Source organism: Dromiciops gliroides, chromosome 4 (assembly GCF_019393635.1).
Source record: "Dromiciops gliroides isolate mDroGli1 chromosome 4, mDroGli1.pri, whole genome shotgun sequence".
NCBI classification, from domain to species: domain Eukaryota; kingdom Metazoa; phylum Chordata; class Mammalia; order Microbiotheria; family Microbiotheriidae; genus Dromiciops; species Dromiciops gliroides.
The window spans coordinates 230,084,546-230,156,634 of NC_057864.1; the positions used below are offsets into that span (position 1 = coordinate 230,084,546).

Sequence of the window (72,089 nt, forward strand, 5' to 3'; positions counted from 1 at the left end):
GGTGATCATCTGACTGTGGAAAGTTCCCCTATTGAGGGAGGACCATACCCCACAGGTGGTGGCTGGAGGGGTTGGGTGAGGGGTGGCTATGGATCTCTCAAGCCATCTCTCTCCTCCTCAGGCCACAAAGGCAGCAGCCACACCTAATCTTATCTCCCCAGGGGTGAGGGAGACTGGAATGAAGGGTGGTGGTCCTGGGGCTAGCTCAGTCCTGATCAGATTCCACTTATCTCTTTAGGTGTATCTGTCCTTTGGTTTAGTTTCTCAAGGAGAAGATTCTTTGATGTATCCCAGAGAACTTCTGGGATGCTCTGCGCCCGTAACAAGAGCAAAAAAGAAAAACTTCAAAAAAGAAAAACAACAACAACAACAAAACAATAGTTATGTTTCAATCTGCATCTAGATTCCACAGTTTTTTTTGTTTTTTTCTGGATTTGGAGAACATTTTCCATCATGAGTCCTTTGGAACTATCTTGGACCATTGTATTGCTGAGAAGAATCAAGTCTATCACAGTTGTTGATAATGTGTACAATGTTCTCCTGGTTCTGCTCATCTCACTAGAACAGGTTATTTTAAGATGAAAGGAAACCCAGGGTAAAATATAAGTATTTACTGCATCTAGTTTTTCCAGGGTACTAGTTTTGACCTGTCTATGCAGTCCAAATCAGAAGATAAGGGTTCTGAGGTGGAGGTATGTATTCTTTTTATGTATCATGGAAATCCTCTGGTTTTAAATCTGGAATTGGATGGAGAGTACTTTTTTTGGCTCTCAATCAATAAGGATGTCCATTTTCTTCCCATATATGGTTCAAACTCTGCTTCTAATACTGACCAACGATGGAACTTTTGAAAAAAGCACATGTTCCCTATGAAAATGTCTGGGAATTTTAGTGGATTGCAAGCTCAGAATGAATAGTCCATGACCTTCCAAATACAGGATCTATTTGATATGCCTTTCTCTAGGACTAGGTTATTAAACATTCATTCCATGGGTATCAGTACAGAACCTTATTCCTTGTTCTCAGTGACATGATTGGCCCATCTTCTTGTATCCTTGACTATTCTGTGGCAGTCACCCACTTCTCTCATAAGGAGTGTTGGATGAGTCATGGCTGTACAAAATGGAGTTTTGGGTCTCCCAATGTCCTGCTCTAGGTCACATGCACATCTCATTTCTCAACCAGTTCTCAAAGTTAAAAAGACCTCCTGAGGACATTCTGTGAAGATATAATACAGTATGTGGGTGGAATTATCTTTCTTTTTGTCCCTGTTGTCTCTTATGGTTTTCTGCTCCCATGTTCTCCTTTCTGTCTTGAGTTCTAGAGAAGATCAGAAGAAATCTTTCCTTTACCTGCTTTACCATTTTCTTTACCATTTATTTGACTGTGGTACAATTGTGGAATGTCATCTTTGATCATCTGCATGCTCCCTAATGCTTCCCAGGATGCTGAACTGGACCAGATAGTGGCATTATCCAAACCATGTTGAAGTCCATTGATTTTACAGTAATAGAGAAGAAGGTATTGGTTTAGGCTTGATGGAACTATCACATCTTTAGCTTAGAAAAAATATACCCATATTAAATTTATTCTCACTTACTATATGCAAAACACTGGGCTCTGGGAGAGATGTGAAGTTTGCATAAGACCCAGTCCCTGACTTCATAGAGCTTATAATTTAATAGGGGTGTGTGACACACAAATATTTGTGATCTAAACAATACATGGAGGGGCAGCTAGGTGGTGCAGTGGATAAAGCGCAGGCCCTGGATTCAGGAGGACCTGAGTTCAAATCCAGCCTCAGACACTTGACACCTACTAGCTCTGTGACCCTGGGCAAGTCACTTAACCCTCATTGCCCTGCTAAAAAACAAAACAAAAACAAAAAATGCAAACTAAATAACACATGGAACAGAGGGTTAAAAAAGAAAATGCTGTATGAAGTCTTGAGGGAAAAGCCATTACCAGCTGGGTATATTAGGAAGATTTGAGGTAGCTGTTTCCAATAAGAGAAAGAAGAGGGCTGGACATATTCCAAGCATACAGAACAGTTCAAGCAAAGCATATAGGCTATAAAGCACAGGTTTTTTTGTTTGTTTTTTTTAAACACAGGAGATAATTAATTGCTTATCTCACTTTCCACAGAAGCTATTCCAAACTTTCTCTTCCTTCCTCAAGCCCCTCATACCTTCTCCATTCCATTCTATTTCAACTGAGGTCTTGATTCTCACTTTATATAAAAAAATTGAGGCCATACAAGGTGAGCTACTTCTTTGCCTATTCTCTTCATCTCAAAACCCTCCCACGTCTACTCCTTTTCCCAAGTTTCTGTCAAAAAGGTGACCCTTTTTCTTGGAAAAGGCATTTTCTCTATGTTATGGGGAAAATCAGGTGGGGTTTGGGATAGGGGCTCTTAGGAATTCCTCTTAAAAGAATGACACTCTCTTACACACAAATCCAATTAAAATAAATAATAGCTTATTTAGGTGCTAGGGAAAGGAAACCAAGAGAGAAGTCTTTGGACTTTTTCTCTCGGGGAGAAGGCATAGCATGGAGGCAGGGCTTTCCGAGATACCTATCTATCTCCTTGAGCAGAAGACAGGCAGATACTTTTATTGAGGACCAGTGGTGGTGGTCAGATGGGGTGATCATCTGACTGTGGAAAGTTCCCTTATTGGGGGAGGACCATCCCCCACGGGTGGTGGCTGGGGGAAGTTGGGTGAAGGGTGGCTCTGGATCTCTCAAGCCATCTCTCTCCCACTCACACCACAAAGGCAGCAGTCACACCAAATCTTATTTTCCTGAGGGATGGGGGAGACTGGTGGTCCCGGAGCTAACTCAGTCCTGATCTAGTGCCACTCATCTCTTTAGGTGTGTCTTTCCTATGGTTTAGTTTCTCAAGGAGAAGGTTGATTTACCCCAGAAAACTTTTGGAGTTCCCTGGGCCCATAACATTTACATCTACACTTAATTCTATCCCCTCCTTTTTTATTTTCTAGTAGATTACATCTTCAATCATAGGCAGCCCACTCCCTCTTTAAAATCTTCAAACTCTTCCTACTGTTTCTTCCTGTCTTAAAATATGCACAAATCTCTCTAATCCCATATTGTATATGCACTTGTTACTTTCCCCTTAAGAATGTAAATTTTGAGAAGAGATTGTTCCATTATTTGTACTTTTATTCCCTTCATAATAAGTGATTAATAAATACTTGTTATCTGAGGAGTTCACATCTGAGAAGATGTAAAAGTAGGATAATGGGCAAATTGTGGGAAGGCTTTGAATGTCAGATAAAGGAGTTTGAACTTTATTCAGTAGAGATCAGGGGAAATTTTGAGCAGATGAGTGCCATGACTAGAATTTTGGAAAAGGGAGGAAGTAGATTTCATATGTCAACATAACAAATGCTGAAGGGAGTTGAAGAAAGGTTTTACTGGATTCTGTCAAAAATTCAGTCAATTCAGAGTTGTTTAGGTACTTAGTTACTTCATCTTCAAAATGAGGGGGTTGGAATGAATTAGAATATTAACAAAATCCCTTCTAGCTTTGATTTATTATCTAAATTCTATGTTTTGCATGTACAATGCCCAAAACATTAATCATAAATTTGAGGTCAGAAAGGGACCTCAGGAACCATCTAGCCAAGCCCTTAATCAAAAACACCTTTCTATAACATACCTGACATGTGGTCACCCAAGCCTCTGTTTGAAGCCATCCAAAGAGAGAACCTATCACCTGGCAAGGCACCTCTGTTGTGAAAATTTCTAAGTCCGACAAAGAAATGAAACAGCGAAGTCTCCAAACTGTAGAAAAATAGGTTTATTGAGAGAGGACCTATCTCACAATAAAGCCCGTCTCTGGCAGGGGGTAGGCCTGCAAAGTCCTTGAGCAGTACCAGTCTCAGACTTTTATATCCTATAAGGCTTAAAATGTTTATATACTTTACTATTTTTAGATCAACTTCTCCCATTGCATCCCCATAGCATAATGCAAATGGTACGGAAATGAGAACTTGGAACACAGTCACCATGATCAAGGTTGTGAACATGGTGTGTGAAGACAGGGGCAACGATCAACTTCTTGCCTGGCAGGCAGCCAATTTGGGGATTTGGTCAAAATCACCAAATTCCCAGGGTCAAGTAATCTCTAATTACTGATTGGCTCCTTCAGCTTAGAAAATACTATTTTTAGTACCTTGGTGAACATTTCAACACAATGGCAGAGGACATCAGTTATGATGGTCAAGAAACAGGTTTACAATAAAGTGGATACAAGAGAACATACTACTACTGCATTTTCTTAAGCCACTAAAGGATATTTCATAATAATCTATGCTATATTATTATGACTTAAACATGAGTAAATCACCAATTGTAGCCTATTATACTGAGTTAAATAATTTATATCTAAGGGTTAGGGAAAATCTCACTCACACCTCATTCCACTTTTGGAAAGCTCTTATTGTTAGAATTATTTCTCACATTAAAAGCCTAAATTGACTTCTTTGGGACTTCCACCCATTGCTCTTGGTTTGCCCCTCTGAGGACAAATAGAAGTCTAAACTATCCTCAACATGGGAGCACTTCAAATACTTGAAGACAGCTATCACATTCCCTTCTCAGGATTCTTTTTTTTTTTTCAAACATTTATTTTCCAGTTACATGTAAGGATAGTTTTCAACATTCATTTTCATAAGATTTAGAGTTCCAAATTTTTCTCCCTCCCTTCCTCCCTTTCCTCCCCCCTCCACAAGATTGCAACCAGGTTATATATGTACAATCCACAAGTGTTCTTTTTATCAGTTCTTTCTATAGGGGTGCATAGTAAGCTTCTTCATTAGTTCCTTGGGATTGTCTTGGATCACTGCACTGCTGAGAGTAGTTAAGTCATTCACAATTGCTCATTGAACAATACTGCTGTCACTATGCACAATGTCCTCCCAGCTCTGCTCACTTCACTATAGATCGATGTTCATTGGTCCTTTCCAGGTTTTTCGGGGATCATCCTGTTTGTTATTTCCTGTAGCACAAGACCATTCCACTACAATCATATAACACAGCTTTTCCCATCATTCCTCAATTGATGGACATTCCCTTGATTCTCAATTCTTAGCCTCCACCAAGAGTTGCTATAAATATTTTTGTACAATTTCTCCCCCTTTTCTCTTTTCATGATTACTATTGTTAACTGTTTCCCTTCCATCCTATTCCCTTTCCCATGATATTTATTCTATTATCCATCTTCTTTCATCATATCACTCTTCAAAAGGGATTTGCTTCTGTTTGTCCCCTCCCCCACTCTGCCTTTCCTTCTTTTGCCCCTCTCTCTTTATCCCCTTCCCCTCCTATTTTCCTGTAGGGTTAGAGAGATTATTCCACCCAATTGAGTGTGTACATTATTCCCTCCTTGAGCCAATTCTAATGAGATTGAGGTCTTTGAGCCAATTCTGATGAGTGTTAGGCTCATTTACCGCACAGATTAAACAGATTACCACACCCAGTTGGGTGTGTCTCTTAGTCGCTCCTTGAGGCAGCTCTGATGAGTTTAAGGTCTTTGAGCCTTTTCTGATGAGTGTAAAATTAATTTACTTCCCTGCTCCTCTTCCATCTCTTCCCCCACTCCATAAGCCTTTTCCTGTTTCTTTCATGTAGGATTTCACTTCTGCCCTTCCCCCTCCCTCAGTGGATTCTCTTCAACCCCTCAATTTAATCCTAAAGATGTCATCACCTAGCTAAGTGACACAGTGGACAAAGCATCCCCCCTGGACCCAGGGTGATCCCAGCCAAAACCTGGCCTCAGACACAAGACAGTCACCCACTGTACGACCCCAGGTATGTCCCCCATATCCAATTCTTTATGGTTCTCTAGTCTTGTATTTGAAAGTCAAATTTGCCATTCAGTTCAGGTCTTTTCATCACAATATCTGAAAGTCTTCTTTTTCATTAAAGTCCCATTTTTTTCTCTGAAAGATAATGCTGAGTTTTGCTGGGTAGTGATTCTTGGTTGTAATCCCATTTCTTTTGCCCTTTGGAATATCATGTTCCATGCCCTCTGGTCCTTTAATGTAGAAGCTGCTAGATCTTGTGCTATCCTGACTGGGGCTCCACAGTACTTGAATTCTTTCTTTTTGGCAGCTTGCAATATTTTCTCCTTGACCTGAGAGCTCTGGAATTTGGCTATAATATTCCTAGGAGTTTTCCTTTTGGGATCTCTTTCTGGAGGTGATCAGTGGATTCTTTCAATTTCTATTTTAGCTTCTTCTTCTAGAATTTCAGGGTAATTTTTCCTGAGAATATGTTGGAAGATGGTGTCTAAGCTCTTTCCTTGATCATGGTTTTCAAGTAGACCAATAATTTTCAAATTATCTCTCCTGGACCTATTTTCCAGGTTGGCAGTTTTCCAGAAGATATTGCCCTCTCTTTTTTTATTCATTTGGATTTGCTTTATTGTGTCTTGGTTTCTCATAAAGTCACTGGCTTCCATTTGTTCAATCCTCATTCTTAGGCAATTATTTTCATAAGAGAGCTTTTGTACCTCCTTTTCCATTTGGCCAATTTGACTTTTCAAGTTGTTGACTTTTTCTCATGTCATCACCCTCATTTCTCTTTCCATTTTTTCCTCTACCTCTCTAACTTTATCTTCAAAGTCCTTTTTGAGCATCTCTATGACCTGAGACCAATTCATATTTTTCTTGGAAGCTTTAGATATAGGGGCCCTGATGTTGACATCTTCCTCTGAGGGTGCACTTCGGTCTTCCTTGTTACTGAAGAAACTTTCTATGGTCCTCCCTTTCTCTGCTCATCGTGCCTTTCTTTTACTTGACTTTTAGCTCCTTAAAGTGGGGCACTGTTTCTAGGCTGCAATATCCTAAGCTTAAGAAGTCCAAGGTGGTATGATTTAAGGAGAGAATCAGGTTCTTCACTTGCCCGGCCTGTTCCCTGGTCCTTAGATGACCCCAGACCAACTTGCTAATCAACCAGCTTTGTGTGTTGTGGTTGTTAGCTCTGAAGAGCCTGTGCCCCTCCCCCACCTGGGTGACTTCTATTCGAGCCTACCACCTGGTTATCAGTAGGGGTGTAAAATCCAAGTTCTGCCTTAGCACCAGCATAGACTCCTGTAGTCTCCCCCCTGCCCAGGGCTCAGTCCACTCACCGGACTGTGAGCTTAGTTCCAGACAACACTGGTGCTTCAGCTGATTCAGAAGCTCTGGGGGTCTGCTTTTCTGGTGAGGCCTTCCTGGGACTGGATCTGTGTCAGGGTGACTGTGGGGTTGGGCTCGACTCCTGTCTCAGCACAGCAGCTCCCTCCTTCTGAACCTTCCAAGCTGTTCTTGGTTAGAAGATGATTTCAGCACATCTTCTGTGAGTTTTGCTGCTCCGGGGCTTTTCCTATGGCATTATTCGGATGTTTTTTGGAGAGATTGTGTCATGAGTTTGGGAGTTCCCTGCCTTTCCTCCGCCATCTTGGCTCTGCCCCGGAATTCCTCCTTCTCAGAATTCTTGAGGTCCTATGGGGCCACCTATATGTTCACTTCCCGAACACTCTTCACCATTCTTGTTGTCTCCCAGTGTCTACTTTCCAGTTTTTCAGAGTCCTTTAAACCATGGTGTCCAGAACTGGACAGTATTCCAAATGGTATCTGGTGAGGCCCATAGTACAATGGTCCAATCATCTCTCTATCTCTATCTCTATATCTTTTTTTTTTGGCTGCCACATCATACTGCTATTTTCAGAACATATGCTGTCTAACTCTCCCCTATCTTTTATTTGTGAAGCTGTCCCCTAAGCACAAGACTATACATTTATCTCTATTGATTTCATCTAATAATAGATTTAGTCAATCTCTGTCAAGACACTTTGGATCCTGACTCTATCTTCTGCCTTCATAATATCTCTCTGGTGCAAGCCCTCATCATCTCATACCTGGACTATTATAATAATCTGCTAGTTGGTCTCTCTACTCAACTGACTGATCTTCTTAAAGTGCACATCTGACTATGTCACCCCCTTAGAAAAAATCCTATATATGCTTTTAAAAATCCTTCATAACCTGCCCTTTTCTACATTTTTAGTTATCTTATGCTTTAGTCCTCTTCACATATTCAGTGTTAAGTGACACTAACACTTGAAACACATGATACTCCTCCCAACACTGCATTTTCACTGGCTCTCCCAGTGCTTAGAACTTTCTCCTTTCTCACCTTTACCCCCTGGATTTCATAGATTCCTTCAAATTCTATCTAAAGTCCCCATCTTCTGCAGAAAGCCTTTATCCATTCTCCTTAAGCTTGGTGCCTTTTATTTGAGAAGTGCTCTAAAATCACTAATATTAGAGAAATGCAAATTAAAGCAACTCTGACATCAGATTGTTAAGTGTTATGAGAGGAAAATGACAGAATATGGAGAGGCATCAGGAAAACAAGTACATTTGTGTGTTGTTGATGGAGCTATGACTTGTCCAGCTGTTCGGGAAATTAATTTGGGAATTAGGGCCCCCAAAGTTATTGAATCATGCAAACCCTTTGACCTATTTATACCACTACTAAATTTGTACACCAGAGATATCAAAGAAAGAGGAAAGGACTTATATACACAAAAATATGTATAGGCAATACTTTTCTTAGTAGCTAAAAATTGAAACTAAGGTGGTAGACTCTTATTGGAGAATGGCTAAAATAATTATGGCATATGAATATAGTAGATTATTATTTTGCCATAAGAAATTATAAAATAGTTTTGGAGGAAACAGAATACTTTTCTGAACTGATTGGAATGACGCCACCTGCTGGAGACTTACTGTAGAAAAGCTGCGCCATGAAGTGAAGGTCTTTGAGGGCAAGACCAGGAGTCTTTTCTTTGGCATCAGGAAGTGACGTTTTCTGGTGGGAGGAAGAAGGAAGAGCCTGGTGCTGTGACTGGGGCTCTTTCCTGAGGACGCTGGTGGAGAAGTGAGGCGAGAAATGTGCTCTCCCTTTAATAGATGAATGTAGGCCTTTCTCTCTCTTTACCAAATTCTTATTCTCCTTAATAAATGCTCAAAAGTCTAACTCTGCTAAAGCATATAATTTATTGGCGACCACTCATTAGATATTTTAGACACACTAGCTAGAATTTTAGCCTTAACATGAGGAAGAATAAAGTGAGCAGAAATAGAATAATTTATATTATGATAAGAACATTATAGAGAAAACTATATCTGAAAATCTCTAAAATTCTGATAAATGCAATGATAAACCATGAATATAGAAGACTGAAGATGAAACATATCACACACCTCCTGACATAAAAGGTGATAAACTTAAAATGCAGAGAAACCTACATTTTTAATCATGGCCAATGCAGAATTTGTTGTTGTTGTTGTTGTTGGACCAAACGTTTTTATGAGAATTATTTGTCGTTGTTGTTGTCCAATTGTCTGGGGGAAGGGATGAGGGGGGATATGGAGCAGTGGGGGAGACAGATTACAAATGAATGTAAAAAAATTTTTAAAAACCACATATTAAATAGAATGCAATGACAGCTGTGGTGACTGTGGGTCCCTTAGAACACGTAAAAAGATGTAAACCATAATCATACTCCTTTGAATCACCAATCATAGAATTCCAGATTTGGAAGGGACCTTAGTGATCATATCACCCAACCCACACATGAAATTTGCATCACTTAGGTATTTCAGTGCAAAAGTGATGGATTGGAGTCAAGAAGACATGGGTTTTATTCTGGCGTCAGACACTTACTAGCTGTGTGACCCTGGGCAAGTCACTCAAATTTTGTTTGCTTCCATTTTCTTAAATGTAAATGAGGACAATAATGGCACCTACCTCTCAGGGTTGTGGTAAGGATTAAATGATATAATATTTGTGTAAGAATTTATTGTGATTTGGGGACCCTATTTTTGGCTAGGGTTGGAAAGCCTTGGGCATGCCCCAGGTCCGTCCCTCTGCCCAGTTCGGATATACACAGAGGACCTGGAGCTCCAGGTGCGCCTGACACAGGGGGCTTCGTGCCCCATCCGGCCTTGGGCACTGCCAATGAAATTAGCTTGAGGTGCGTAGGCATTGGCCAGCCCGAGGTTGCTGAGAGCGAAGGGTTTTATATTCAGGAGCAGCTCGGGGGACGCTAGGGAGAAGGAGATGCAGGACACGGAGAGGAGAAGGAGAGGCGAGAGGAAGCGCAGGGGGATAGGAAGCAGCAGAGTTCGTTGGCTGAGGTTTCAGGTCGTATATCTTTCTTTATCCTTATCTCTAAGTTTATTCTTATAAATGAGAATCTTTTGTTGTTAAATTGAAAGGAGGTTTTTAAATCTTTTTCATTCAGTCTGGGGCCAGATATAGTTTTTTCATTTGTAAGGTATTTAGTATAGTCCTTGGCACTTAATAAATGTTTGTTTCTTTCCTTCCCCTTCTTTTCTATAAGATCTCTGACAAGTAGCTCATCTAGGTTACATTTAAAGTTTCAATAAGTTTTACTGGAGATCCATGACCTCCCAAGGCAACCCATTCTATCTCTGGACAACTTTTATGTTTATATCTATACATACAAATATATGACTTTATTCTCTTTATTCTTCATCAGTTCAGAAAAGTGTTCCCAGTTTCCTCTTAAAACTGTCTATTTGGTAATTTCTTATGGATATATATTATAGATATATGTATGTATATGTTTGCGTATAGACATATATACATATAGAGAGATTTCTATATATCTATCTCAATCTCTATTTTATTATTTTCCTTAGAGTAAAGTTATGCTGCTAGTTGGTGAGGTGGATAGCATGCTTGATTTGCAATCAGAAAGACTTCAGTTTGAATCTTCCCTCAAATAGTATGTGAAATGTCATGTTCACAAGGCAAGTTATTTAACCTTTTTTAGGTTCAGTTTTCTCAATCTGCAAAAATAATTGTCAGAGTTAAATGAGATAATATATGTAAAGTGATTTGCAAATCTTAAAGGGTTAAAGAAATGCTAGCTGTTATTATTAATAGAGGAAAGAATACTGGAATAAGCAGAACCCAGTTTGGGTCCTGCCTCTGTCATTTAATACCTGCCTAACATTGGGCATTCACTTAATCTCTCTTGGTCTCAGTTTCCTCATTTATAAAATTAGTGATTTGGGAAAAAAGTTTTAATGAAACATTAAAAAAATTTTTAAAAAGAAACCAAAGAGGAATTTAGAAGGAGACAGGGACAAACAGGGCAGTTTTGTTACTATTGTGTTAAATTTAATGTATACTTTAAAGACTAACAAAAATTCAATTCTCTTTTTTGTCCTTTCTCTAGTAAAATGTTCATATTCATTTATTTTTTGGTAAGGTTTATCCTAAAAACAGAACATTTAAAAAATTAAAAATGAGGAGGTTGGAATAGATTATTTCTAAGGTTCCTCCCAACTCTAATTTATGATCTTATGAAATACACATTCCTAGCTTTCATAGTTTGCCCTGGGGCCATTTTTTTCTTCCAAGTGATGACCCTTCAAATATTTGAAGACAGTGATGATATCCCCCAATCTCTTTTCCTGTTTAAACATCTCCAGTTCCTTTGACTCAATTTCCATGCATTATAGTCATATCTCATGGTTTACAGCTTTGGATGAATTCTAGATATAAATCAAGGACAAGAACATAAGCAAGCATTGGCCTGGCAGACATTTCTCATAGTTTACAAAAACCCCATTTAATCTATAATATTTACTGTTCCTTCCTTATTGCCTGAAGGCCAGGGATGTTATATTTCACACCTCTCCCAGGGTATCTTTTCTTTCTTTCTTCTTTTTTGGGTGGGGCAATGACTTGTCCAGGGTCACACAGCTAGTAAGTGTCAAGTGTCTGAGGCTGGTTTGAACTCAAATCCTCCTGAATCCAGGGCTGGTGCTCTATCCACTGAACCACCTAGCTGCCCCAATCCCAGGGTACCTTTGAAGGGATTTGGGGTGTTTAGGCTTTCTGTCAATGGCTCCAGCATCCACCAAATGTAAGGGTAGATCCTCTGTACCCTTACAAAGGAATATTTGCTTCAAAAAGTATAATAACAAAAATACAAACATACTTCCCTAAATGCATGGGCCTTAGTACCCTTCTAACTCCCTAATGCCACCTACGTCTTTGGGAAGGGAACGAGATTAAATTTATACTTATCTCATTTCCTATAGAGTATATAGTTCCAACTTCATGTCCAAACCCACCTCAGGCTCAAATCTTAGCTACACTGGCTTCTTAGTGCTTCTCTACTGGTCTGGCTGATTATAAAATCCCACCTGAAATCCTGGCTGACTCCAAGGTCCTCATGGCTTGAGTTTCCTAATCTCATGGGGATCACTGCTGGCACATGAAACAGAGGACGACAAATGAAACACAACAGAAGCAAACATTGCTAAGGCTATAGGGTCTAAAGGGAGAGAAAATAGGAAGGTAAACCTGTTTCACTTTACGGAGCCTTCACTGTTGATGAATTGTATGTGATCGTCATGCTCAAGACTCTACAGACAAGAGTACACAGGAAAGAAAGTGTTTTTTTTTTCCTTCTTTTTTTTTGTGTGTGAGGCAATTGGGGTTAAGTGACTTGCCTGGGGTCACACAGCTAGTAAGTGTCAAGTGTCTGAGGTCACATTTGAACTCAGGACCTCCTGAATCCAGGGCCAAATGCTCTATCCACTGCACCACCTAGCTGCCCCAAGAAAGCTTTTTTTAAAAATTATTTTAATAGATAGGCCCTGGCAGTTTTTAAAAAGAATTATTTTAATAGGTGTCTTCTGTTTCTTACATCATCATAATTATCCCCAGCTTTCCTCCCACCTCTTCCTCCAGAGAGCCATCTCATATAACAAACAATATTTTTTGAAGAGGAAAAAAATCAGCACAACTGAATAATACTTTGAAAAAGTCCAAAATGTCCAATATTTAATAAGTATGGACCTCCTACCTCCACAAAATGGGTCATTGGGAGTGTCTTCTCATATATTTTCTTTCAAATTTGAGCTTTAAAATTTTGTACACTCACTTTGGAATTTTTGGTATGTGGTTATTCTTTCCATTTACATTGTTGTAGTCATCATGGATATTATTTTCTTGAATCTGCTTACTTCACTCTGAATCAGTTCATATTTGGCTTTCTATGCTTCTCACACAAGTCATTTTTTATAGCACAGTAATATTCCATTACATTCATGTACCACATTTGTTTAGCTACTTTCCAATCCAAACCTTGTTTTTAATTCTTTGTTAACTCAAAAAGTGTGGCTAAAAAAATGTGGGTGTTTATGGAGACATTTCTCAACAGTAGCTTCCTTAGGGTATAAACCCAGTAATGGAATCTCTGGTTCAAAGAGTATGGAAATTTTTGTCACTTTATTTGCGTAATTCCAAATTGATTTCCAAAATGACTGTACCATTTTATAGCTCCACAAACAATGTATTAGTGTGTTCATCCTTTCACTAACCCTCCAACATCGACTATTGCCATTTTTGTTATTTTTTTTCCAATTTACAGGGTATGAGGTAAAACCTCAGGGTCATTTTGATTTGCATTTCCCTTATTACTAGTGATTTAGAGCATTTTTTTTCCATGTGACTGTGAATAATTTTCAATTCTTCTTTTGAAAACTATTCATATCTTTTGACCATTAATCTATTGGGGAATGGCTATTAGTATGAATACATACATATATGCACACATGTGCACATACATTTGTTAATTTTTGATTAAATGTTAATTGCTGATATATCTTGTATACCAAAATCTTATCAGAGAAATTTGATACAAATATTTTTTCCTCCTTAAACCATTTTTCTTCTTTTCCTAGACGTATTAATGTTGTGCAGAAACTTCTCAGTTTCAAGTAATCAGAATTATTTGTTTTATCTTTTGTAATTGTCTCTATCCTTTGATTAAGAATACATTTCCTGAGGGCAGCTAAGTGGCACAGTGGATAGAGCACCAGCCCTGGAGTCAGGAGGACCTGAGTTCAAATCCAGCCTCAGACACTTAACACTTACTAGCTGTGTGACCCTGGGCAAGTCACTTAACCTCGACTGCCTCACCAAAAAAAAAAAAGAATACATTTCCTATCCATAGCTGTAAGTAGTATATAATGTTTCTCTTCTATTTTGTTTTTTTTTTTTAGTGAGGCAGTCGGGGTTAAGTGACTTGCCCAGGGTCACACAGCTAGTAAGTGTTAAGTGTCTGAGGCTGGATTTGAACTCAGGTACTCCTGAATCCAGGGCCGGTGCTTTATCCACTGCGCCACCTAGCTGCCCTGTTTCTCTTCTATTTTCAAAAATAGTATGATCTTTAATATTAAGGGTCACATATCCATTTAGAATGTATTGTGAAGTATGGTGTAAGATGCTGATTTAAGTCTAATTTCTTGTCAGATAGTTTTCAAGTTTTCCCAGTGTTTTTTTTCTTTAAATGAAATCAGGAGTTTTTCCCTGAGTAATTTATGTTTTCCATCTTATCAAATACTGCATTATTCTATTACCTCCTCTTTTTAAATAGTATTTTATTTTATTTTTTCCAATTATATGTAAAGATAGATTTCAATATTCATTTTTTATACTTTTTTTTTTTTTGAGGGGCAATCAGGGTTAAGTGACTTGCCCAGGGTGACACAGCTAGTAAGTGTCAAGTGTCTGAGGCCAGATATGAACTCAGGTCCTCCTGAATCCAGGGCCAGTGCTTTATCCACTGCGCCACCTAGCTGCCCCCTCAGCATTAATTTTTATAAGATTTTGAGTTCTAAATTTTTCTCCCTCTCTCCCTTCCCTTCCCTCTCCTGAAGTCAGCAAGCAATCTGATATAGGTTATATATCACAATGATGTTAAACATATTTCCACATTAGTCATGTTGTGAGAGAAGAATCAGAACAGAGAAAAACCACAAGAAAGAAGAAACAACACTTATTTTTTTCTCTGATGGTTGCAGAATTGTCTTGTGAATAGTCAAATTTCCTTTCCTTTATCTCAAATGTCTTTCTCCTGATTGCTTGCAGAACTAGTTTCTCAATTGAATTTTTAATTTAACCACTATATGGCTTGGAATTTGAAGCCTCTTTTTTTCCCCTTTTCTTGGAGGCGATCTATGAGTTCTTTCATTGATCTTTCGCTTTCTGTGTTTAGAAGTTTTGGACAAATCTCTTCTATTTTTTCTTGCATTATGGTGTTTAGTTTTTTTTGTCCTATCATTTTCTTCTGACAGACTTATGATTCTTATGCCGTCTCTCTCCATTCTTTCTTAAAGATCAGTATGTTTTGCTTGCATAGTGAGCATATTTTCTTTTAATGTTATTGTTTTTTGCTTCTTTTGGTTGTTCTTCACTTCTGTATATTTGCCTTCTGAATCCATTTCTTTGCTGAGTCTTGCCATTATAGATTACAGTTTTTAAAAAATGGCCTAGTATTTTTGCTGTGTAGGCCTAAATTCTTCTCTCATTATTTTCATTTTTCTTTTAAACAAGGAACAATATGTTATGGTTCCATGTTGGAACTTGGGTAGCCAAGTTCCATAGGGTCCTCTGTCTCATCAACTGTTCGATTGTTTTCCTGGAGATCTGGAGGCTATATTTCCTTCTGCTGTTAATGTTTTCCCTGTTGATTTATCTGCTTATGTTGTGTGTCTTTGATTTTTCTTCTTCCTGGAATTTTCAGTAATTTCAATATTTCCCCCCCATTACTCACTTTCTGACTGTGTCTCCTCTGATGGTGATTTGCCTGGAAGCTGAATCTCAAAGTGTCCTTGCCTCTAATCTGAACTGGGCAATTAGTAGTTCACCAGCCTAGGTTTTCTGTACTAAGTAACTTTTGGGAGAATGAAACTTGCCCCAGCTGGAAGCTGGGCTCTTTCTCTCAGGCTTGGTGGAGTACTGCACAGCCTCCTCCTCTCCCAGAGTGACCTGTTCCTGTTCTTCTACTCCCTCTGTTCATTACTTCTTTGCTTTGACACTGCGGGTGCTTAGAGGCTGATTTCCACAGTTCAGGTCTCCAAGTTTTGGGGAAGAAGGGCTGTGGGCTTCAGTTTTAAGCCTGAACATGTGTACTGCTCTTTCCCCACCTCTGCTATCCTACAGATATCTTTAGCAGCACAGACTGCTCTACTTGATAGCACTGTCTATGTGGTCCCAGAAAGCTTCTGCAGCCTGGGTCTGTCCTGGCCTGGACACAGCTTGGAACCAGGATCTCTATGGAACTGGGAAGAGGATCAAAGATTAAACAAATTCATGTGTTGGGGCCTGCAGTCTCACTGACAATAGTGGGATGTGTGGTGGTGGTGGTGGGGTCCATTTATTGATTTTTAAAAACTTTGTTTTGAATTCCAGGGGTCCTAGACCATGGTGACAGCAGAAGTTGTTTTATATTTTACATATAATTTCTGTTTTGGAGAGATTTGAGGACATTTAAGGGATCATTGAAAACATCTAGTCCTCCATCTTGTTGATCTCATGACCTCAAATCACAGTCTGACAGTTTTTGAAGACATAGCCTACTCTGATTATGCAGCCACTGGAAAGAAACGACTCCCACCTATGTGCTAGGGGAATGCAGAGAAGCAGACTGGCTTCATGTTGGGTGATCTGGGCATGCTCCAAGGCCTCATTCCATAGGGAGAAATACCCTTTAAACTTATTTGATAGTAAAGAGGCTATCTATAAAGCATATATTTGTCCCATTAATGTTCACTATAAAATTTAAGGTTCTTTTCCAGGTTGAGTGGGGTTTTAGGGAAATGAAAGAGAATTTCCCCACCAGGCTTAGTGAGGAAGTAATTAAGAAGGTCACCAGGCAGGTGGAATACCGAGTGTTATAGGAGAGGGAGTTCAACGCCTGATCATAGCATACACTTAATATTTATTTATTTATTTTTTAAACAATATTTTTTTTTTTTTTTGCGGGGCAATGGGGGTTAAGTGACTTGCTCAGGGTCACACAGCTAGTAAGTGTCAAGTGTCTGAGGCCGGATTTGAACTCAGGTACTCCTGAATCCAGGGCCGGTGCTCTATCCACTGCGCCATCTAGCTGCCCCTGCCCCCACACTTAATATTTATTGACTGAATGAATGGAGTCCTTTAGTAGTGCTATCAGAACTGTATAGCAATAAGCATCACTTCTAAGGTACATGTGGAGAAAGTATGGGATCTGACTTCAAGTCCCAGTAGTAACACTTAATTGCCCTGTGACCACAGACAATTCACTTCCCCTTTTTGAGGTCTCAGTTTCCTCATCTGTAAAAAATGTAATAATACTTATCCTATCTACTTGATACTACTACTTGTGAGGAAAATGCCTTATACATCTTAAAGAACGTAGCAAAGATCACTGGCTCTATGAGCAGAGAACTCGGGTTCTCTGTGAACTTAACTTGCCTGGGTTTCAGTTTTTTTATCCCTAAAATAGGGAATTTGGATTAGATGGCTTCTGGGGTCCTTATGATCCTGGGATTCAGAAATTTTATATAAATGTGAATTATCTAAACTTTGTTTTCCCTAATTTCTGAACACAGGAGTAGACAATAAATGTTTATTTAATTCAATGCAATCCTATAGAACAGAACTTACTTTGTATATTAGAAGAGTTTTTATTCCTGTGTTCTCCTTTGGGGGCAGAGAAATTTGGGGAAATGTTTTGGTAGGACTAGACTTACTTTTATCATTCTCCATTTCCACTGAGGACCAATCTATAGGAGACAGATTTCAACTTCAAGGAAAGGTAAGTAGTTTACACCTAAGGAAAAATTTCCGGGTCTTGAGGTCTGTTAGACACCAGAACAGATGACCAAATGAAATTGTGGTATGAATCACTTTGAAGGCTCTTTATTGAGTTTACCCAAAGATGACTGCTCTTATATGAGACTGAAAAACGGATCTATTTCTCCACAGATTCTCTCAGGGGAATATTATCTTAGGATAAAAATTTAGAATCACAGATAGAAACCTAGAATAAAATTTTAGAATCACAAACCAGAATTTTGGATTTTTTCCTTTGAAAAGGATCTTCAAATACAATATGGATCAATTCTTTGCCTTGTATAGATCATCAATGGGTCCCAATCAATAAAATATCCTGCTCTGAGTCCTTACACATTTCTAGTGACCATACATTTCCTTATCACCTTCTTCATTGCCCCTGAAACTTCCTTATTCCTCAGACTGTAGATGACAGGGTTAAGCATAGGTGTGAAGACTGTGTAGAAGACAGACACTACATCATCCTGCCCTGGTGAGTGATAGGAGGATGGCAACATATAGGTATAGATGAGAGGTCCATAAAAGAGGTTGACTACTGTCAGATGGGAGGAGCATGTAGCCAGTGCCTTGTGGCGCCCCTCAGCTGACTTCATCCGAAGCACAGCAGCCAGGATCAGGGCATAGGAGGTAGTGATAAAGGCAATGGGCACCAGCAGCACCACCACACCTGTAACAAAGAGCACTTTTTCATAGGCAGTTGTGTCAGCACAGGCAAGTTGCAGCAGGGAGGGCACCTCACAGAAGAAGTGGGCAATCTTCCTTGAGCCACAGTAGGGAAACTTCAAGGTCAGAATTGTTTGGACGGAAGCATTAAGTGATCCACCAAGCCATGAGGTGATTACCATGAGGCAACAGACCTGCCTGCTCATTAGTATTGGGTACCGGAGTGGGTTACAAATGGCAACATAGCGGTCATAGGCCATGAGGGCTAAGAGCAGGCACTCAGCTGCCCCCAAGAACATGAAAAAAAACATCTGGGCTCCACATCCCCCAAAAGAGATGCTTGTCCAGCCATAGAGGAAGCCCACAATCATCTTGGGGACTGTGACTGAGGTGAAGAAAATGTCTAGGAAGGAGAGTTGGCTGAGCAGGAAGTACATGGGTGTATGGAGCCTCGAATCTACCCAGATCAGAAAGACCATGGCCACATTGCCTGTCATAGCAAGGACATAGATCAACACAACAATGCTGAAGAGGAATAGGTGCATTGGACTGTGGTTGAAAAGGCTGGTGAGGACAAAGCTAGATGGGGAGGAATAGTTCAAGTGGTCTGTGACTGTCCCAATCTGGATGTGGCTATGGCGGAAAAAGAGAAAAGCAAGACATGATTATTAGTCATAGAAAGAACTCTGGTTGTTTATATACTGGCATAAAATAAAAACAAAATATTACAATCCATAAAATGTCTCTACTTAAACTGAAACACTAGGAATAGAATTCCTATTCTCTCTCTCTCTCTCCCCTCCCCCTCTTCCTACCTATAAAGTAATGAAGTCAGGAAGATTGCTGAACATTAGCATTCCCCGTGTGTGTGTGTGTGTGTGTGTGTGTGTGTGTGTGTGTGTGTTCTCTTTTTCTCTTTGTCCTTTGCTCTGTCTGTCCATGCTCATGATTGCCCAGACATGGCAACTGTCTCTCAGTTGCTTTTCACGAACCCAAGACTGAGGTTGCTTGTTCACAAGTATTTTACTCTCACTGAAGATGAATAGGAAAAAAAATAAACCTATAGAGGTCACAATGCTCAGACATCTTAATATTTACATAGCAGATTACAGAATAAGCATTATGCCAATTCAAAACAAACAAATTCTATAATTCACTTGTACAAGTTGTAAAAGTCAGTCAGTCCATAAGCATTTATTAAGCACCTTCCATGTATCAGGCACTGCCATATGATTTCACACCCTGTGTGCTTTTCAGGACAGCATGGTTATTTTCATCAGTGTAAATCTAGTCAAAGATCCTGTTCCCTGAGTTGGCTAGCACCATTCTCATCAAGTCTTCTTGTTTACTTTTGGTGTTCTTTTTTCATCCTTGCAATTTTTTTTTTAAGAGTTGTACCATCTCAGCTAGAAGTCACCCCACTCCTATCTAGCAATTTCTCTATCCTAATCTTCCTATATGGTCAGCTGCTATAGTGCTTCTGAAGAAGTTTAAGTATGTGCCTCTACCTGGTGAAGCTCATTTAAATTCCTGTTACCTTTCAGTTTTCAAGCTGGTAGCTGTGACCCTTTGTGGTGAATATTTTTAGGTTCCATTGGCCTTCAACCTTACCCACAGTAAGGGACATGGATAAATCAAAGCACACTGTTCTCAAGCTTCACCAACACATCCGGATCTTTTAAAGAATTCATATAGGGAACTCCTCCATGAGGAAACTCCCTCTACTGTTGCAGATAGGCACTTACCCTGCAATTTATCATCTTAGGCAATTGTCTGGGGGCACTGGGAAGATAAATATCTTTCTTAGAGCCTCATAGCTTTGTATATCAGATGAAGCTGTCTTTTGGGTACTTTGATATTTTTGTCAAGATGAAATCAGATTACAGTGAATATTTAGGACACCCTAAAACTTTGAAAGAAATGACAAAAACATGAGTAGCCTAAAGAAGTGGAATGTGGAAGCAGAAAAGGCTGGCCCTATTTACTTTGGGACAGCATGGGATATGATCCTTAAAGTATTGATTGATATATGTGACAGTGAAATCCCTACTTGGTTCAATCTTTGTAAAGGACCTTGAGGAACATGGAACCTTAGAGGTGGAAAGAATTGTCATTTTGTCTGCCTAATATAGGAATCCTTTCTAGAATATTCTTGACATAACTTCTGCATAAACATCTAGTGAAAGGGGAACTTACAAAATCATCTTTTTAAAAGTAAAAACAAAATTATGCTTCATTCTGTATTAAGGCACCACCAGTTCTTTGGGGATAGATAGCATTTTTCATCATAAGCCCTTCAGAGTTGTCCTGGATCATTGCATTGCTGAGAATAGCTGTCATTCATAGCTGATCATCTTACAATATTACTGTTACTTTGTACACAGTACATCGGTTCATGTAAGTCTTTTTAGGTTTTTCTGAGAACATCCTGTTCATCATTTCTTTCTTTTTCTTTTTCATTTTTTTTTTGTTTTTTGTGGGGCAATGAGGGTTAAGTGACTTGCCCAGGGTCACACAGCTAGTGTTAAGTATCCGAGGCTGGATTTGAACTCAGGTCCTCCTGAATCCAGGGCCAGTGCTTTATCCACTGCACCACCTAGCTGTCCCTGCACCACCTAGCTGCCCCCTGCTCATCATTTCTTATTGGTTGTTTAATCATTTTTCAGTAGCATCCAATTCTTTGTGACCCCATTTGGGTTTGTTTGTTTATTTGTTTGTTTTGCAGGGCAATGAGGGTTAAGTGATTTGCCCAGGGTCACACAGCTAGTAAGTGTCAAGTGTCTGATGCTGGATTTGAACCCAGGTCCTCCTGAATCCAGGGTTGGTACTTTATCCACTGTGCCACCTAGCTGCCCCCTCTCATCATTTCTTATAGAACAATATTATTCCCTCATAATCACATACCACAATTTGTTCAGCCATTCTCCAATTGATAGACATCCCCGCCCAGTTTCCAGTTCTTTGACATCAGAAAAGAGCTGCTCATTCACTCTCTCTCTCTCTCCATACACACACACACACACACACACATGACCTTTTCCTTTTTTTCCTTGTTTACAGAATGGTTAAATCAGTTTACAATTCCACCAACAGTGCATTAATGTCTCATTTCCCCCATGTCCCCTACAATATTTGTCATTTTTCTCTACTGTCCTATTATCCAATCCAATAGGTATAAGTTAGTACTCCCAAATTGTTTTGACATATCTTTCCAATCAATAGTGAGTTAGAGCATTTTTTCATATGGCTTTAGATAGCTTTATTATTTCATCTGAAAGCTGTTCATGTCTTTTGATCATTTATCAATTGGGGAATAACTCTATTTTAATAAATTTGACTTAGTTCTCTATATGTTTGAGAAATGAGGCCTTTATCAGACAAACTTGCTTCAAAATTTTTTTCACAGTTACTATTGCTATATTTCTCTCCATCCTATTACCTCTCCATGCTGTTTATTCTATTCTTTATCTCTTCATTCTGTCCCTCCTCAAAAATGTTTTGCTTCCGACTACCCCTCCTCCAATCTGCCCTCCCTTCTATCAATAACTCCTCCCTTCCCCCCCCCCCCCTTATCCCCTTCCTCTCCTACTTTCCTGAAAGGTAAGATAGATTTTAATACCCAATTGAGTGTGTATGTTATTTTCTCTTTGAACCAATTCTGATGAGACTAAGGTTCACTCACTCCACTATATATAAGTTCTTTCTTGCTTTTTTTTATGTGAGATAATTTACCCCATTCCACCTCTCTCCTTTTCTCTTTCTTCCAGTGCATTCTTCTCTCACTCCTTAATATCATTATTTTTAGATATCATCACTCTTCCTTATGCCTGTACCCTCTCTCTATATATGTTCCAACCAATTGCCTTAATAATGAGAAAGTTCTTATGAGTTACAAGTATCTTCCCACATGGAAATATAAACAATTTAATCATTTAAAATCCCTATGATTTCTTTTTCCTGTTTACCTTTCTATGCTTCTCTTGAGTCTTGTATTTGAAAGTCAAATTTTCTATTCAGCTTGGGTCTTTTTTTATCAAGAATGCCTGAAAGCATTCTTTCATTGAATGCCCATTTTTTCCCTTGAAAGATTATATTTAGTTTTGTTGGGTAGGTGATTCTTAGTAGTAATTCCAGTTCCTTTGCCCTCCAGAATACCATATTCTAAGTCCTCCAATCCTTTAGTGTAGAAGCTGCTAAATCTTCTGTGATCCCGATTATGACTCCATAATACTTGAATTGTTTCTTTCTGGCTGCTTATAATATTTTCTCCTTAAGCCTGGGAGCTCTGGAATTTGACTATATTATTCCTGGAAATTTTCATTTTGGAATCTCTTTCAGGAGGTGATTGGTGGATTCTTTCAATTTCTATTGTACTCTCTGGTTCTAGAATATCAGGGCAATTTTCTCTGACAATTTCTTGGAAGATGATGTCCAGGCTCTTTTTTTGATCATTACTTTCAAATTATCTCTCCTGGATCTATTTTCCAGGTGAGCTGTTTTCTTAACGAGATATTTCACATTGCCCTCTATTTTTCATTCTTTTGGTTTTGTTTTATTGTTTCTTGATTTCTCATAAAGTCATTAGCTTCCACTTGCTCAGTCATAATTTTTAGGTAGTTATTTTCTTCAGAGAGCCTTTGTACCTCCTTTTCCATTTGGCTAATTTGGCTTTTCAAGGCATTTTTTTCCTTCATTGGCTTTTTGTAGCTCTTTTGCCATTCAGCCTAGTCTGTTTTTTAAGGTGTTATTTTCTTAGTATTTTTTGTCTTTACCAAGCTGTTGACCTTTTTCATGATTTTCTTGCACTAATCTCATTTCTCTTCCCATTTTTTCTTCTACCTCTCTTTATTTTCAAAATCCTTTCTGAGCCATTCTATGGGCTGAGACCAATTCATGTTTTTCTTGGAGGCTTTGCTTTGACTTTGTTATCTTCTTCTGAGGGTGTCTTTTGATCTTCCTTGTCACTGTAGTAACTTTCTAAGGTCAGATTTTTTTCTCTTGTTTGATCATTTTCCCAGCCCATTTCTTGACTTTTAACTCTTTGTTAAAGTAGGACTCTGCTTCCAGGGTTTTATACATCTGTTTTCAGAGATACTTCTAGGGATCTGAAAGTTTTTAGTTCTTCCAAGGTGGTATGATCTAAGGAGAGATGTGTTTACTTCTCTCCTGGCCTGTGCTCTGGCCTGTGAGTGACTACAAGCCTGATTTTCTGCCCTGGAACTGTGAAGAGAATTCCAGCTCTACTGTGGCCACAAGCTCTGGTGTGCTGGTGCTCCTCCCTACCCTGAAATTGCCTCCCAAGACTGAGATCTAGATCCAAGTATGGGCAAAACAACAGTCCTGCCTCAGTGCTAGCAAAGAGACCCCTGCTTTCTCCTTCTGGCTAATTGTTTGACCCCCTTACTGTCTGTGGGCTAAGAGTTCCAGAAGCAGTCATTGCTGCTGCTGATTCAGTGGCTCCCAAGGCCTTCTTCTGGTTTGCTGAAGCTAGGTCTGTGCTGGCACAGCATGTGTTGGACTGTGTATCACTGTCACTTGCTGCAATGGACCTTTCCTCATGACCTTCTAAGTTGTCTTTGGCTGGAAAAAAATTTTCACCCTGTTCTTTTGTGGATTCTGCAGCTCCAGGAATTGTCTTATTTGATTGTATTTGGAAGGGTCTTGGGGAGAGCTCAGGCAAGTTGCTGCCTTTCCTCCATCATCTTGAACTTACAGTATCATTGTAAGTAGTACATTACTATTAGGAAATTTTTTCTTATATTGAATCTAAAAACACCTCCCTGTCACTTCTAACTATTGTTCCTAGTTTGTCCCCAAGGTATTGAGCAATAAATATTTTTAAGTATTGGGAGATAATGATTGTGTTTCTCTTGTCTTCTCCTTTCCCAGTTTAACATTTTAAATTATTTTAATAAGTCCTCACTTGAAATACTAAGTATTTCCACTAGATGAAGTTGCCTATGTAAAAAACTCGGGAATCTATTTTTAATCAATGAGTTAAATATGAAATATCAGAAAACAGACAGGTAAGTAGTATAATTGAATTATCTTTACAATGAATTGGGGGATACTATTTAAATTAAGTGAACCAAATATTTCTCAAGGCAATAAACAACCAGTGTTTACTGGAGAGAAAAAAATAACGAAGTTTAGAATTCTTATGTAGAAACATTTTATGAAAAAATTAGCTGATTATAGCTGAAAACTAGCTATTACAGGGAAGGCAGCTTTTAAAGTCTGATTTAGATCTTTGGTAAATAGCAGTTATCAAGGGAATAATCAAGGGGAGTCACAAAGAATTCAGTGGAAAAGTACATTAGTGTTAGTCAGAGGCCCTAGGTTTAAGTCTCAGCTCTGTCATCTGCTACATATGTGACTTTTGGGCCATAAGGGCTAAAATTCTAGCTAGTCTGTCTAAAATATCTAATGAGTGGTCACCAATAAATTATAAGCTTTAGCAAGAGTTAGACTTTTAAGCATTTATTAAAGAGTATAAGAATTTGGTAAAGAGGGAAAGAAAGGCCTAGATTCATTTATCTATTAAAGGGAGAATATATTTCTAGCTGCCTTCTCCACCAGAGTCCTTAGGAAAGAGAGCGAGTCAGAGCACCAGCCTCCCACTTCTTCCTCCCACAAGCCAACGTCACTTCCTGATGCCCAAGAAAAACCGCATGGTCCTGCCCTCAGAGGCCCTCTCCTCATGTTGGAGCTTTCCTACATTAAGTCTCCAGCAGGTGGTATCATTACAGGGCAAGCCACTTAACCTCAGTTTATAGACTAATAGATCATAGATTTGTAGCTAGGAGGACCTTAGTGGTCATCAAGTATAATCTCCTCATTTTACAGATAAGGAAATGAGGCTCAGAATCATGTGATAATAAAAAATACATCACATTTTAAAGGTGCTTTTAAGGTTTACTAAGAACTTAAGCAGTGCTTAAGTCAAAAAGTTCAAATCCATCTTGACAATTACTAGCAGTGTGACTTTGGACAAATCACTTAACTTAGCATTAGTTTCCTCATCTGTAAGGTAGGGATAATAATAGCACTCTACTTCCTAGGGTTGTTGTGAGTATAAAATAAGATACTATTTGTAAAATAATTTGCAAACCTTAAAGAAGTATATAAATACTACTATTATTATTAGTGCAAATAATTCCACTCTCATTCTACAGATAATGAAATTAGGCTCGGGGAGTAGGTAATTAAAATGATGTTTTGGAATCTCTGGCCCAGAAAAATATCAGCAGTTGAAGTTATTCTAGTGATTAAAGCTTATATATAAAAATGATCCTTTCTGTAGGTAGAGGGAAATTATCAAGGTTCTTTTCAGTTTCTTTCTTATCTATGATCATACAACTAGAAGGTGGTAAAGTTGAGACTCAAATCCAGGACCTCTTTACCTAAGAGAAATGTGTTTTCTATTAGAACATATTGCCTTTGGGTGTGGCTTTGTAAAAAAAATGTAAGGATGAATACGGATGTAACCTATTATAATGAGAACATGGGATCATAGATTTAAAGCTGGAAGGGACTTTAGATTTATATCTTTTGGCCTTTGAGTCCAACCCCCTCATTTTATAAATTATAAATTTTATAAACTGAAGCTCAGAAACTTGCTCAGGGTCACATATCTAGGAAGTGTCTGAGGCAGGATTTAAACTAAGCTCTTCTTGAGTCTGAAGTCAGTAATACCATCTAGCTGCCTCCAATTCAGGTTGACTGAATAGAATTCAGCATGGAGGAGAATCCACTCACAACATTTTTCAACTACCCTTAGAAATCTTTGTGGTTTCTGTCATTTATTAGAACATTAAAGAAGTTTTTGACAACCATTTATACTAGTGGTGCTGATGCAGATATCATATTCAACTAGATTTGCATGATTAATAACAAAATAAGGCTAGAATTCAGTCAAAGTATAATTTACAGGTGAGGTCCTTAAAAACATTTCATAGGAGCATAGACCTTAGTGATCATCTTGTTTACTATTCTCATTGAAGCCCAGAAAGGTCTTCCTTCTCAAATTACCTTGTATTTACTGAACTATGTACATATCATGTCCTTGCAAAAGAATATATACTTATTGAGGGCAAGGTCTATTTCATTTTTGTTTTTGTATCTTTCTCCAGCAGTTAGTAGAGGCTACTTAATAATCAATTCGAATTTTTGAATTTTGGTGTTACATTAACCTAGCCATTTGCAATTGAAGACATCACCTTGTAAGCCAGAGTGTAAAATGCAGTGGGACAAAGTAAAGTGAGTTTTCAGAAGGAATTTACACGCTGAATTTTAAAATTCTAGAGTTGTTAACTAGAAGGATGCTTTGGAATTTCTGTCCCAGGAAATTATCACTAGTTGAAGATGTTCTTGTGATTAGAGGTTATATAAAAATGATGCTTTATGTAGATAGAGGGAAATGATTGAGGTTCTTTTCAGTCTCTTTCTGCCTCTTATTCTCTCTGTACCCAGGTTGATAAGTACTTACCTCAGATTTCCCTGATTTGAGGCTTCCATCAGGATTCTCCAGAATTCTCAGCTCATTGTTATTCTCATTCCTTCTCTGTCCATTTCACTTCCTGATTCTTTAAGTTCTTAGCAATTGTTGAATTGGTTAACCTGGGAAATCCAAAAGGGGATAAAATGGAGATAGGATGTGGAACCAATTTCCCTTTATCTAGTTTGTTCTACATCTCACAATTGTTCTCTTTCTCTTGTTTCTCTTCATCTATCATACTACCAAGACTTTTGTGACAACATAAATGAACCAGCTGGAGAAGACTAAATAGTTTCCAGCATCCTTTCTAGAACCAAGATTATATTTATTTATTTTCACATGATTCAGCTGGCCTGAATGTTCTACCTTTGGATAAACCGGTTGAATTGGTATAACCTGTGTAGAGAAACCTTCATAAGGTTTATATGGTAGTAAGAAAATTTGGTTCTCCTTCTTGCAAAAGATGAAAGATTTCTTCCTCCTAATGTAGCTACAGAAGACATGCCCTTCAGAGTAGGAAGGAGAAAATCAAATCGGTGATGTAAGAAAGTTAAATCTTCAATTCCAACAAAAGAAAAAGTTCATTCAGTTAGCCAAGTAAAGGCCTGTTGTTTCTATCATATCAAAACAATTGACTTCTTCAGCTTTTATTTATGATCAAATAATAAATTCGGGCAATAATTAAATAACCAGTCAATTTAGAGGAAAAAGATGATTCAAAAGGAGTTTAGTTGTTTGGACTTTTTATTTTTCAGTTGGTTGTGTTGGAGTCATATTTGCCTCTGTCAAAGTGAAAAGTTAAGAGTTAATCTGATAGGTGTCAGGTGGTACCTCAGAGTTGTTTTAATTTGCATCTCTCTAATCAAAACAACTCTGAGGTACCACCTGACACCTATCAGATTGGCTAAAATGACAAAAAAGGAAGATAATAAATGTTGGAGAGGCTGTGGGAAAATTGGAACACTAATGCATTGTTGGTGGAGCTGTGAGCTGATCCAACCATTCTGGAGAGCAATTTGGAATTATGCCCAAAGGGCAATAAAGCTGTGCATACCCTTTGACCCAGCAATCCCACTTTTAGGTCTTTTGCCCAAAGAAATCATGGAAGGGGGAAAGGGACCCACATGTACAAAAATATTTATAGCTGCTCTTTACGTGGTAGCAAGGAATTGGAAGTTGAGGGGGTGCCCATCAATTGGGGAATGGCTGGACAAGTTGTGGTATATGAATACAATGGAATACTATTGTGCTGTAAGAAATGATGAGCAGGAAGAGTTCAGAGAAACCTGGAGGGTCTTACGTGAGCTGATGATGAGTGAGATGAGCAGAACCAGAAGAACATTGTACACAGTATCATCAACATTGAGTGTTGACCTACTGTGATGGACTATATTCTTCTCACCAATGCAATGGTACAGAAGAGTTCCAGGGAACTCATGATAGAAGAGGATCTCCAAATCCAAGAAAAAAAAAAGAAAGAAAGAACTGTGGAGTATAGATGCTGATTGAACCATATTATTTCTTTTGTTTTGGGTGCTGTTGTTTTTTTTTTTCTTTCTATTTTGAGGTTTTGCATCACTGCTCTAATTCTTTCTCTTGTAACAGGATTAATGCAGAAATAGGATTAATGTTATTATGTGTATATATATGTGTGTGTGTATATCTATCTATCTATCTATATGTATATGTATAGAGATATATAGATATAACCTATATCAGATTACCTGCTGTCTAGGGGAGGGGGGAGGGAGAAAAATCTGAAATTGTAAAGCATGTATAAACAAAAGTTGCGAACTATCTTTATATGTAATGGAAAAAATAAAATACCTCATACATTAAAAAAAAAGAGTTAATCTGTTTTTTGTTGTTGTTAATTTTGACAATTTAGATGACACGACTGAGTAGTCATCAGGGCTGGTTGGCAGATCTCCCTCTCCCCCACCCTCAACTACCTTTTTCTATGTTACATAAACATAGACAAGAACTGAAATAAATCCAGGAGAGGAGATTAGTGCTTCTTACTTAGGCAACTTTTAGACTGGTTGATATTCCTCCTTCCTCCTTCCAAAATCTTTTCTAAACTTCCCCAATTAGTTGAATTGCTCCTAATATGGCATGAACTTGAGACCTTTAACCATCCTTTTTGCTTTGGATGTTCACTGGATTATCATTATCCTTCTTAAAATGTGATACTCAAAAAAGAACACAGTACTCAGAAGTGGTCTCACTAGAATCTCACTCACAATACAACGACTACCTTCCTAGATGGCTTTAATGAAGCCCAATTATCTTTCTTGAGTACTTGAAGTCTATTAAACTAAAATCCCTGCATCTTTTGTTTTTTCAAGTGAACTGCTATTTAGTCACAATTGCCATCTTGTGTGTATTAAGTCAATTTAAAAAAAACCTCAAGTGTAATAAACTAGCCTATTAAGATATTTTAAAAATCCAGACTGTCATTAGCTTTCCTTCAAAGGTTTATGTTATCTGCAAATTTGATAAACACTTCAATTCTATCTTTCTCCAATAAGAATGTTGAATAGCACAACACCAAGCACAAATCTCTGGGGGCACTCCAATAGAAACCTTTGTAAATTGATGCTGAGTCATTATTGACTTTTGGGTCTTAGACTAGCTTTGAATCTTCCTTACTAAATTATTACATAGATTACATCTCATCTTCACAAAGACAGCATGAGAATCTTTATCAAGTGTTTTGCTAAAATGTAGGTAAACTATAACCACTACTGTACTTTGATATCCCAACCTCTTAAGAAAATTATTCATGATTTTGTCAACTTGGGGAACTCCCTCCACCAACCTGTCTATAATTTAGTAGAGAAATACTAGGGATCTATCCATAGAAATCCAACTAAGTGCTTTTTTTAAGGGTTACATTTCTTTGTGTGTGTGTGTGTGGGGGCAATGAGGGTTAAGAAGTTACTTAACCCAAGCCCAAGGTCACACAGCTAGTAAGTGTCAAATGTCTGAGGTCGGATTTGAACTCAGGTCCTCCTGAATCCAGGGCTGGTGCTCTATCCACTGTGCCACCTAACTGCCCCCAAGGGTTATATATCTACTCAGTTTTAGAAGCAGCTTTTGAAATCTCTGTCTTCCTTCCTTCAAGCTCAATACTCTACCTACCATGTAAGGCTGTTTTTGTACTAGTTTTGTAACTGTATTAAAAAAGGGAATGAGCCTAGTGTTGATTAGCAGTATTGATAGTAGCACTGATTGATTGACAGTACAACATGACTGGTTCTTAAAGAAACCATGATCCAAAGATCTTTTCTCATTTATTTATCCATCTATCTATCCATTAATTCATTTGTTTATTTATTTCAGATTTTCAATAACACATAAGAATTTTGTTAGGAATCAAAGTCAATTTTACTAGCCAACTCACTGGCAGACTCCATTTCCCCCCCCCTTTTTTGGGAAAATTGTGACAATATATACCCTTCTTTAGTTCTGCAGTACCTCTCTAGTCCTCTGGGACCTATCAAAGATTATTAATAGTGGCTCAATTCTTTTATTACCTGATAATATAGTTCATTTGGACCGGGTAAAATGGTGCATCATAGGCATTAAGGTGCTCTTCTACATAGTTTGTAAGAAGTGTCTATGAGATTTAAATTGTTCTTTCTAGTTCAAAGATAATCTCCTTGTGGAGAAAACAGAAACAAAATAAGACTTGAGCAGCTTTGTCTTCTATCAGTTATCATCTATTTACCTTGAACAGCTTTCCTGTCTTGTCTTTGATACACTTTTTTTGGACCCAAGATTGAAAACAAACCCACAACCTTCTGTTGTTGTCATTACTAGCTCAATTTATATTTATAGGAATAACTGAATAAGACCTTTGAGGAAAATCTTTAAAAACATTGAGTATTTATATTTAGCCTAGGGAAGAAGAGAAAATTCATCATATTCACTTCCCTTCAGGTTTTAAAAAAAAGAAGGTAAGGGAAAATCAGTTCTTTGCCCTAACTGAAGACTTAAACAAAAATTTTGAATTGCAGTGGGAGGATTTAAGGTTAATGAAAAAGAAAATCTTGGCAAAGATCTGGCACAGATTACACCTTAGCAGAACCTCTAGTAAAAGGGTTTTGCAAACAGGAAGATTCTCACCTGCAGGTGTTGTTTTGGAAGGTCTCCAGGCTAGAGGCAAGGACCTGGGCAGGTTCACATCTTAGATCTCTTCCAGACAGTGATAATTTGTTTCTCAGCATTACCAATGGGAATAATCAATTAATTTAAGAAGAGAGACCTAAGAGGGAGAGTTATTCGTGAAAATTCCAAGTTTTCTAATATTTTTAGAGAACTGGGAGCTGTGTGATACTGACATCCTTAGATTAGTTCATCCATATTACAGACATCTTCAAGGGCTCCAAATGCCCTCAATGCTAAATGCTCCATTCCTAATAAATAGGCAGGATAAATGTGGGTAGTGGAGAGATAAAGTAAGATAACATTCCTTCCACTGGTGTCCAGGGGGAAATGCTCCCTTGTTAGCAATTATTGATGTCATGGAATAACAGTTGCTACTGCCACCTACTCATACTCCTCCCTCTTTTTTCTGGTCTATATCTCTTTATCTTTCTGTTCTAGGGAGTTATTATTCTTTATAAGAAAATATATTGTAGAAAGACCACTTGATCTAGAGTTCCATTCCTGATGTGGGAGCTTGGGAAAGTGATTTTTCTGAACCTCAGCTTCCTCCTTTGTCCATAGAATCTTGGATTCAGACCTGGAAGAGACAGTAGTGATCACCTAGTTTAACATATTCATTTTACAGAGGAAACCAAGGCCCCCAGAAGTTAACTGACTTGACCAAAGTCAAGCACATTGTAAATAACTGAATAAAGTAAGATAATGGACATATTGTTATTATGAACCCTAGTTCTGCAGTCCTACATAAATCAAGACTGAAGCTGACAACTCTAAATCTCTATAATATCCCTACTTTGACTACATGGATTTATTAGGTTCATAATTTGGCTTGAATTGTTGGATCAATTCAATGAAAATTATGGTTTTGGTCAGATGTCTTACACAATCAGCCAGTTAAAAAAATATTGTAAATGCAGATGAGACACACATTTTAGTCAATAGCTATATGAGTTGTATAGCTGAGAAACCTTCAGTGTTGACCTTATTATGGATGAGACTACTTATTCCTTGATATAGAAGGAATTTATAGTAACATTTAACTTCAATTTTGCCTCTTCCCTAGTAACTTGGGCTTCCAGCCAAGCTTGAGGCTTGTATGCTCCTGTTTATGCTTAGACATTTCCTCTTTTCCCACCCTAGCTGTGGCACTGGGCTAACCTAATTTTGACTTCTTCAGCATCATTCATTTTGGATTTCTTTGGCTTCTTGTCAAGAGGTATCTCATCATCTCAAAAGATCTACTCACATCTCATCAATATACTCCAGGACCTTCTGATTAGAAGGTGGAACATTTAAGGAGAAGGAACAGGACTGACCCTGTCCTAAGATATCGCCTCATTTCTTACTTAGCTGCACTCATTTTGGGCTTCTTTGACTTCTTCCCTATGGCTTCCCCTTCCAACACAGGGTATATTCTAGACTTCCCCTTCACTTTTTTTTTTTTTGTGGGACAATGAGGGTTAAGTTACCTGCCCAGAGTCACACAGCTAGTAAATCCCAAGTGTCTGAGGCCAAATTTGAACTCAGGTCCTCCTGAATCTAGGGCTGGTGCTTTATTCACTGCACCACCTAACTGCCCCGCCCCTGCCCCTTCACTTAAAAAGATCCTTGTGGGCAAGGACTGTCTTTTCTTATTTGTATCCCCAGCATTTAGCACAGTGCCTGGCACTTAGAAGACATTAAATAAATGTTTATTGACTATAGACTTAGACTCCTAATTGTTGGAGAGAATGCCGATGTAATGCTGAGTGATGGTGTAAGTAGTGCAGTTGGTACAAGGGCTTTTGGGAGACACATTCCTGGAGATGTGGTGCCAGACAGTTTTTTGAGGGGGGAGTGGGGGGTACTGATTCCAGAGGGAAAGGAGAGAGAAAAACTTTGTAAGCTATAGATGTCAGTTCTTCAATAAATAGCTGATTTCTAGCTTGTTTCTCTGGAAACTTTGGAGAGAGAAATTTCTCCTTGGGTGAGAGAGTCTTTCTCTTTTTGTTCAAGTTGATGTCTTGCTACCATCAAAAGGGTTCTATTTCTTGTATATTTTTCTTGCATATTTTAATATGTATAGATTTTCCAATTTCTGTTTGCTATATTGCTTATTTAAATACATATATTAACTCACCGTTCACTATATGTGAACAGTCTTTTGTATAAACCAAGTTTGGTGTGAAGGGGGCAAGTCGGTGGGTATAATCTTTGGCTAACCCTCCTCCCTTAAAGGCTAGTGATCAGAGAAATGGCTTTTACATTGAGTCTATTATCTCCACAGAGCAGCAATATTTAGAAAGATATACCATTCTAGAATAGCATTCTACTGAGAAACTAAAGAAAAGAATGCCTAGTTATAATCCTTCTGTTCCTTTAAGAGCAGAAATCATAGTCTTCCTTGGAAAAGGGTGGTCCAGATTTTAGAGATACCTATTCATACCGTTCTCAAGCTGAATTTTAAACAACCCACATGGGCATTTGTTTTACATGGGCACACTTATTACACTAGGCATACTGATGGACAGGAAGTCTTCTTCCTCCTCTCAATTCAGTTCAGTTTAATTCAATTACATACCTTACTGGTTGTCACTTGGTTAAATGAAGATCTTTCTGGCTTTTTAATTAGTAAAATAATGAGGTTGAATTAATTTTTAAATCCTTACCAGCTTTAAATGCTGTGTCTATAAATGAACATGTATTACATATCCATTATGTATACTCAGTGGCTTAAACATAACACTGAAATCATGGTTGAATAAAGTTATTTATCAAGTAAAGATTGTGCACAATTTACCTTTCTCCTCTTCCTCCTTATGAATAAAAAAATTACTATAACTTATTGAGGAAGTACCATCAGAGTGGTATGGCCAAAAATATTGTCCCCTTAGATCAGCAATATTTAGAGGGAAATAAATGTGTCATTCTAGTCTAGTATCATACTTGGAGACCAGAGAAAAGAGTGTCTAGCCATAGTCCTCCTCTTGCTCCTTCCTAGCTAGGAAGTACCTTTGATGTGATGTGTCAGTAATAAGTATGGGAGGTAGGATTTGAACCCAGATCCTCTGATTCTAGAAGCAGTGCTTTTCCCCCTAGATCACAAATTTGTCCAAGAACACAAAGAATGGTGGACTTGGTTCTTGAACCCTCTCATTTCAGTGCTTTATTACATCACTGTACATATATGAGGAAGAATATTTTCTATTATGCATAAGCCCAATGTTTATCCCTTTGCATTTATTTAATATTGCTGTATCAGAAGTGCATTCATTACTGCTTATAATAGGGATTTGTCTAGGCTTCCATTAATTTCTTCTTGTTTAACTAGAGTCAATGTAAACAAATATCCCAAGAGCAAGAGAAATTTAACCATGTGGAAAATAAGAAATTTATTCTATAGAAGCAGGAACAAAATAGAGGGCAAAAGTTCTAGAGGCAGGTAGTCCCAAGCCCTAAAAACTGTCTTTTTGACGATTGTTATAGCAACTCCAGAATTGACACAGTATGGAGCATTTGGATAATGAAAAAGTAATTAAAGAGTGGTGGAGCCAGTTACAGTTGTTGCTATTGGGACCTAGGACAAGAATAAAGGAATAAAAGAAGGGTAAAGAATCAGTTGAAAGACACTGCGTCCAACATTCATTATGTATCCTTAATTGTTAATATTTCTATATATTTGATGATTTTAATAAGGATATAATTACTATGATTATAGTCTGCATGTTTGTTTCAGTCCTCATAGAACTTACTTTTTATTGTGGAAGACAAAATGTGCTTATACATATAGCTTTGATAGGATCAACGTTGCCAGTTTTTCCAGAATAGGAATGATTTTTACCTTAAGGTAACAAAGATGTCCTTGGAACTTGATTGGCCCTTACCTTCCTTGGCTAATTCCTGGTCACTTAATAGTATAAGAAGCCTCACCCATATGGTTAGGAGCCCTCTGACTTATTTTCTTGTCCAAAAAAGCTAACTATCAGGGCAGCTAGGCAGCACAGTGGATAAAGCACTGGCCCTGGATTCAGGAGGACCTGAGTTCAAATCTGGCCTCAGACACTTGACACTTACTAGCTATGTGACCCTGGGCAAGTCACCCTCACTGCCCTGCAAAAACAAAACAAAAACAAAAAGCCAAATATCAATGAATCTTTGTTGCATATTTTTGCTGTAGTAGGGCAAATCAAGCCTCCTTTTGTTAACTATTTAATGACTTACAAATGCCTCTACTTGCACAAGTGATCCCATTCTGTCTTGGGATTTGGAATTTTGCCCAAAGGGCTATAAAACTATGCATATCCTCTGACCCAGAGATAACAATACTAGGCCTACATCCCAAAGAAATCAAAGAAAAAGGAAAAGAACTTATCTGTATAAAAATATTTATAGCAGCTCTTTCTGTGGTGGCAAAGAACTGGAAAGTGAGGGGATGCCCATCAATTGACTGAACAAGTTGTGGTATGGGATTGTGATGAAATACTATTGTGCTATAAGAAATAATGGACAGGATTATTTCAGAAAAACTTGGCAAGACTTTTATGAAATGATGGAAAAAAAAGTAAGCAGAACTGGGAGAACACTGTACACAGTAACAGCAATACTGTATAATGATCAGAAAATGATCCAAGATAATCCCTAAGGACTTATAATGAAAAATGCTATCCAACTCTAGAGAAAGAACCGATGTAGTCTAAATGAAGAACAAAGCATAGTTAAAATTTTTTCCCTTTATTTTTCTTGTGTTTTTTAAAATCTGTTTTCTTTTGCAACATGGCTAATATGAAAATGTTTTACATCATTAATTTGTGTTTAACATTTTTTTGGTGATTTCATTATTTTCTTTTTTTTTGTTTGTTTTTGGCGGGGCAATGGGGGTTAAGTGACTTGCCCAGGGTCACATAGCTAGTAAGTGTCAAGTGTCTGAGGCCGGATCTGAACTTAGGTACTCCTGAATCCAGGGCTGGTGCTCCATCCACTGAGCCATCTAGCTGCCCCCTGATTTCATTATTTTCTAATTATATGATTTGATAGTTTAAAAAAATTGAGTTCTAAATTCTTTCCTTTCCTCTTAATTTGTGTTTATAGTTTTTTTTTTTTAAGAAATGATATAGGGGACACTTAGGTGGTGCAGTGGATAAAGCACCAGCCCTGGATTCAGGAGGACCTGAGTTCAAATCCGGCTTCAAACACTAGCTGTGTGACCTTGGGCAAGTCACTTAACCCTCATTGCCCACCAAAAAACCAAAAACCAAAAACAAAACAAAAATAAACAATAGAAATGAAAACTTAGAAGAAAGTACAGAAAAGCAGGGTAGCTTTGAAAATGATACAGAATATTCATTAGATAATTTTTTTACAAAAAGGACAAAGTATGAAAAGGAAATTCATGGTTTTATATTTATTGAATCTTCCTCTTATGTTGTGCTATGTAGATGCAAATTAAAAAATATTTTTATATTTAAAAATGAATAAAGCAAAAGAAATTATGAGTTGTGAATTCTTTGTATAAGGTACATAAACATGGAATTTTCATATATATGGAAGAGTCACTGATGCTCTCATTTTTTGGTAATAAATTTTAATTTCCTTCAAAAAAGTGGGATCAAGTTTGTTATTAAAAGAAAACTGGAAGAGAGGTGGAGCCAAGATGGCAGAGGAAAGGCAGTGACTTCCCTGAGTTCTCCTCAAGACCCCTCCAAACACCTTCAAATAATGCCATAAGACAATTCCTGAAGCAGCAGAACCTGCAAAAGGACAGGGTGAAATCATTTTCCAGCCAAAGAAAACTTTGAAGGTCAGCAGGAAATGTCTGTTATACTGGGGGTGAAGCGCAGCCCTGTGCAGGCTGGGCCAGCACAGATCCAGCTCCATGCAGGCCACAATGGTGAACCAGGCCTCAGGAGCTTCTGATTTGGCTTCAGTTGCAGCTGCTTCTGGAACTCAGCCCACAGATGGTGAGGAGGTTGAGTGGTTGGCCAGGGGGAGATTACAGGGGTTTCTTTTCTGGCACAGAGGCACGACTCTGTTGTTTTGCCTCTGCTTGGGTCCAGGTGGCAGTCTTGGGTGGCAGAACAGGTGGGGGAGGAGTGCAGGTGTGCTGGAGCTTACAGCCACAGTGCAGCAGGATTCTGTTCCAGGTTGGAGGGCAGAGAAGCGGGCTTGTGGTTGCTTCTAGACCAGAGCACAGGACAGAGGAGTGGTGAATGTGCCTCTCCTTGAATCATACTACCTTGGAGGAACTAGGGACTTACAAATTCCTAGAAGAATCTCAGAGAACAGCTGCTCAAACCCCTTGAAGCTTGGGACAGTACACCCTCCACCCTAGAAGCAGTGCCCCATTTTAAGAAGTAGTTAAAAGTCAAGAAATAGGCTAGAAAATGAGCAAACAGAAAAAATCGCTGACCCTAGAAAGTTTCTATGGTGACAAGGAAGATCAAAATACACCCCGAGAAGAAGATAACAAAGTAAAAGTTCATACATCCAAAGCTTCCAAGAAAAATATGAATTGGTCTCAAGCCATAGAAGTGTTCAAAAAGGAGAAAGAAAATGGAAAGAGAAATGAGAGAAAATAATGAAAAACGTCAACAGCTTGCAAAGCTGAATTGGCCAAATGGAAAAGGAGGTACAAAAGCTCTCTGAAGAAAATAATTCCTTAATAATTAGGATTGAGCAAGTGGAAGCTAATGACTTGATGAGAAATTAAGACACAATAAAGCAAAACCAAAAGAATGAAAAAATAGAAGACAACATGAAATAGCTCCTTGGAAAAACAACTGACCTGGAAAATAGACCCAGGAGAGATAATTTGAAAATTATTGTACTACCTGAAAGCCATGATCAAAAAAAGAGTGTAAAAATCATCTTCCAAGAAATTCTCAGGGAAAATTTCCCTAATATTCTAGAAGCAGAAGGTAAAATAGAAATTGAAAGAATCCACTGATCACCTCCTGAAAGAGATCCCAAAATGAAAACTTCCAGGAATATTATAGCCAAATTCTAGAACTCCCAGGTCAAGGAGAAAATATTGTAAGCAGCCAGAAAGAAACAATTCAAGTATTGTGGAGCCATAGTTAGGATAACACAAGACCTAGCAGTTTCTACATTAAAGGATCAGAGGGCTTGAAATATGATATTTTGGAGGGCAAAGGAACTGGGATTACAACCAAGAGTCACCTACCCAGCAAAACTGAGTGTAATCCTTCAGGGAGAAAAATGGGGATTCAATGAAAGAGGGGACTTTTAGCCATTCTTTCTTTCTTTTTTTTAATTAAAAAAATTTCTTTTTGGTAAGGTAATTGGGGTTGAGTTGCCCAGGATCACACAGCTAGTAAGTGTTAAGTGTCTGAGGTTGGATTTGAACTCAGGTCCTCCTAAATCCAGGGCTAGTGCTCTATCCACTGCACCACCTAGCTGCCTCACTTTTAGGCATTCTTGATGAAAAGACCTGAGATTAATAGAAAATTTGACTTTCAAATACAAGACTCAAGAGAAGCACAAAAAGGTAAACAGGAAAAAGAAATCATAAGGGACATTAAAAGGTTAAACTGTTTACATTCTTACATGGGAAGATTATACTTGTAAGACAGAAAGCACAGATGTGAGTTCAATATGTAGGGATGATATCTTTAAAAATTAAAATGAAGGGGTATGATGTTTAAAATCTTAATTGTGGTTGCCAAAAATTAAAAAGCTTTAGTACCAGTCTTTGGGCATTAAACATTTATTAAAGCATACAGATATTTACAAAGAGTTCAGAAGTTATGAAAAAGAAGTCCTGCCTAGCCTAAAGTTCCAGCCTGGTTGGGTACTTCCTGAAGTCCTCCACGAGCCTGCTTTAATCAGGAACTCTCCCACGAGCCTGTTTTAATCAGGAACTCCTTCTCAAGCTGACTGTGGAAGCTTTTTTATAGTTCTGGAACAGAGGCGGTCCTTACACACTGCTTCAAGGTGATTGGTTGGCGTCATCCAAATCCATTGGCTTAAGGGCTAGCCAGGTGTGATTACAATCCAATTAACTTGAAGTAGGTTTAATCAGCAGTCAATCACTCTCACTTGATTCAATCAGTCTCGATTAATCTCCAGGTGGGTCTTTGAGTATCTGCTAAATCTCATTATTTTTGTCACATTCCCCACTTTGTTTCTTCTAGGAACAGGTGTTCCTAGATGAAACAGTAAAAAAATAATTAAGTCTTTGGAAGTCTTTTCTCAGTTCTCTTGTCTTCTTGGAGTGGTAAGATGTCATCAGGAGGAAGCTGGATTCTGGTCTGGAAAGCTGGATTCTTCTTCTTTAATTGTTTGAATTGCTGGATTTTTTTTTACTAAACCTTAGCATAGCATTGTCAATGATCAAATTTAATACATTCCATTACAGGGGTGAGAGGAATGCACTGGAAGAAAGGGAAAGGGAGAGGTGGAATGGAGTAAAGTATCTCATAAAAGAAACAAGAAAAAGCTTATACAGTGGAGGGGAAGATGGGGAAGGTGCTGGGGAGTGAGTGAACCTTACTGTCATCAGAATTGGCTCAAAGAGTGAAAAACATACACTCAATTGGGTATTGTAATCTAATTTACCCTTCAGGAAAGTAGGAGGGGAAGGGGATAAGGGAGGGGGTGAAAGAAGGGAGGGCAGATTAAGGGAGGGAGTAGTCAGAAGCAAAACTCTTTTGAGGAGGGACAGATAGAAAATAGAGTAAATGTCATGGGGAGGGAATAGGATGGAGGGAAATACAGTTAGCAATAGTAACTGTGAGAAAAAATTTGAAGCAAGTTTGATAATCCTCAGTTCTCAAACACATAGAGAACTGAGTAAAATTTGTTAAAATAAGAGCCAATCCCTGCTTGATAGATGATCAAAATACATGAGGTTTTCAGATGAAAGAATCAAAAGCTACCTATATCCATATGAAAAAAAATGCTATAACTCATTATTGATTGGAGAGATTCAGGTCAAAACAATTCTGGATACTACCTCATACCCATTGGATTGAATAATAGGACAGCAGAGGAAAATGACAAATGTTGTAGGGCATATGGGGAAAATGAGATATTAATACACTTTTGGTAAAGTTGTAAACTGATTCAAACATTCTGTGGAGTAATTTGGAACTATGGCCAAAGGGCTATCAAGCCATGCATACTCTTTGAACACTACTAGATTGGTATCCAAAAAGAGATTTAAAAAGTTGAATTCAAAATTGGGGTGATGCTCATCAACTGGGGAGTGGCTGAATAAATTGTGTGATGAGATTATGATGGAACACTATTGTGCTATAAGAAATGATGAGCAGGATGCTATCAGAAAAACCTGAAAAGACTTACATGAGCTGATGCAAAGTGAAATGTACTGTATACAAAATAACAGCAATATTATAAGATGATCTGCTGTGAATGACTTAGTTATTTTCAGCAATACAATGATCCAAGACAACTCTGAAGGATTTATGAAAAATGCAATCCATCTAAAGAGAAAGAACTGATGGTATTTGAATACAGATGGAAGCATAATTTTTTTGTTAGTTCCTTTTTCTAAAGTTTTTTTTTTGTCTGTTTTCTTTCACAACCTGACTAATGTGGAAATGTTTTGCATGACTACACATTTATGACTTATATTAAATTGCTTAAGTTCTTAAGCGGGGTGGGGGAAGTGAGAGAGGAAGAGAATTTGGAACAGAAAGTTTTAAAAATATATGTTAAAATTTGTTTTTACATGTAATTTGGTAAAAAATAAAATTCTAAATAAAAAAAGTAAACTGGTAAACTGCTTTGCTAGCAATTCATTTGCCACTGTGAAGTGTTTGAGCCAATAATTATGGACCTTAACTGACCTTTCAATTTTTTTTTTTTTTGGTGAGGCAATTGGGGTTAAGTGACTTGCCCAGGGTCACACAGCTAGTAAGTGTTAAGTGTCTGAGGTCGGATTTGAACTCAGGTACTCCTGAATCCGGGGCTGGTGCTCTACCCACTGTGCCATCTAGCTGCCCCTGACCTTTCAATTTTGCAGAGAATCTACACTTTTGTTCATTTCCCATAATTATTTTCTGTTTTCTGTTTGATTTAATTTGTAATCTCACTGTGTTGGACTTCTTGTTACCATATAGACAACAGAAAATGTCCATATTCTTCTTTTTAGAGCCCCCTTCCCATGATTTCTTTATTTTTCAAGTCTCTGTAAAGAGTTTGTCTTTTGTTGTTGGTGAATTGTTTATTTTGTTCTTTTCATTGGTTTGACTCCTTATTACCAACATTTTGTTTTTTGCTTTCCATTGAAAATTAGGAAAATAAAGAGTTTTAAGATACTTCTCTGAATTCCATTCCACATTTTAAAATGTTACCCTTAAATTGGATAATATGGTATATAAATTGTTTACTGTATTTACCAGCTGGATACCAGTGTCATTCCAGAGACCTTCAATAGCTTTGTTAATTTAAATCTAATACAAGAGTGTATGATATATATTCTTAAGAATATCTCTTAAAAGCATGGCCTTTTCTTCTATATTCCTTGCCACAGCAACAGCTGCCTTATATTTTGTTGCATTCAGGTACTGTTTTGTCACATATTGTGAGAGAATGAATTCAATCACAATGGTTATAGCAAATGCCAATTTAAAAAAACTGTTTTGGGATAATTGTCCTCTAATTGAATTTGTGCAGTCAAAGGGGCCTTTTTGAAAATTCAATCTAAGTGTTCTTGCTCATTTCCTCTTCAAAATTGTTAGAGACATGTGTATTGTTTGCTATTTGCTTTACTATTGAGTAGAATTTCTTGAGTTTGTTGTAAGTGGATGTAAATGACCTTACATTTTTCACGTGTTCCTTACTCAGCTTCTTGACTTCAGGTCTTATTTTATCTCATCTGATTTTCAGGTATTTCATGCCTTATGATTGACCTGAACTAGTATGCAATATGTTGTGTGATTTAGAGCTGGAGTTATTGGTTTTGACCTAGGAACATAGGAGGAAAAGTAGAGTGATCAAAGAATATTCTTAAAGGCAATGGGTTTGGCATCGATTTCTAGTTCTGCTTTATTATTATATTCCATATATCAGACGTATATTGCCTTGTCCTGTTTTCTATCACCTCTTTTTTAAATGTGACATAAAATTAGCATTCTTCCTTTTTTTGAAATGGTAGTTCCTTGCTATGGGAAGAGTGGCACCTGTTTTATGTTGGTTGGGAATGGAAATGTCTTTAAATTTGTGCACCCCATCTTTCTTTGAGCTGCTGCAATTCAGCTTCACTTATAGAGCACAGCAACTTCTTTGATGTCTCTCATGTCACACAATTGATTACAGATTTTCAGAGATACCTTCAAAGTGTTCTTGTATCACTTCTGATCTCCATATGAGTGCTTGCCTTTTGTGAACTCTCCATAAAATAGTTTTTTAGGCAAAACATGTATTATTTGGCCATTTGAACAACTGTTGCCAGTCCATTGGAGTTACACTCTCCATAGTAGAGTTTGAATGCTTGGCAGTTTAGCTTGAGAAGGGACCTCTTTGCCAGGTATCTTCATTCAAATGGAAGCAATTCAGTTTCCTGGCATGTTGCTCGATATCCAGGTTTCACAGGCATACAACAATGAAGTATGCAAAAAAAAAACCATGTAGACCTTCACTTTGGTGGGCAGTCTTCTCTTCCATTACTTTCCTTCAGAGTCTCCCAAACACTGAGCTAGCTCTGGCAATCACCCATGTAGTTATCCCAGGAATGTACACTGCCAAAGTAAGTGAACTTATCCACAGCATTCAATATTTTTTTGCATTTGCTATGACCAATGATTCATGTATGATGGTGTGGTGCTTGCTAGTGACGAACCTGTGTTTCCTTGGTGTTAATTGTACAAATTAGCACAAGCAGCAGAAAATCGATCCCTATTTTGCTGCATCTTGGCTTCAGAGGCTGCACTGAATGCACAATCATTTGTAAACAAAAAGTCACACACTAACTCTCCCTCCCTTTAGCTTTGGCTTGTAACCTTTCAAGATAAATAATTATCATCAGTGTGGTAGCTGACCTTGATTCCATTTTTGTCCTCATTAAAAGCTTCTCACAACATCACTTGAAAACATATGTTAAAAAGCATGGGGGGGGCAGGACAGCTAGGTGGTGCAGTGGATAAAGCACTGGCCCTGGATTCAGGAGGACCTGAGTTCAAACCCAGCTTCAGACACTTGACACTTACTAGCTGTGTGACCTTGGGCAAGTCCACTTAACACCTCATTGCCCTGTGCAAAAAAAAAAAAAAAAAGCATGGGAGGAAGCACACAGTCTTGCTTCATTCCATTGGTGACTGGGAAAGTGCAAGAGCATCTGTTATCCAGAACCCAGACAAGCATGACATCATGAAACTGATTTATAATGCTGATGAACTTCTCTGGGCAACAAAATTTTACCATAATGTTCCTGAAGCTCTGAAAAGGGCAGATCAACAAACATTGTGTACAGACCTCTGTTCTGCTTCTGGCATTTTTCCTGGTGTTGTCAGGCAGCAAACACCATATCAAACATTCCTCAGCTATTTCTGCATCTCAGGTACATGACCATCTTCCAGGTGAAGTCTTATTAAGGAGGACTCTGGCAAGAATTTTGCCAGCAATGACTGAGAGAGAGAGAGAGAGAGAGAGAGAGAGAGAAAGAGAGAGAGAGAAAGAGAGAGAAAGAGAGAGAGAGAGAGACCCCGACCCCCACCTACTCACCATCCACCAACTCCCACTTGCCATATAACCTAGAAAATTTCGGTCAGTTTTTGTATGAACAGTGGACCTCCTGCCTTGTAAATCTCAGCTGTAATAGAATAAGTATCAGGAGCTTTGCTACCTGAGAGGAGTTGAATGGCACTCTTCTTCAGTTGGAAATTTAGTTAGAGAGGGATTGACTTTAATTTGAGGTATGTGGTCAATGACTTCAGTATTGATTGATGATAGTCTGTTGAGAACATTATGGATGTGTTCAGTCCAACTCTCCAGGATCCTGTCCTTATCACTATTCAATGTGACTCCATTAGCACTGAGTAGCTAAGGTACACCATTGGTCTTTGGTTCATAAATAGCCTTCAGGGCATCATAAAAGTGCTTTGAACTGTTACTTTCAGCATAAAACTGAATTTTATCTGCCTTCTTGTTGAGCCAAGAATCCTGTATCTCTGTAAGCTATGCTTGCCCTTTAATTTTGGTGAAGTTAAAATGTCTTCTTAGAGATGGATGAACTATCTTGCTTGTAAATGCTGTGGAGTTCTTGTTTATAGTTTAGCAGCTTCTGAATTTCCCCATCATTTTCATCAAGCCAATCTTGATGTTTGTGAATGTTCTGGCCCAGATGAGTAAATGCAATGAAAACTGCCTATTCCTTTTCTGTTCAATCATGTGTTGGCTCAGCTTTCCTTCCAAATTAGCAACAAACTGTTCCCACACAGAGAAACCTCTAATCTGTTGACATTAAGTCGTCTGGTAGTTGCCTTGCTATGGGGTCACTGCTTCTTTTGAATTTGAATATTTAGTTTGGAGAGGATGTATGTGATCAATTTAGCATTCTGCACCACACATTGTTTTCATCACTCTTACATCCTGTCTGTCTCTTCTCCTTACAATGACATAGTCTATGAAATTGCTATAAGGGTGTATCGCCAAAGTTTTATTGCATTTAGGTAAATGGAAATCAGTGTTAGTGATGAGAAGGTCATGAGATACACAAATTTTCACTAGTAAGTAACTATTGCTATTGCTGTTTCTGACTCCATTCCTCCTAAGGACTTTGTGCTATGTATGGTAGTCTGTGCCTATTCTTGCACCCAGAATTCACCCAGAATTATAACCTTGTCCTCTTTCAGCACATTGATGATGGGGGTCTCCAGGTTTTATTTAATTTTATATCTATCTATCTATCTATTTTTTAAAGTAATAAACACTTTTATTTATTGTTTTGGGTTCTAAATTTTATTCCTCCTTCTCTTCCTCCCCTTACCTCTCCCTGAGGTGGAAAGCAATCAGATATAGGTTATACATGTTATACATGTATGATTATGTAAAATATTACCATATTTGATAAACAACAAAATAGTAAAAACTTGATGTTGTTAAATTATAATGATGAATATTTACCTCAGAGAAAAGATGAGAAAGCACATTCTTTACCTTGGAATTTGATATTCTGAAAGTCAATGTTTACAACTAAGAATAACCTGTCTACAGATATGGGAGGAGTTCATGACTAAACAACAGATAAGATCGCAGGAGACAAAGTAAACAATTTTGTTTATATAAAATTAAGAAATATTTGGATAAAAATCTAATTTAGTAAACATTTGAAGGGGATAGGTAATTGGAGAGAAATCTTTGCAACAAATTTCTATATAAAATATATAAGGAATGGGGGCAGCTAGGTGGCACAGTGGATAAAGCAATGGACCTGGATTCAGGAGGACCTGAGTTCAAATTTGACCTCAGACATTTGACTTGACACTTACTAGCTGTGTGACCCTGGGCAAGTCACTTAACCCTCATTGTCCTGCCCCCCCAATATATATCTATCTATATATCTATATCTAAATATAGAACAGATTCAAATTTATAAGACTGAGATCAATTGACCAATAGATAAATAGTCAAAGGACATGAATAGGGAATTTTCAAGGGAAGAAAGTCAAGCTAGAATTCACTTTTGGTGGAGTTGTGAAAAGATGAAGTCATTATGGAGAGCAATTTGTAACTATACCCAAAGCACTATAGAACTATGTATGCCCTTTGATCCAGCAATACCACTGCTAGGTTTATATCTCAAAGACATTCCAAAAAAACAGAAGACAACCTATTTGTACAAAATACTTACAGCAGCTCTTTCTGTGGTGGATAAGAAATGGAAATCAAAGGAATGTCCATCAACTTGGGAATGTCTAAACAAGCTGTGGTATATGACAGTGATGGAATATTATTGTGCTATAAGAAATGACAAGCAGGATGATTTCAGAAAGGCCTAGAAAGACTTGTATGAACTGATGTATAGTGAAGTGAGCAGAACCAAGAGAACATTGTGCACAGAGACAGCAATATTGTTTGATGAAGAACTGTGAATGACTTAACTATTCTCAGCAATACAATGATCCAAGACAATCCCAAAGGACTAATGATGAAACATACTATCCACCTCCAAAGAAAGAACTGATATGGATGGAACACAGACTGAAGTATGCTATTTTTCACTTTTTTTTGTTTTTTCTTTTATTCAAGTTTTCATATACAAAATGACAAATAATCATACATGTATAATCCACATCTGGTTGCTTACCAACTCAGGGAGGGATAAAGGAAAGGAGGGAAGGGGGGATAAAATTTGCAACTCAAAACTATAAATAAAAAATGTTTATTATTAAAAAAAGAAAAACAAAAGTCAAGTTAGAAACAATCATAAGAAAATACTTTAAATCACTAATGATTAGATAAATGAAAATGAAAATAAATTTCTCATGCTTAGACCAGTGAAGATGAAAAAAGAGGAAATCTAGAAATAAAAGGCTTTATAGATGTATACATTTATTTCTTTCCATGGGTGAGAGGAGGTGGATATTCTAAATGTGAGATTTGCTGTCACAGCTGCATTGGACACAACAAACATTTTTTAATTTAATATTCCCCCCCTCAATTATAGGTAAAGACAATTTTTAACATTTTAAAGAAAATTTTGAGTTCCAGATTATGTCCCTTCCTCCTTTTCCTCCACCCTCATTGGGAAGGTAAGGAATTTGATATAGACTATACATGTGTAGTCATGCAAAACTTTTTTTATGAGTCATGTTGTGAAAGGAAATACAGGCCAAAAAACCCCCAAGCAAAATGAAGTAAAAAACAAAGTATGCTTTGATTTGTAGTCAGACTCTTTCAGAACTCTAGTTCTTTCTCTAAGAGGTGGATGGAATTTTTTAAAGAATCATAAGTCCTTTGTATTGCTAAGAATGCTTAGTCATTGACAGTTGATCATTATACAATATTGTTGTTACTGTGTACAATGTTCTCCTATTTCTTTTCACTTCACTTTGCATCAGCTTATGTGAATCTTTCCAGAGATCATAAAGAACTCCACAAAGATTATGAATATATTTAAACTTCCTCCTCATTACCCTGTTCCTCTTTGATGATAACATGGTTGATAGCCCCAAACTTGACACTCCTCTGTAACTTTCCCCTCCACCCCCCCGGTCATCATTAATGTTTTTAGGGCTTATCATGTTGCATAGAACTGTCACTGTGGACTACTGCTTCCACAGCAGTTTTTACATGACCATGTGATGGGCACTACTGACTGAAATGTTCATATGCTCCTACTCACTTAACATCTCTGGCTGCTCTGACTCAGAGGATAGTTTCATCTCATCCTTTTCCTTCTTGAGTTCCAGGAGGCCTAGTGTCAGCGGTCTAGTCAGGATGGGATCCATCACCCCCTATCCAGGGAATAGGGATGGGAATGGGGTAGAGGGTTTTGTAGGGGTCATACCTGTGATAACTCCAAAGCCCTAAACAGTTATAATGGCCCATTGTAGAGCCCCTGGTGACACAGGTCTACAGATACTAGGTCTGTGTCTTTCCATTCTTCTGAGTATCATTTGCCCTCCTCCTAAGAACTCTGATTTCCCTTCTGAGTCAGGAGGAAGCATCAAAATCCCTACAGATAATACCCATTCCAAGGTCCCCATCTCCCTGTATAGAAGAATATTTCTTTTCTTCCATAAGAGCATTCATAAACATTGTCACCACTGAAATAATGTTTCCCATTTACTTTTTCCCTTTTGGGATCCTTTTGCTTTCTCGCCCAATTCTCCTGTAAGTTCTCTTCTTCCTGACAGACTTCAGGAGTTATTTTCCCTTGAGTTTTAGCCTTTGACTTGATTAGAGTATATCATATTCTTCCCTTCCCCCTTTTATACACCCTCTGATTCTGTACTTTATTTAGGTAGGCATCCAATTTTACTTGTACATAATATTCTTATGCTTGACAAAGTTATTTGATTTCTAATTTTTTTTAGTTATAAACTTTAAAACTCTAAAAACCATGATGAATTGATGGACCACAATGCTCTATTGCCATTCTTACCACAGTTATTGCTCTGCCTTCAAATAGGTCCTCATGGTATATTCACCTGCTGCATAATTCTCTATCTGGTTCTCAGTCTTTGTCTCTCCTCAATATTTTATCTCTAAGACTACTTCTTCACAAGTTAATTTTAAAGGGGCAGCTAGATGGCGCAGTGGATAGAGCACTAGCCCTGGAGTCAGGAGTACCTGAGTTCAAATCCGGCCTCAGACACTTAACACTTACTAGCTGCGTGACCCTGGGCAAGTCACTTAACCCCAATTGCCTCACTTAAAGAAACAAAAACAAAAAACCAAAAAAACCAAGTTAATTTTATTAGTTTCCCTTATACAAATTCTCTTTTCCTTCCCCTTTTGACAACCAAATTAATCCAATGTGAAAGAGGCCATAGCAGACAATTGTATCCCCTCTATTGGCTATCATAGTAGAATTTACACTATATGTGTAAATTTTTATTGAATAAATGAAAGAATATATTGAGGGAAGGGGCCTGTGTGTGTTTATACTAGCTATTTGACCTAGGCAATCCTGTAGATTATGTTAGTTATAAAGTGATTTTCAAGTATAGGAGTGAGTTTGTTACCTCTATATAACATTGTTCTCAGATCCTGAGTCACAGGAAGAAGAGACTAATTCCCAGAGAGTTTATATAATTTTTCTTAGTTCATGCAAATAATTATATTGAGAGGCAAACTATATGTTTCCATAAAAGCCCATTTATTCAGTCATTTTAATATAAAAACTGATGAACTCAATGGAAAAGTATTTTTCTTATGAGTTCAATAAATATGTACTGATTTGAATTGAATTATATTTTTAAAAAGAGTTCAACTGATTGATTATGTGGACTAGTCAGGTCTATTTGAATATTCTAGCCAAATGCTCTATATACTCAACCACAAATGTAATAATAATAATAATAAGACCCACACATCTTCCTTGTTGTCCTCTTCTAATCCTATCTCAATTTATCCTTCTTCACTGGTCAACCTGCTAAATAAAGGATGAATTCTCTAATTCTGTGGCTCTGATGGATCATTAATAATCTCTGAGATGATAAAATTTCTATTGCAGACAATGAGCTTTAATTAGAAACTGCCACAGTGGGGGTTGTTAAGGTTTGCCCAAGGGACTTATCATAATCTAGAAATTAAATTGGATAGTTATAGTTAGAACATTAGAATTCTTACTGAACAAAACTGCTTACATTAATAAAATGGAGAAAAAGCAGATCAATGATTTGGTCACGCAACTAAAAAAAACTAGAAAGTGAACAAATTAAAAATACCCAACTAAACACCAATTTGGAAATCCTGAAAATCAAAGGAGAGATTAATAAAATTGAAAGTAAGAAAACAATTGAATTAATAAATAAAACTAGAAGCTAGTTTATGAAAAACAAACAATAAAATAGATAAGCCATTGGTTAATTTGATTAAAAAAAAAGACAGAAGAAAACCAAATTACTAGTATAAAAAATGAAAGGGGTTAAACTCACCACCAATGAAGAGGAAATTAAGACAATTATTAAGAACTATTTTAGGGGGCAGCTAGGTGGCACAGTGGATAAAGCACCGGCCCTGGATTCAGGAGTACCTGAGTTCAAATCCGGCCTCAGACACTTGACACTTACTAGCTGTGTGACCCTGGGCAAGTCACTTAACCCCCATTGCCCCACAAAAAAAGAACTATTTTGCCCAATTATATGTCAATATATTTGACAATCTAAATGAAAGGGATGAATATCTACAAAAATATAAATTACTCAGATTATCAGAAGAAGAAATAACATATTTAAATAACCTAATTTTAGAAAAAGAAATTGAACAAGCCATCAATGTACTTCCTTAGAAAAAGTCCCCAGGACCAGATGAATTCACAAGTGAATTCTACCAAATATTTAAAGAACAATTAATCCTAATACTATATAAATTATTTGAAAAAATAAGTGAAGGAGTCCTACCAAATTCCTTTTGTGAGACAAATGTGGTGCTGATAGCCAAACCAGGAAGAGCCAAAACAGAGAAAGAAAATTATAGACCAATCTTGCTAATAAATACTGATGTAAAAAAATTAAATAAAATACTAGCAAATAGATTACAGAAATATATCACAAGGATCATGCACTATGACCAGGTGGGATTTATACCAGGAATGCAGGGTTGGTTCAATATTAGGAAAACTATCAGCATAATTGACCATATCAATAATGAAAGCTACAGAAATCATAGGATTATCTTAATAGATACAGAAGGCCTTTGACAAAATACAGCACCCATTCCTATTAAAAATACTAGATAGTGTAGGAATAAAAGGAGCTTACCTTAAAATGAGAAGTACTATTTATCTAAATCCATCAGCAAGCATTATCTGTAATGGGGATAACCTAAAAGTCTTCCCAATACAATCAGAGATGAAGCAAAGGATGCCCATTATCACCTATTTAATATTGTATTAGAAATGTTAGCTATATCAATAAGAGAAGAAAAAGAAATAAAAGGAATTAGAATAGGTAATGAGGAAACAAAACATTTTTTGCAGATGATATGATGTTATACATAGAAAATCCTAGAGAATCAACTAAAAAGCTACTTGAAATTATTAACAACTTTAGCAAAGTTGCAGATACAAAATAAACCCATATAAATCATCAGCATTTCTATATATGACCAGTAAAGTCCAGCAATAACAGATAGAAAGAGAAATTCCATTTAAAATAACCACAGCCAATAAAAATACTTGGGAGACAAACATAACAACTATATGACCAAAACTACAAAACACTTTTCACAGAAATAAAGTCAAATCTAAACAAGTGAAAAAATATTAATTGCTCATGGATAGGCAGAGCCAATATAATAAAAATGACAATCCTACTATTTATTTATTTAGTGGTATAGCAATCAAACTATCAAAAAAATTTTATAGAGCCAGAAAAAATAATAACAAAATTCATCTGGAAAAACAAAAGTTCAAGGATTTCATGGGAGTCAATAAAAAAAATGAAACAAGGTGGTCTAGAAGTACCAGATTTCAAATTGTATTATTGGAATGATTGGAATGACACCACCTGCTGGAGAGCTACTGTAGGAAAGCTACGCCATGAGGAAAAGGCGTCTGAGGGCAAGCCATGTCGCTTTTCTTTGGCGTCAGGAAGTGATGTTTGCTTGTGGGAGGAAAAAGGGGCAAGGCTGGCTCTCTTCTTTTCTTTCACCAGGACTCTTGTGGAGAGCAGAGCAGGAGAACTGTGGCTCCCTGAGATAGATAGGTGAATCTAGACCTCTTTTTCTCTCTCTTCACCAAATTCTTATTCTCCTTAATAAATGCTAAAAGTCTTATAATTTATTGGTGACCATTCATTAGATGTTTTAGACAGACTAGTTTGAATTTTAGCACCTTACATTATAAAGTGGTAATTATCAAAACAATCTGGTACTACCTAAGAAATAGAGAGGTAGACCAGTGGAATAGAAGAGATAGAAATTACACTATAGTAAATGACTATAGTATATCATAAACCAAAAGTTCCAAGCTTTTGGAACAAAAACTCATTTTTTACCAAAAACTCCTGGGAAAACTAGAAAACAGTATGGCAGAAACTAGGTATAGACAAATATCTTACACTGTATACTAAAATAAGGTAAAAATAGGTACATAATATACACATAAAGGATGATACCATAAACAAATTAAGGAATCATGGAATTGTTTATCTGTCAGATTTATGGTCAGGGGAAGAATTTAGAACCAAAGAAGATATAGAGAATAAAATTAAGTATAAAATAGATTATTTTAATTATACAAAATTAAAAATTAAAAAGCTTTTGCACCAACAAAACTAATGTAACCAAGATTATAAGGGAAGTAGAAAACTGGGAAAGAATTTTTGAAACAAATATCTCTGATAAAAGCCTCATTTCTCAAATATATGGAGAACTGAGTCCAATTTATAAAAATACAAGTCATTCTCCAATTGATAAATGGTCAAATGATATGAACAGGCAGTGTTCATACAAAGAAATCAAAGCTATCTATAATCATATAAAAATGCTCTAGATCATTATTGACCAGAGAAATACAAATTAAAACAACTCTGAGGTATCACCTCATACCTATCAGAGGGACAAATATAACAAAAATGGAAAATATTAGATGTTGGAGGGGATGTGGAAAAGCTGGGATGCTAATCCACTGTTGGTGGAGTTGTGAACTGATCCAACCATTCTGGAGAGTAATTTGGAACTATGCCCAAAGGGCTATAGAGCTGTGCATACCACTGCTAGGTTTATATCCCAAAGACATCTCCAAAAAGAGAAAAAGGACTATTTGTACAAAAAACATTCATAGCAGCTCTTTCTGTGGTGGCTAAGAATTGGAAATCAAAGGAATGCCCATCAATTGGGGAATGGCTAAACAAACTATAGTATATGATGGTGATGGATAACTTAAGAAAGGCCTGAAAAGACATGCATGAAATGATGTATTGTGAAGTGAGCAGAACCAAGAAAACATTGTAAACAAAGACAACAATATTGTTTGATGAAGAACTGTGAATGACTTGACTATTCTCAACAATACAATGATTCAAGACAATCGCAAAGGACTATTTATGAAATATATTATCCACCTCCAAAGAAAAAACTGATATTGATAGAACACAGACCGAAGCTAACTATTTCTCACTTTCTTTCATTTTTTTCTTTTATTCCAGTTTACTTGTACAAAATGACAAATATGGTAATATTTTACATAATTATACATAATATACCCATTGTTTGCTGCCTCAAGGGAGGGAGGGAAAGATGTTTTGATAAAAATTGGAACACAAAACTTTAAATAAAAAAGTTTATTATTAAGAAAATTATTTTTAGAGGGGTTAATAAGATAATGAGCCCGTAGAAAATAGAACGGTGCAGTATGTGTATGTTCACTTACAAACTTAACCTGTGAATAATTCTATCTAAAAAGTAATGGAAAAAGAGGACTGTGCATGAAACTGCTTATCTTTATTATTATACATAACTTCCCTTTTCATTTTAGGTGTATGTTTTTGTTCATTTGTTCAGTCATGTCTGCCTCTTTGTGACCCCATGGACCATAGCATGTGAGGACCTTGCATTTTCTACTACCTTTCAAAGTCTGTCCAAGCTCATGCTTGTTGCTTCCATGTAGGCATCTCCTCATCTTCTTTTGCCTTCAATCTTTCCCAACATGTCTTTTCCAGTGACTCCTACCTTCTCATTATGTGGCTGATATATTTAAACTTAGCTTAAATGAGCAATCTGAATTAACTTTTTAAAGTTTTGACTAATTTAATGTCCTTACTGTCCATGTGTCTCTCAAAAGTCTTCTCTAGCACCACAATGAAAAAGCTTCAAATCTGCATCAGCCCAACTCTCACAGCCATGCATTACTACTGGAAAAAACATAGCTTTGACTATACAGACCTTTGTTGGCAAGGTGATGTCTCTGTTTTTAGTATGCTGGCCAGATTTACCATAGCCTTCTTTCAAAGGAGTGCATATCTTTTAGCAAATCACTGTCTACAGTGATCTTTGAGTCCAAGAATATACAATCTGACACTGCTTCCATTTCTTCTCTATTTTTCAGGAAACAATGGGACCTGTTGCCAGGATCTTTTACACTCTCCTCTTTAATCCTAATAAATTCAATATTCAATAATAAATTCAATACCCTAGCTAAAGGGTAGCTAGGTGGCACAGTGAATAGTGTTGGACTGGAGTCAGGAAGACTCAATCTTCCTGGGTTCAAATCTGGCCTCAGACACTTACTAGCTGTGTGACCCTGGGAAAGTCACTTAACCCTGTTTACCTCAGTTTCCTCATCTGTAAAATGAGTTGAAGAAGGAAATGGCAAACCACTGCAGCATCTTTACCGAGAAAACACCAGATGGGGTCAAGAAGAGTCAAATGAGACTGAAAACAACTGAACAACAACAGTAACAACAAAACAACTTACAAAATTGTTGTACTTGTCTGTGTTTCTTTCTGGCCTCCCTCCTGTTCTCTCCTTTGCATTAAAAATGCTTCAATGACCCTGTTTTCATTGTGGGTGGGGGGGGAGGGGCGGCACAAAACCTTATCACTAACCTATCTCTCTTTCCCCTCCTATTGATGAAAAAGAAAAGCAAACCCCTTATAGCAAATATGCATACTCAAGCAAAACCAATTTCCACATCAGCAGTGTTCAAAAATGTATATTTCATTTAGGACTTTTAGTCTATCACTTTTCCTCAAGCAATAGATAGCATGCTTCATCATGGGTCCTTTGGGATTATGGTTGGCCATTATATTGATGAGAGTTTTTATGCCTTTCAAAGGTTTTTTTTTTTTTTACATATTTTTACTATATAAATCATTCTCTTGTTTATGCTCACTTCAATCTGCACCAGTTCATACAAGTTTTTTGGAGGTTTTCTGAAATAGTCCCTTTTTTCCTTTTTGCCATTTATATACCATTACATTCATAAACCAGTATTTTACTAATTCATTCCTCAATTGGTGGGCATCCCTTTAGTTTCTAGTTGTTTGCTAAAACAAACAGAGCTTATATATATATATACATATATATATACACACACATGCACATATTCATACATTCATGCTTACATACATATATACACATATACATATATTTCTCTCTTCGACCTCTTTGGAACATATGTTTAGCAATGGTATTACTGGATTTAGTGACTTGTTAGAAATAAGTCCAGGGGGCAGCTAGGTGGCACAGTGGATAAAGCACCAGCCCTGGATTCAAGAGGGCCTGAGTTCAAATCCAGCCTCAGACACTTGGCACTTACTAGCTGTGTGACCCTGGGCAAGTCACTTAACATTGCCCTGCAAAAAGAAAGAAAAGAAAGAAAGAAAGAAGTCCAGATTGCTTGCCAGAAGGTCTGGACAATTCGTACCTCCACTGTGTATGTGTTCCTGTTTTCCCACAACCCCTTCAACAATTGTAATTTTCCATTTTTGTCACCCTTACTCAATCTGATGGACATTAGGTAGATAGAACCTTAGAGTTATTTTCCTTTGCATTTATCTTATTATTAGTGGAGTAAATTTTTATATGATTATTGATAGCTTGTGTGTCTTCCTTTGAGACCTTCCTATTCATGTCATTTGACCATATTGAGGGAATGACTCTTATTATTTTGTGTTTGAATCAGTGCCTAGATTTGAGAATTTATTAGGGACATCTAAGTGGCACAGTGGATAGAGCACTGGCCCTGGATTCAGGAGGATATAAGTTCAAATCCAGCCTCAGATATTTGACACTTACTAGCGTGTGACCCTGGGCAAGTCACTTAAAGTCCCATTGTCTTAAACATCCAGGGCCATCTCCAGTCATCTTGATGTATATCTTGCCACTGGCCCTCGATGGCTTCTGGAGGCAAGAGTGAGGTTGGTGACCTTGCACAGCCTCTCTTACTTAAATCCAATTCACTACAAGTCATGACATCACCTCCTAATGTTGTGGTTCACTTGAGAATGAAGGTTTAAAGTTATTTTGTTAGAAAGTGACATAATATAATAAAATATAATTTTATATTAATACGTTAAGTTTAACTTATTTATTAATTAATTTAATTTAAAGTTATCAAAACTGTCCATTTTATTTTCTGTGATCCTCACTATCTTTGCTTGGTCATGGACTCTTTCCTTGATCACATGTGGAAAAGATGATTCCTTCTTTGCTCCTTTATTTTGTTATAATGTGTACTTTTATATCTAAGTAATGTATTTATTTGGAGTTTATCTTGGTATATGGTGTGAGGTGTTGGTATAAACATAATTTTTGTGTGTGTGTGTGGGGCAATGAGAATTAAGTGACTTCCCCAGGGTCACACAGCTAGTAAGTGTCAAGTATTTTGAGTCTGCTTTTGAACTCAGGTCTTCCTGAATCCAGGGCCAGTACTTTATCCACTACACCACCTAGCTGCCCCCTATAAACATAATTTCTGCCACACTTCTTTCTAGTTTTCTTAGAAATTTTTGTCAATTAGTTATTCTCAGCAAGAAATTGATTCAAGACAATTACAAAGGACTTAGGTGAAAAATGTTATCCACCTCCAGAGAAAGAACTGATGGAGTCTGAATACAGATCAAAACATACCTTTTAAAAACTTTGTTTATTTTTCTTGTTTTTGTGTCTGTTTTCTTTTGCAATATGGCAAATATAGAAATATGTTTTACATTATTACACTTGTATAATTTATATCAAATTGCTCACCTTCTCAGGGAGGAAGGAGAGGAGGCAGGAAGAGAATTTGGAACTGAAAATTTAAAAAAAATGTTAAAAAGTATTTTCACATGTAGTTGGAAAACATAAAATATAAACATTTTTTAAAAAGAAATTTTTGTCAAATAGTGAATTCTTACTGTAGTAACTGGATATTAGGATTTATCAAATAATAGGCTACTAGATTTGTTTACCTAATCTGTACCACTGACTTTTTAAATTTTTTTTTTTGGGTGAGGCAATTGGGGTTAAGTGACTTGCCCAGGGTCACACAGCTAGTAAGTGCCAAGCGTCTGAGGCCGGATTTGAACTCAGGTCCTCCTGAATCCAGGGCTGGTGCTCTATCCACTGTGCCACCTAGCTGCCCTATTAACTTTTTAAATTTTAACCAATATATCAAGTAATTTTTGTGGTTTAATGATTTTTAATAGTTTTGATCTGGTAGTGTTAGGCTCCTTTTCTTTATATTGAAAAAAATACATATTTCTTTTGAAGTTCTTGGCATGGGAGTACTTAGGTTTGGCTATGACTGGCTGACCATTGTAGGGACCAATTTTTAATTGGGGAGTGTTAGCTAGGTGGCTCGCTGCAATATTAGGGCAAGGAAGGAGACCGACAGCCTCCCTTAAAACAGAGCAGGATTTATTTAACAAGAACAAACTTAAAAAAACACAAACAGGCTCAGTAGGATTAAGGGAAAGGAAATAAAATGGGGAAAGTGAAGCAATACAACCTGAATAGCCCCACCACCCAGGAATCAGCTGAGAACACACAGCAGCATCCTGTTGCCTTCCAGCTTCAAGCTAGAATGGTAAAAAACCTCCCTTCTTCCCAGCAGACCCCAGGCTGACCACACACAGCCCCCAGCCAATTGGCTGACTGCTCTGACAGTCACATGACTGCCCTCACTGGGCTTCCAATCATAATTTTGCCAGGTCCATGTAGGCATCGGTGAGTGGTGATGACTGAGGTGCCAGTGCCATGGTGACGACTACAACCAGTGGGTGGAGCACCATGCTGTTTGCAGAGCCCCAGGCCAGTGTGCATGCCAAGTTTTTTTAAAAATTCTGGCCAAAAGATGGGGTCATAAAAACCTCAAATAACAATTAATTCTTTACATAATCCATGTCTAGATGACTCTTGTTGAACTCAGCTTCTTCCTCCCAGATGGGAGTTGAGGGAGGGAGAAATATCTGTCATGGGGAAATAGGGTAGGGGTTTGGGATAGGAGTTTGCTCTTTAAAGAATTACACCCTCTCACACACAAATCCAGTATAATAAGATAATAGTTTATTTAGGGGCTGGGGAAGGGAAACCAAGACAGAGAAATCCTTGGATTTCTTCTCATGGGGAGAAAGACATGGCACAGAGTATGGCTCTGAGATACCAATCTCCCAGAGCAGGAAACAGGCAGATACATAAAAGTATAGAAGACTGATGGGGGTGATGATCTGACTGTGGAAAGTTCCCTTAGTGAGGGAGGACCATCCCCCGCTGGTGGTGGCTGGAGGAATTGGGTGAGGGGTGGCTGTGGATCTCTCAAGCCATCTCTCTCCTCCTCAGGCCACAAAGGCATCAGCTACACCCAAACTTATCTCCCCAGGGGTGAGGGAGACTGGAATGAAGGGTGGTGGTCCTGGGGCTAGCTCAGTCTGATCTGGTTCCACTTATCTCTGTCCTTTGGTTTAGTTTCTCAAGGAGAAGTTTCTTTGATGTACCCCAGAGAACTTCTGGGGTGCTCTGGGCCCATAATACATCAATTCCTTTTCCTATTACAAAGGGATATGTGTGTTTGAGTATGTTTAAGTGTGTCTGAGTGTGTGTGTGTGTGTGTATTTGGTGTGTATGAAGAAATACTGTCTATTTCATCAATGTTGGTGAGATTGGGAAGTTTCCTATTCACAAGGAGATTTCCTACCCTAGGTGCCAAGCTCTTTGGAATTTAATTACCCCAGTAAACTAGAACCTTTAGAATTAAGTCTATTTAAAAAAATTCAACTTATTGTTCAGTTAGGGGCAAGGTATCTGTCATGAGTCTTTATCTGACTTAGGGACAGAAAGTACATCTAATTCCCTAATTAAGTTTCTCATGAGGATAGTGTGACTTCAAATATATTTGAATGAGGCCCTGATAAAGAAGCTGCATAGACCTGTATGAGTTTAAAACCATTGTATTTTTAGAGATCTCCAAATACTTTGGGGACTTCCATGCAAATGAATTTAAACAAACTTAATAACTAAGCCAAGAGGACAAGGACATTGTTTTACTTGAAATATATGGCAATAACATATATAACACATATCTGATTGTTTACTGCCTCATGGAGGAGGCGGGGAAGAAGGGAAGGAGGGATAAAATTTGGAACTCAAAACTAGAAATAAAAATGTTTATTATAAAAAAAGAGAAATATATGGCAGTAGTGAGATGACTGAATCAAAGAACATGAATTTAGTACTTTTTCTCCCACATAATTGTAATTCCCCCCCCCAATAGTTAGACTGATTGCAAGCTCTACCACTAGAAGATTAGTGTGCCTCTTTAACCATAGGCCCTTTAATATCGACTACTTCTGTTTTTCTTAATCATCTTTTTCAATTTAATGGGCATGAGGTGAAAGTCTATAATGGTATTAATATGCAATTCTCTTATTCTTGGTGATTTGGAGAATTTATTCATATGGTTGGTAGCATTTCTTCTTTGAAAAATAGCTTATCAGGGGGCAGCTAGGTGCACAGTGGATAAAGTACTGGCCCTGAATTCAGGAAGACCTGAGTTCAAATCTGGCCTCAGATACTTGACACTCACTAGCTGTGTGACCCTGGCAAGTCACTAAACCCTCATTGCCCTAAAAGAAGAAAGGAAGAAAGGAAGAAAGAAAAGAAAGAAAGAAAGAAAGAAAGGAAAGAAAGAAAGAAAGAAAGAAAGAAAGAAAGAAAGAAAAACAGCTTACTCATATTTTTGACACACTTAACTATTGGAGAATATTTTTACTCAACGACTGTTAAAATTTTTTGTACCTTCCATTAGAAAAGACTTTTTGAATGTGATGTTTCCCCTTTGAGGACAGGGACGATTTTGTTGTTTTGTTTTGTTTTTTTCTTTAATAACTGCTTATTGATTGATTTATTGATTGGCCACATTAGCCTGTTGAAGTATACTATAATAGCCCTGTTGGCTATTTTTTTCACTATTCAGAGCACTATTATCTTTCTAGTAACACCGGGTAGTGACTTTGGAGTTAGAGGTTCCACCCTGCCTCCACCTCTCCCGCCCAGCTGATCATTATCGTCAGGATTGTTTCCTCTTGATTGGATGCCAATCTCTCCATCCTAATTCATTCCTGAGGTAACCCAAAGTCTTGCTTCACTTCAGCCTTGGGGCTCACTAATGCTTTCCCAATAGTCATTGGTTGGAGACCTTATGTTCTGCCATTGAGTTGCTCTCTGACAAATTAATGGGCATTTCCATCTATTTTGAAGCTGAACTCATCTATGTGTTGTTTCCCCTAATCAGAATGTGAGCTCCTTGAGAGCAGAGAATGGACTGGTTTTCTTTGAGAGCAATTAGCACAATATTGGCACATAGGAAGCACAATGCATACTTTTCTGTTGCATTCATTCCCTTTGCCTAGAATGGAATGGTATTCCATTTTTAGTTTCACCTCTGGTTTCCTTTTTTTTTTTTTTTTTAGTGAGGCAATTGGGGTTAAGTGACTTGCCCAGGGTCACACAGCTAGTAAGTGTTAAGTATCTGAGGCCAGATTTGAACTCAGGTACTCCTGACTCCAGGGACGATGCTTTGTCCACTGCGCCACCTAGCCACCCCTCTGGTTTCCTTTTGAAGCTCAGCTCAAACATTACACTTGATCACCCTAGCTGTTAATCACCTCCCCCTCTTTTATGTAGTTGTATTTTTTTTTTTGGTATATATTGTATACATGAACAAAACCTTTATGGGGATGGTAAAAGAGACAATGAGAGAAAGACAGAGACAGAGACAGAAAGAGATGAAGGGAAGAAGAAAGGAAGGGAGGCAGGGAGAGAGAAAGAGAGTAAGAGAGAGGGAAAAAGAAGAGAGAAAGAGAAGAGAGGGAAGGGAGGAAGAGAGGGAAGAGAGAGAAAGAGTGAACATAGAGAACGGAGAGAGAGAGGGTTGTAATTGCATGCTCCAAGGCATCTCCAAGGTGTGTCATCACAACTCTCCTAGAAGTAAGCTCCTTATCCACTTCTATGTGGGAAATAACGTCAGAGGTGCTTTATGCTTGTGCCAGTATCTCCTTACAAGATACTGGATCTTGTTAGCATACTTAGAAAGATGGGACAGGCACAGATACAACTTAAAGGGTTTATGGGCAGCTAGGTGGTACAGGCCTTGAGTCAGGAAGACTCATATCCCAGAGTTTAAATCTGGTCTCAGACACTTACTACCTTTGTGACTCTGGGCATATCACTTGTTTGTCTCAGTTTCCTCATCTGTAAAATCAGTTGGAGAGGGAAATGACAAACCACTCCAGTATCTGCCAAGAAAACCCACAAAGAGTTGGGAAATGATCCCAAAATAACAGAGAACAAAAAGGACTTATACATAATTCAGATTGGGAAAGAAATTGTTTAGAAGGTATTCTTATACTTCTTTCTATAGTCTTCTTTCTACCATGTTGAAAAAATATGCCATTTCTGACCATCACTGAATTCTTATTGAAAGTAAATAAAATTGAAAAAGTTACAAAAGTTGGGGCAGCTAGGTGGTACAGTGGATAGAGTACCAGCCCTGGATTCAGGAGGACCTGAGTTCAAATCCGGCCTCAGGACACTTAACACTTACTAGCTGTGTGACCCTGGGCAAGTCACTTAACCCCAATTTGCCTCACCAAAAAAAAAAAAGAAAAAGTTACAAAAGTTATAAAATGGTAACGAAAAAAATTGTAGATATATAACATGACCACTAGAGGGGCATATTCATTCACATATAGCACCATTTTATTGAATCAATTATAAGATCACAGATCCTAGACTTTGAAAGGACCATAATTATCATCTATTTAATCAAAGCCTTTTTGAGATCACAGGAATAGCTGGACATTTCCATTGTACAAGGGCATATTCAAGGTAAATGGGAGGTAGTCTCAAAGGGAAGGCACTAGGATTAATGGGGACTAGGAAAGGCTTCTTGCAGAAAGTAGGTCTTTAGTTGAGATTTGAAGGAAACCAGGGAAACCAGGTGGTAAAGAGGAGTTAGATCATTCCAGGCATGGGGGGACAGTCAATGAAAAAGCACAAAGTTTAGAACAACAAGGAGGCCAGTGTCCTTGGACCACAGAGTAAGCAGAAGAGTACAGCAGAAGGCTGTAAAGGTATGAAGAGCTTTCAAAAGCTAAATAGATTTTATTTTGATCCTAGAGGTGATAGAGAACCACTGGAGTTTATTGAGTAGGGGTGGTGGTGAAATGGTCAGACCTGTGCTTTAGAAAGATCACTTCAGCAGGTGAGTAGAGAATAAATTGAAGTGGAGACACTTGTAGCAGGCAGACTAAGCAGAAAACTATTAAAACAGTCCAAGTGTGAGTGATGAGGGCCTGGAATAGGGTTGTGGTAGTGTCAGAGGAGAGAAGGGGGCACATATAGGAGATGGTAAAAAGGCAGAAAGGACATGAATTGGCAACCATTTAGATATAGAGGGTGAGAGAGAGAAGAATCTAGGATACCTAGTGAGTGCCTGAAAGGAACATGGTGGCCTCAGCAGTAATAGGTAAATTAGGAAGAGAGAAGGTTTTTGTTTGTTTGTTTTTGTTTTTGTTTTTTTATAAAGATAATGAGTTCAGTTTTGGGCATGCAGATTGAATTTAAAATGTCTATGGGACATCCAGTTCAAGATGAACAATACACAGTTGGAGATGTGAAACTAGAAGTTGGAAAGAGATTAAAGCTGGATAAATGAATCTGGGAGACATCAGTATAGAGATTATAACAATCCATGGGAGCTGATGAGATCACCAAATGAAATAGTATAGGAGAAAAGAAGAGGGTGTGTTATTTGAAATATTGTGGGACTAAGCTGGGATTTTCTTTTTTTCTTTTTTATTATTTTTTACTCTGAATAGAATTTTATTTTCCAAAATATATGTAAAAACAAAATTTTAACATTAATTTTTTAAAAACTTTGTGTTCCAACTTCTCTTCCCCATTCCATTCCCACCCCCCACCCACAAGAACTCAAGCAATTCACATGTTATACATGAGTAGTCATGGAAAAATTCCCATATTAGCTAGTTGTGAGAGAAAACAGTAAAAAAGCGCAAAACTTCAGATTAAGGCATTGTCAAAGGAGGAATGAAAAAAATTTTTTTAAATGTGTTTCCATCTGTTTCAGATTACTATCAGATGGGCTGCAATCTTCATAAGTCTTTCAGGATTATATTGGATCATTGCCTTGCTGAAAATAACCACATGCTTCCCAGCAGATTCATCCCCCACTATTGCTGTTATTTTGTATACAGTACATTTCACTCTGCTTCAGTTCATGTAGTCTTTTCAGGTTTTCCTGATAGTATCCTGTTCATCATAACCTTTATATAGTACCTTAAGCTTGACAAAGAATTTTCTTCACAGAAGCCCAGAAAAGTAGGTACCATATGTCTTGCCATTATAATCAATCATCATAACTATTTCCCTCCATCCCACTTCCTTCTCCATGACATTTACTCTCTTTTTAACCTATTCCTCCTCAGAAGTGTTTACTTCTATCCTCTCCCTTGCTCTGTACTCCCTTTTTCACCCTTTCTTCCTTGTCCTCTTCCCTTCCTATTTTCCTGCAGGGTTAAATAGATTGCTCCTCCCAATTGGGTATGAAAGGCTATTCCCTCCATGAGCCCACTCCAATGAGATCAGGTCTCCGAGTTAATTCTGTGCTCTAAATTTTTCTTCCTCCCTCCTTCCTCAACCCTCCCTATGAGATCAAGCAATTCAATATGTCATACTGGTGCAGTAATGCAGAACATCTTCATCTTCTTGAAAGTGTTTTGCTTTTTTACTGTTCTCTCCCCCCCAAATCTGCCCTTTCCTCTCTTCCCTTCTCCCCCCTCCTTTTCTCCCTCCCCGCCCCAGGGCAAAAATATATTACTATACCTACTTGAGTATGTATGTTAGTCCTTCTTTAAACCAATTCTGAGGATATTAAGGTTCACTCACTCCCCAACTCCTTCCCCTTCTTCTACTCTCCTCCATAAGCTTTCTTCTTGTTTCCTTCATGTGAACTACCTCTCCTCAGACCATCTCTCCCCTTCTCCCTCCCCCTGTTTATTCCTTCTACACCTCAACCCTATTTTAATGATGTCGTCATGGGTTGGTTAGGTGGCACAGTGGACAAAACACCAGCCCTGGACCCAGGAAGCCCCAAGCCCAAATCCAGCCCCAGAAATAAGACACCCCACCCTGTCTGCCCTACAAAGAACAAAACACAAATGCTTTACAGATATCATTCCTTCATATTCAGTTCAGCCCCGTCTTCTGTAAATTTCTTGTGAAGACTTTTTGTTTTGTTTTTTTGGTGAGGCAATTGGGGTTAAGTGACTTGCCTAGGGTCACACAGCTAGTAATTGTCAAGTGTCTGAGGTCACATTTGAGCTCAAGTTCTCCTGAGTCCAGGGGCTGGCGCTCTTTCCACTGCGCCACCTAGCTGCCCCTGAATTTGTGAGATAGTTTCTTATGATTTCAAAGTATTATCTTCCCATGTAGGAATGTAAACAGTTTGATCTTTTAATATCCCTCATGAAGTCTTTTCCTGTTTACCTTTTTATGCTTCTCCAGGGTCTTATATTTGAAAAGTCAAATTTTCTATTCAGTTCAGGTCTTTCATCACAAATGCTTGAAAGACCTCTTTCTCATTGAAATCCCATTTTTGCCTCTGAAAAATTATACTCAGTTTTGCTGGGTATGTGATTTTTTTGGCTGAAGTCCCAGTTCCTTTGCCCTCTGGAATATCATATTCCATGCCCTTCGGTCCTTTAACGTAGAAGCTGCTAGATCTTGCTTTATCCTATTGGAGCTCCACAGTATTTGAATTCCTTTTTTCTAGCTGCTTGAAGTATTTTCTCCTTGACCTGGGAGTTCTGGAATTTGGCTATAATATTCCTGGAGGTTTTCCTTTTGGGATCTCTTTCAGGAGGTGATTGGTGGATTCTTTCAATTTCTATTTTAGTTCCTGCTTCTAGAATATCAGGGCAATTTTCCCTCCAATCTCTTGGAGGATGTGTCTAAGCTCTTGTTTTGGTCATGGTTTTCAGGTAGTCCAATGATTTTCAAATTCTCTCTCCTAGATTTATTTTCTAGGTCAGCTGTTTTTCCAAGGAGATATTTCACATTGCCCTCTATTTTTTCATTCAATTGGATTTGTTTTACTGTGCCTTGGTTTCTCGTAAGGTCACTAGCTTCCATTTGTTCAATCCTAATTCTTAGGCAGTTATTTTCATCAGACAGTTTTTAAATCTCCTTTTCCATTTGGCTTTTCAAACTGTTGACTTTTTTCTCATGACTCTCCTGCATCGCTCTCATTTCCCTTTCCATTCTTTCCTCCTTTTCTCTACATCTTTTTTCTATTTCTCCTACTTTCTCTTCAAAGTCCCTTTTGAGAGCTTCCATGGCCTGAGACCAGTTCATATTTTTCTTGGAAGCTTTGGATGTTGGAGCTTTGACCCTGTTATTATCTTCTTCTTCTGAGGTTGTATTGTGGTCTACCTTACCCCCAAAGAAGTTTTTGATGGTCTTCTGCTTTCTCTGCCTACTCATCCTGGCTTACTATTTCTTGGCTTTTAACTCCTTTTTAAAGTGGGGTGCTGCTTCCAGGACACACTGTTCAAGCTACAGCATGGCCCAGGGAATGGTTGGGCTTCTCTCGGCCTGCCTGGGTCACTTTCATTTGTTTTAAGCTCTCCACTGGGGGAGGGGCTCCTTCTCGGCTCCACTCCTATTCTCAGCTTCAGAGGGTCCCAGGTGTTTTGGGTTGAGGAGGGGCAGACTTTAATCTCACCTGGCCTGTTCTCAGGTCTGGAGATAACCTCAGGCCTACTTTACTAAGCAACCAACCAGAAAAGCTTTCTGTGGTGTGGTTTTCAGCTTCCGATGAGACTGCTCCTCTCCCCCACCTAGGTCTCCTGCCACTCAGGATTTCTTCCTGGTTCCCCGCTGGGGTGGGACAGTGGAATCCTTCCCCCCAGTCCACTGGTACCCCTGCACTTACCCCCCCCTCCCCCTCCCCCTCCCGGCCAGCCGTTCAGTCTGACCGAGCCCTCGGTTCCAGAAGACACCGGTGTTGCCCCTGATTCAGAGGCACTGGGGCAAATTCCTCTGGTGAGTATCTGATTTGTCAGCCTGATTGCAGGGCTAGGCTTTATTTGTGGCCCATCACGGCCCCCTGAAATCTATCTATAGCTGGAAAAAACTCTCTTTGTGTGTTTTTCTGCCCCAAGGGTTCTTTTATTGCTATTTTTAGGGTTATTGTATCAGGAGCCCTGTGGGTTTAATGTCTTTCCTCGGCCATCTTGGCTCTGCCCCCCTAAGCTGGGATTTTCTAAAAATATTGCTACTTATAAATGAAAGGCTATTGTACCAGTTTTGACAGTAAGCATTTATTATCAAGATCACATATTACTAACGTATTGACCACGTGTCTGACTAACTTCTCCATTAGTTACAGGCCTTACAGACCTAAACATACCCAGCATAAAGAGGATCCCAGGAAAGAGGCTAGGGAGAGCAAGCCCAAGGTACGACAGTAAGAGAAGAGTTTAAGGGGCAGCTAGTTGGCACAGTGGATAGAGCACCGGCCCTGGAGTCAGGAGTACCTGAGTTCAAATCCAGCCTCAGACACTTAACACTTATTAGCTGTGTGACCCTGGGCAAATCACTTAACCCCATTTGCCTCACAAAAAAAAAAAAAAAAAGAGAAGAGTTTAAGAGTGAAAGAGAGCCCAGAGATTGTTATCCTCTTTTAGGTAGAAGCAGGTCACTACACATTGCTCTAAGCTAATTGGTTAGCATCATTTAGCTCCATTGATTGACATGACTCAAAGGGTGGTCAAGGTGTGTTTCCTCCTGTAGCTAATCAGAAAGGTCCATCTGTATTCCATTTGTTAAGCTGAAGGCTCATCAAAGGCTGGGGAGGGTGAGAGAGCAGCTTACACTGACACATCTGGGTTCTTCCCAGAAATCTACCACTAATAATTATTTTTGCATAGTGGGTATGTATATATGCATTCCTGTGTGATCCTTTAAAGTTTCTTAGATGTCATTTCATAACCTGGGATCCATCTTGGAACTTTAATTTGCTCTAGAAACTTAGTAGCTGGCTTGAGGAATTCTTCCTCTTCCTTCAACCTTTCCCTCACCCCAATCCCCTTGCTTTGGTTTTCCCTAATTGTGTATCTGATAAGAGACTACCCCCTTTTCTGATGTAATTCCTTCTCCCTCCAAGGTGGTCAAAGTCAAGGCCATCACTTACTTTACACTGAAAAACCGGCCCTTCCTCCTTTCTCATATACATTGCAGATGGGCAAGAATATGCTTGAAGATTCCTATCAAAACTCTATTCAAAATCCTAGTCAGAGGAGCAATCATCACTATCAGTCTCTTGTCAGCATGGTTGTCTCCCACCCATGGTTGATGGCCGTGATCAACTCTTCCTTCCCACAGGTATTGCCTAACTCCCTGAGACAACCTCCCTGAATCTCCTTTTTCTTCTCTTTCCTATTCCTTCCTATAGGTTTTTACTGTTTTTACTGCTGGCCTTTGGACTTTGTTTAAATCCACTACTGACCTCTGGTGGTGGTGGTGTCAATGCACCTCTTATAAAGCCTCCTGTAATGGCTCATATAGTTGTCTCTTCCTCTCAGAATATAAGAATCAGCTGGATGAGAAAAAGGAAAAAAAACAAAACAAAACAAAACAACCAACCTGTCAACAGCTATATGAAAACGTTATAAATCACTAATAATTAGAGAAATGCAAATTAAAGCAACTCTGAAGTATGACCTCATACCCATCAGATTGGCTAATATGATAGAAAAGGAAAATGACAAACTGTAGGGGGATGTGAATTGTGAACTGGTCCAACTATTTAATAGAACAATTTGGAACTATACCCAGAGGGGTATAAAACTATGTATACCTATACCACTAGTAGGTCTGTACCTCAAAGAGATCAAAGAAAAAGGAAAACAACCCATCAGCACAAAAATATTTATAACAGCTCTTTTTTTTTTGTGGTGGCAAATCATTTGAAAATGAGAGGATGCTCATCAATTGAGGATTGACTAAATAAGTTGTGGCATATAATTGTGATGAAATGATGGGAATGATAAAGTGGGAAATTGAGATAGTTGGAATAACAGGCAAGTTTGGCCTGTTTGGAATTCAAAATGATGCAGGGCAGAGACTAATAGAGTTTTGTCAAGATAACTCACTGGTCATAACAAAACACCATTTTTTAACAACACAAAAGGCAGTGCTACATATGGATGTCATCAAATGGTCAATATAGAAATCAGATTGATTATATACTTTGCAGCCAAAGGTAGAGAACTTCTATACAGTCAGTTAAAACAATACCTGGAGCTAACTATGACTTAGACTGTGATTTTTTAATTGCAAAATTCAGACTTAAATTGAAGAAAGTAAGGAAAAACATCAGACTATATAGGTATGACCTAAATAACATCCCGTATGAATATGAACTAGAGATGATAAATTGATTTAAAGGATTAGATATGGTAGATAGAATGCCTGAAGAACTATGGACAGAGGTTTGCAATATTCTTTTTCCTTTTTTTTTTTTCAGGGTAATGAGGGTTAAGTGAATTACCCAGGGTCACACAGTTAGTAAGTGTCAAGCGTCTGAAGTCAGATTTGAACTCAGGTCCTCCTGAATCCAGGGCTGGTGCTTTATCCACTGTGCCACCTAGCTGCCCCCAGAGGTTTGCAATATTGTACAGGATGCAGCAACAACAAAAAAAAATTTCAAGAAAAAAGATCAAGAAAGCAAAATGGCTGTCTTATAAGGCTTTACAAATAGGTTTGAAAAAAAGGACAGTGAAAGGTAAAGGAGAAAGGGAAAGATATACCTAACTTAATGCAGAATCCTAGATAATAAACATGGAGATATGAGGGGTTTTTTTCTTTTTCTTTTTTTTTTTAGTGAGGCAATTGGGGTTAAGTGACTTGCCCAGGGTCACACAGCTAGTAAGTGTTAAGTGTCTGAGGCCAGATTTGAACTCAGGTACTCTTGACTCCAGGGCTGGTGCTCTATCCACTGCACCACCTAGCCGCCCCAATATGAGGTTTTCTTAAATGAGCAATGCAAAGAAATAAAAGAAAACAACAGAAGAATGGGAAAGACAAGTGATCTCTTCGAAGAAAATTAGGGGTATCAAAGGAAAGTTTCATGCAAAAATGGACATGATAAAGACAAAAATGGTGAGGACTTAGAAGCAGAAAGGATTAAAAAGTGGCAAGAATACACAGAAGAACTATACAAGAAAGGTCTTAATATCATCAATAATCACAATGATGTGGTTACTGATCAGACATTCTGTAGAATAAAGTCAAGCAGAGCTTCAGAAACATTGCTAACAATAAAGCTAGTGGAGGTGTTGAAATTCTAGCTGAATTCCATCTGAAGAGATGATGCATTAAAGAGCTGCACTCAATATGCCAGCAAATTTGGAAAACGCAACAGTGGCCACTGGATTGGAAAAGATCAGTTTATATCCCATTCCCAAAGAAGGGGAATGCCAAGAAATATTCAAATTACTAAGCAATTTCTCTTACTTTACATGGCAGCAAGATTCTGTAAGCCAGGCTTCAGCAATATATGAACTGAGAATTACCAGAAAAACAGGCTGGTTTTTGAAGAGGCGGAGGAACTAGAGACCAAACTGCCAACATTTGCTGGATTATGGAGAAAGCTGGATTATGGAAGTTAAAGAGAAACATTTACTTCTTTTTTTTTTAATTTTAAATTTTAATTATATTTAGAATTTCCCTCAAGTTACATGTAAAAAAAACACAAATTTTTTTACATTGATTTTTTAAAACTTTGTGTTCTAAATATTCTTTCTTCCTTTCTCCTCAACCCTCACTATCAAATCAAGTCATACATGTGCAGTTATGCAAAACATCTTCACATTAGTCAGGTTGTAAAAGAAAATAGACAAAATAACTTCAGAAAGATCAGGTAACAAATAAAACTATACTTCAATCTGTATTCAGATACCATCAGTTCTTCCTCTGGTGATGGTTTGCATTTTTCATATATCCTTTCAATATCATCTTGCTCATCATTTCTTTCACAGTAACTATTGCTACTTGTATTAGCCTCCATCTTATTCCCTCCCCTTGATATTTACTCTATTTTCTATCTCCCTACACCCTATCCCTACTTGAAAGTGTTTTGCTTTTTACTGCCCCCTCTCCCAAGTTGCCCTTCCTTCCTTCACCTCCCCCCCCCCGCCCCTCTCATTTTCCCTCAGGGCAAAATATATTACTATACCCACTTGAGTGTGTATGTTATTCCCTCTTTGAGCCAATTCTGATGAGAGTAAGGTTCACTCATTCCCCCACTTCTTCCCCATCTTTCCTCTACTCCATAAGCTTTTCCTTTTTTCTTTTTTGAGAGATTCTTTTCCCCAGTCCACAATCTCCCTTTCCCTTTCTTCCAGTGCATTCCTCTTACCCCTTAACTTTATTTTAAAGATGTCATCATGGGTCAGCTAGGTGACACAGTGGACAAAGTACCAGCCCCAAGCCCAAATCTGGCCCCAGACATAAGCAATCCCACCCTGCCTACTCCATAAAAAAACAAGGATAAACAAAAAATGAATGCTTTACAGATAGCATTCCTTCATATACAATTCACATCTATGCCCTCTAAATATATTCCTTTCAGCTGCCGTAATACTGAGAAAGTTCTTATGAGTTAGAAGTATTATTTTCCCATGTAGGAATGTAAACAGTTTAATCTTTTAATATCCCTCATGAGGTCTTTTTCCTGTTTGCCTTTTTATGCTTCTCTAGGATATTGTACTTGAAAGTCAAATTTTCTATTCAGTTTGGGTCTTTTCATCATAAATCTCTGAAAGTCCTCTTTTTCATTGAAGCTGGATAGTTGATTCTTGGCTGTAGTCCCAGTTCCTTTCCCCTACAGAATTTCATATTCCATGCCCTCTAATCCTTTAATGTAGATGCTGCTAGATCTTGTTTTATCCTTACTGTAGCTCCACAGTATTTGAATTCCTTTTTTTCTAGCTGCTTGCAATATTTTCTCCTTGACCTGGGATCTCTGGAATTTGGCTATAATATTCCTGGATCCTTTTGGGATCTCTTTCAGGAGGTGATTGGTGGATTCTTTCAATTTCTATTTTACCTTCTGCTTCTAGAATATAAGGACAATTTTCCCTGAAAATTTCTTATTTTGATCATGGTTTTCATGTAGTCCACTGATTTTCAAATTATCTCTCCTAAATCTGTTTTCCAGGTCAGCTCTTTTTCCAAGGAGATATTTCATATTGCCCTCTATTATTTTTATTCATTTGGATTTGCTTTACTGTGTATTGGTTTCTCATAAAGTCACTAGCTTCCATTTGTTCAATCCTAATTCTTAGGCAATTATTTTCTTCAGAGAGCTTTTGTATCTCCTTTCCCATTTGGCTTTTCAAGCTTTTTCTCTTGACTCTCCTGCATTGCTCTCATTTCTCTTTCCATTCTTTCCCCCACCTCTCTAAATCTTCCTTCTATCTTTCCTACTTTCTCTTCAAAGTCCCTTTTGAGTTTTGGGGCTTCCCCCCACTAATAGTTTTTTCCACCTCCCATGATCCCTCCTTCCAGCTGAGAAAAACTGCATTTTCCAACAGCTACCTAGCTGTACTAATATACATCTTGTTTCTACCAATAAAATATAAAGTCATTGAGGGCAGGAACTAGTTCATTTTTAGTTTTATAAGCCTGGCACTTAGAATGAGTCCTAGCACATAGTAGGTAGCTACTTAGTACTTATTGATAAATTGTTTTCTTTTTCTTTGGGGATATGTTTATTTCTGCTTCAAAATAATATTTCTTAAGTTTGTTGTGGCCTTTCCTCCTGATTGTTTCTTCATTCATTCATTCATTTATTCATTCATTTATTCCCCACCTAGAATTTGTCTGAAATCTTTCTCTCTTGAGCTTCTTGAATTTTTTCATTATCTTTTCATTATCTGCCTTCTGATAAAATAGATTGGTTTGGGTTTTGTTTCTGGCTTTTTTACAGCCCTGTCCCAAACACAGCTACCAGTTGATACTCAAGGTCTTTCAACTGTCTTTCTAATGAGGCATCTTTGGATCATGTCTTGCACTTTCTGCCTCCTATTCAAAGCCTTTACATTTTCTCCTGTATGGTTAGGATTCTATAATATACTACATATCCAAGTTATTCTGATCTTATAGCTGTCATTATATAATCCTTGCTCCCCATCTCCCACAACTTGCTCTCATTCACATTCCTCTCAACCCAATCACCCCACCCAGATGTCTCATGTTCTCTCTGTAATGCATACACCTTTGGTAAAAAGTTTGCCATAATCTTAAACTTCTTTTCTCATTCCTTCTTGGACCCACTGAGACCTGTGACAAGGCACATCCTGGATACCCTGTTAAGCTCTGGGC

At 37.9% G+C, this 72,089-nt stretch overlaps 1 protein-coding gene across 1 annotated transcript; it reads right to left on the reverse strand.

Moving 5' to 3' along the window:
• Nucleotides 1–9,890: 9,890 nt before the first annotated feature.
• On the reverse strand, nt 9,891–47,481 carry LOC122754887 (olfactory receptor 2Z1-like). The gene is made up of 6 exons (XM_044003325.1): nt 47,376–47,481; nt 37,045–37,225; nt 18,073–19,035; nt 16,064–16,184; nt 11,917–11,996; nt 9,891–10,206 (listed from the first exon to the last, which is right to left on the reverse strand). Exons 1-6 carry the CDS (start codon nt 47,479–47,481, stop codon nt 9,891–9,893), a joined length of 1,767 nt encoding a protein of 588 aa, XP_043859260.1.
• Between the last annotated feature and the right edge of the window lie 24,608 nt (nt 47,482–72,089).

Excerpts from the sequence above, each read along its gene's own strand:
- LOC122754887 (XM_044003325.1), bottom strand. The coding sequence starts at position 47,481 with ATGGATCCCATCCTGACTAGACCGCTGACACTAGGCCTCCTGGAACTC. Across the intron at positions 37,226-47,375 it reads AGAGCAGCCAGAGATGTTAA|AAGCAACCACAAGCCCGCTT; the intron begins GTGAGTAGGAGC and ends GCTCTGGTCTAG. Across the intron at positions 16,185-18,072 it reads TGTATGGTCACTAGAAATGT|TTCCATAGAGATCCTGGTTC; the intron begins GTAAGGACTCAG and ends TCCTCTTCCCAG.